Consider the following 72089-nt stretch of genomic DNA (forward strand, 5'->3'; position numbering starts at 1 on the left):
TGCTTCTTCCAATATTAACTTCACACTCAAACTATGCTCGTATTCATCACGCTGCTACAGCGGCACAAAGACAGGATGAGAACAATATTGGGCATATTTTTCTTCCTGTTTCTCTCCCTATGCTCTCATAAAAGAGATATTGAATCCTGTTCAGATATTGGTCACATGGAGTCACACAATAACCCTTCAGCTTGTTTCCACGCAACGTCCACACACAGTCCCCAGCTATTTAAAATTTTCTTTTTGAAGGAAAAAATGCTGTAAAAGTTAGTGAGAGAAAGACGGGGGAGAAAGGAAAAGTAAACGAGTGAAAGCAGGACGGCTCTGAGCTAGGCAGACACTGCAGAGAGACAGAAAGAACCCAAAACAGCCTTTTCCAAGTGTTTGTGACCTATTTTAATGATACATCCTTGACCATCAATAACATTTCATGGGCTCTGTTGCCCAGAACGTTATTTCATAGGTACATCATATGAATATTTACAAAGACGTTCAAATTCAGTAGCTCTAAACAAAAAGACAACTTAAAACATTTTAAACTACAATGTTTAAAAAAATGTAAACAGTTTATTTTACATTGTTGTAAAATATAAGAATTGTTTCTAATGCAGCTTCATCTTTTTCCCCCCCTCGGTGAACGTAGCCTGGTGCCCACAGATCAGGAATGAGACAGAATTCTTTACATAGAAATTGTGCTCAAGTGTGCAAAAAACCCAAAACCAAAACAAAACAACACGTATAAAGGCAGGAATCGGGAGTCCACAACAATTAAAAGACAACAAAAATTCATGTCCTGAAGTTGAGAAATTTATAAAAATGTTTACACATGGTCGCTGATCTATCAGAAACTTGCATAACTTAAATAGTCTGAGCAATAACTACCACAACTCCAAAATATATCACTTTCCTTAGAAATGGAATTTTGTGCAAAGAGACTGCATTTTCGTTTGAAGCTAGATCATGTCTTTATTATCCCCTTCTCCCCACCGTCCAGGCGCCACAAGCACCACTAATCTGCCTCTTGATAATCGACGTTCAAGGTAGTGCATGTAACCGAAAAGGCACACACACGTGTGAATGTTAATATATTTTCGTGCAGAAACCTGTGCATGTTCACGATCATTTAGCAAAACGACAGTATTTAGAAAATGTAGAGCCTATTGTTGGGCAAGGTTATTCTTACACATTCCCTTCTATTCTACAAGCCCAGGTGTTAATAGGTCAACACTGGTTTCCAAGAGGTCCAATAAGTGAGTAGCTTTAAAATAAAGATTTAAAAATAAATCAGCAAGTGACATTGTTATAGATACTTTGCTTCCATCCACATCACCTATGGAATTTTACTCAGGGTACCATACTTGAATGCTGTCAGTAATAAATAATTAAGATACATTTTTCTTCCTGTTAATGAAGACTTTGATTGCTCCGGTGAAGTCAGCTGATAGAAGCACTTCTGTGTGATCCGTCTTCAAAGCACCTGAAGGAGGGGAAAAGGAAGGAAAGGCTGGTTCAGCTGCACAGAAAACTGCTTATTAAAAAGAGAACGAGTGGTTTGAATAGAAGGCGCGGTCTGCATCGCCATCTAGATGATGCGCCTTACCCTCTTGCACATTATCCAGTGGTTGCCACTGGTCACATGCCAAAATCATATGTGTTCTTTGGGCCAGGGACATTTCATTAATGATACATTTATACAGCACGTATCCCAGTGGGGAAGGGGAGATGGAAGAGACGTGCTTCAACGGCAGGCCCCTCAGAGTCCAAAGAATTGCTTTCATTTGCACATTTAAGAATGACCAGGGGGCCTACGAGCTGGAAGTTTTCAGCCATTTGCTCTCTTCCGCCGTTAAAAAGCTCTGCAGCCCTGGGATGAACAAGCTTTGCCCTCAAGCGGCACTTCCACAGCCCCATGCAGCGCCTTACCAGACGGGATGGTGTCAGACGTTTCAGGATCATCTCCCGTACTTTCAGCTTCTTGTTTTTCCGAAGTTTCCAGCAATACCATCAAACTGGGGTTAGGAGCAAAAATTGCTGATGTGACGACTGCGTTGTGAGCTAAAGAAAAAGAGGAAGTCCACTTTGTATTGAATTCATTTCATTTTGAGAAATACCGGTTCTCTAAAATACAGCGCACCCCCGAGAGTTTCACAGTGTCCGGGCAGCTCAAGGCAACACGAGCCAACACATTCCCTGTGCTTTCAGGGCATCAGCATGGAGGGCAGTACTCGAGTCATCTTATCAGTGACAGCAGATGTCAATACAAGACCCCCGCAGGCACCCACTCCCACAGCTAGGAAATAAAAAGCGACCGCCCGGGCAGGGAAACGCATACAAATGCCCTTTACTGCAGAGCTCCTGCTGCCCAAAAGCCTGGAGGAGTAGGTAGGGCTTTCTGATGGTCTTATTTCTTTAAAAAAGAGAAATAAAGTGACCAATCTACAAGTTTAAGCAGCTCATTTCATTCTCAGAGTCAACTTAATTCCATACAATTAACAGAAAGTTAATTTGGAGATAGTGGCTGTTCTTTTTTAAAGCATTTGGAGGATTTTACATTGCTGCAATGGAGCTAATGCTCCTGCCAACTCAACTGAACGATGGCAGTGCCCCCAGAAGCCTAGCCCAAAGCCGAGCTTCAGCTGGTCAGGCCCCACTTTCTCTGAAAACTTTAACCGTTTCTTGCCATCCTACTTATTCAGCGGCACCAAGTCAAATATTCTAAAGACTTTTCAAGGGAGAAAGTGTCATGACATAAGCAAGGCTCAAAAGATACTAGTGATGTCGTATAGCTTGCTTCTGTATCTGTTAATCAATATGTGCAATTCCCCACAGTTTAATTACTGCTGCCAAAATAAAAGGCCAAAAGGGATTAAAAACATTCAACCCTAAAAGTGTACGAGCTTAGGCAAAACCAAAAAAATACACTGAGATCAAGAAAGCGGATTTTACCTTTGATGCCTTCCCAGAAGTCATTACGGTCTCTTCTGACTGAAGTAAACTTGCTTAAGTCATGATACGTGCTCCAAATATAAACATATTTATCTTCTGAGCCACTTACAATGTAGGTGAAATCATGGCTAGAAATACAAGGGGAGAATTAATTCTACCTTAGTTTTTAGCCAACTTCCCAGCACGGCATCGCTTGTCTTAAAGGGACATGGAAGCGCAGAAAAAAGCACACCCTGCTGGTTAGCATATTAAGTACAGAAATCAGAGATGATTCCGATACCCTGAGAAGAACTGTTAATGAAAAAAACAACCCCCAACACCACATACATGTTAGTTACTGGAGAGATGTAACGATTGCATCCGAATCTAAAAAAGAACTCGGGCAACAGAGCAGCAAGGAACGAACATCAGCGATCGTGGAAAAAAGTGACAGAGTAACCCCAGGGCTTCACGTGGCAGCACAACTGTCCGATACAGCGGGAAGCCCAGGTCTAACACAACCATCAGCCCATTCACGTAGTATGCACGCACAGGTCTTGCCACCCTTTTCGAAAAGGTGCGCCCCCAACAACTGACAACGGCAGCTGCAGAAACCCAGCTTGGTGATGTTGCACAGAAGTCGTGCTCCTGCCGCTGCCGATAGTATAGAGCCCATTCTTCGAGTTTATTAGGAACCCCCTCCAAACTGCAAGTAAGCGACTCGTACAAAAAACAAGTACTTTTCTGTGCTGCCGACAACCGGAAACGAGGATCTAGGGAGGCGTGCAGTGATAAAGGTGCGCATTTTACAGTCGGTTTTGACATGGGACCTAGAAGCACACGATGCGGGTATGACAAACTGCAAGGACTACAGGCTTTGAAGAAACAGTAAGTGGCAGATGACAGGTAATGCATACGCAAAACAGGCCGTGTCAAGGTAGCCTATGCAGTCCTCAGTCGGAGTGCTTCTGGGGCAATCCTGCTGGTCCTGGGACTTGAAATAGGTTTGCTATTTAAACGTCCGGAGTGTAGTCTACACGCTTGTACGCAGGAACGTCCCAGCTCTGGTCATCTCCATCACCATCAGCTCTCCAGCAGCTGACTGCAGAATGGCAGCTGGCAACCAAGATGTGGAGTTTTGCTACACTCCTTCTCAAGCAGCTGAGCACGAGACAAGAATGAATGCCAGAGTAGCTTTCGAGTTGAGCACAGACCCGAGACTGCCCCTTTTCTCAAGAACGGGCTCTGTCACCGGCTTGGCCTAAAGTATAGCACTAAAAGGAAGAGAGAGTACCTGAAACTGGCTTTGATTTGGCTGCTGCTGTTGACGTAACCTTTGTATTTCATGGATAAGGACAAATCTCTTAAATCGTAGAGTCTGATCCTGGAATCGTTTGAGGTCACTAGTATCTGGAAGGGAAATGAGGTGTAAACACATTAGAGGAGGTGTAAAAACCTGATTTCTAATTATAAACGACAAATTAGTTATGCTAAACCCAACCCTTAGGGTTAACAACTCGGCTGAGACACGGTCAGAGCTCAGTCAAGCTATGAAGCAGAAGTCTTTCTAGGCTCTTGGAGAGCTTGCCACTTGCACTTGGCCTATCACAAAACTCAGCCCAGAGCAACTGGAACAAGAGGCATCACTTCTAACAGTTCTGCATTTTCAGTCCAGGTGAGGAGACAGACACACGACAGAGATTACAAAGTTGTTACAACCAACTCTTGTTTACAACAAACCCCAGCTTCTACCAGTCCTCACAGCTGGAACCGAATGTTTCGTTATGATGACGGGCAAAGTGACTCACACAACCGTAGCAAACACCCTGTTCTTAATGGACTCTCCTGGCTCTACAGCCGTAAGTGCCAAGTCCTGTCCTGTAATGATGATCCATCAGGAGAGAGCTGGTATGCCATTCACGGGGCACAGCTGGGGAACAGGAGCGACCTCGTAAAGACTGGCAAAATATCAATCACATAAGCAAATGAAATTTTACTTGGTCAGAGAGGGTTTTGGTAGCTCCCTGTTCATGCTCTTCAGGATCAGGAATTAAGTACACAATTTAAACGGGGAAGCCTGGAAAAGGTATGGGGGAAAGCAACAACTCAAGACAGGGCAAGGAAGAATCGAGTCGACTTGCGCCTTCATAGCACGCTGGAAATGGAACCAGGTGTGCAGGGTAGCTAGCGTGCCAGGTGCATTACGAAGTGCAAGCAAACCAGGTAGCCAAATACGTGACAACAACTGGAACCAGGCTGGCGTGGCTTCTTGCCAACAGGCTCTGGTTCCAGGGCACCCGCGGTTCAGCTGCCATTTAAAAACATTCCCCTTGTGACAGGTGCTACACAGCGCATCTTTCGGCTGCTAAGAAAGAGAATTCTTGCCAGAGCTAAGAAGTAAAGTTTAGAAAGCTGCCAATGAGCATGCCACCTCTAACTGGCTGAGGGGTTTTTCTGCATCTGGGCGATGCCCCACCATTTTGTTTTTTATTAGGAGCTGCTGCCCAGCGTGAGTTACACTGGCAGGAGCACAGCATTTCATGACCTAAACCCAAGCCAACAATACCTAATGCATTGGGTTAAATGAGTGAATCGCAATCAGGGTGCCACTGCACCCTGGGGTGCTTTGAGAGCCTTTCGAGGGTGCCACACAACCTCATCACTGTTAGGTGTGCAAACGTGATTCACAAAATAGGCCCAGAGATTTCAAACAGGAATCCATAGTGTCAAAAGCCCTCAGACCTGCTGGGGTCTTCCTGAGTTCTTTGCAACAGAAGAATTACCTGAGTCTTTTTCTGACTAGTCAAAAAAGGACAGGCGTTTTCTGAGGGTGCCTCAAGCTTACAAAGTCTGAGAGCCACCGGACCGGATTACAGGACGTGCAAGTAACGGCAGCTGGTGCAACATTAGTTATGACAGAGTTAGATGGTGATTCAGCAAAAGCACCACAGTGCCGATACAGCAGAAACGTTACAAGACAAGTTCTCCTTGTCCTTAGCCCATTATTCTGTAGCACAGTATTTAAGAGCAGATTCTTTGAGCCAAAATAATTTGACCCCTTTAAATCAGTTCTGATTTTAGGCACTTGTCCCTTACACTGCACCAGGAGACTCATTATGGAAATGGCCACATTTCTGACTACAAAACTGCAGCTTATGAGTCATGATTAACCTACTGCTCGAGTCACATGTGCCATCAGAAGACTTTCCAAATAACTAGTTCTTCCAAAGACAAAATAAGCGTTTCCTAAGGAACTCATCAGCATCCAATCATTTTCGATTCCTACAATATTTATTATGTGGTACGTGCTATTAAAAATGGCATTTTCCTCTCTGCTGCAATCTGAATCCTGTTGCCACAGGGGATTATACTGCAGCAATACTCAATGTCAGGGGTCAGTGAGAGCACAGGTGGCCTTTGAAGTGTACTGTATTGGTACCTTATTTTCTCCAGGCAAGGGTTCAATCCCGGTAATTTTTCTTCCAACTCTGTTCCGCCCTCTGGTAGAACGCACATGTATCTGCGTGTGGTACTTCAAGTGCTAAAAGAGAAATTAAAATGATCCTTAATGGTTTTAAGTGCCAGCTATCACCACACTCAAGGAACATGATTTAAAAACTGGTATTTCTGTGAGAGAAAGGTAAATGACTTAATGTAAAGCCTCCTTTAATTCCTACAAAAACCATCATGTAGGAGCGAAAGTGGCTGTCCTGTCAATAAATGTAATGCGCAGTCCAAGTCTAACTCAATTCCAAAACAGAACGTGTTACCTCCGTGTCGTAGAAGATGCATCTACCGTCGTATGTGCCAATCACTGCGTATTTGCCGTTCTGACAGAAGTTTGCAGCCGTGATTAATTTTGTCTGCCCATCCACTTCGTTCCATAACGCTACTTTTTTGTCAGGAATGTTCCAAAGTCGGAGTTTCCCATCCAGCGAGCCACTTAGGAAGTACCGATCATCCTAACAGAGTACACAGGAATAGGAGGTGCACGGCCTAAAATACAGTCTAACAGTTCACTTAAAACTGGAAGTTTTAACATGGTGAAAAATCATGTTTAATCAAGTTGGCTATTGCAACACAGACCAAAACTCTGCAGTCAGTATAAAGGCGGTAATACGTTACGCAGCATGTCAGCCAGTCACAGCCACACTCTGTGGGGACCAGGGCTTAACAATGGTTGCAATGCAGGACTCTGGTCCAGGAGGGATATTTTCTATGGGCACAGAAGACATTCAGGTATCCAATTTCTAGTGTCAGGTTTTAAATCTGACAGCAAACAGGAGGTGCCCGAGCACCCTTTCAAAATCTTCCCTCTATTCAAACAACAACAAAAGATGGCTACTTACCCTTGGATGGAAAGCTATTGCAGTGACAAAGTCTATGTGCTGGAAACAGCAGAGACACTCTCTTCTGGAGATGTGCCATAATCTGACTGTTTTGTCCATGGAAGAGGAGAGCAAGAAGTAATTCTGTGGAAGCCATTGTAAGGAGATCACTCAAAGACTGGTTATAGGTACCACGCACAAACACAGTTTGGTATCTAGCACTTCATGGTCAGTTCTCATACATTTCCAGGTCCTAGCATCCCAGCAAAAAGTTAATAATGATGAAGAAGTGAACCCTGACTAAATACTAGAGGCTGACCAGTGTTAAATGCAATTCCTTTTTTTTTTTTGCTGGAAGCACAGTTATTAGCTGTCACAACCAGTTTACTAAATGGTGGACCTAGCTGAGAGAACTATGAATAGTAATGTTACTGTTCTGGATCCTAACAGCATTTCCTCCATTTTTTAAATCAGTTGCACTTTTTAATTTAATTTTTTTTCCCACTGACTAGAGAAATTTGGATGGCAATTTTGGAAAGTTAGCCTAATTCCTGCATAGTTCCCACTTGAAGTTGAGGAACATTCCTGATTTATGACACCAAAATTATCTCCCCCACAGCTAGCTGCAAAGTTGACGTTGCAGAAAAGGAACAGCTTAATCCTGCCTAAACATACTGCTCCTTCCAGGAAGACATCCTGAGAAAGAAAGAATTAAAGACAGAAAAATCCTCTTTACACTGTCAGTACTTCAGATATTCCCAGAGCCTTCTAAAGAAGTGTTGCCTGTGGTTTTTAAAAACAAAAGCCCTGCCACATTTTTTTCCTGAAACTGGGTTTCCAAGATTTTTTTCTCTTCTTATACTTCATACTTTGGACTAACATGATACCAAGTGAGGCTGCGAAGGAATTCAGTTCATTCAATTATTTCTCCCTACAATATCTAGGTCCTAGGACTTTAAAATAAAAATGCTATTTTCATCCAACCCAGTTATTGTGGCCCTGGTAGTTCAGCACAGAAAATGCAATTAAAAGCTTTCCTTTAAAAAAAACCCCATGATATAGAACTTAGTGTAGTGAGATTCTCTTATTTTATTTAACAGCAGAGGGGCAGCTTTAAAAGCACATGTGGAATGTCCTGAAGACAAAAATAGCAGTGCTGTTATGAACTGGAAACCACAGGACAGATTAACAGAAATTCCTTTTCCTCCCACCCCAAATTCAGAGTCTTTTCCAGTTATTTCACAAAGCACTATTTAAGGCATTTCTTTCACCTGAGAATTTTGTTCAATCCTGGTTCTGTGTTACATGTTCTGTACTAAGAACTGAAAACATACATTTCTATGATTTTAATAAAGACTCCATTTTTCAACCAATGGCTCTCAGAAATAACGATGGTTGAATGGATGCAAATTAAAATCTAAAAAGCAAATTAAAATCTTTCATTTCTGTATTTTTTGTCTCCTCAGTTGCTTCTGTAGAATCCAACAGGAGTTTTCCATTTTCAATGTTAAGTGAACTGTGCTTAAATGGCTGAGCACCAACACTAACTAGTGGGGCCACTGCAACAAAGCGTTCATGGACACAAGGTCAGCGTGGTTTGCACTATCTAGCTTAACCATTTAAACATGCGCGCCTAAAACATGGCTTAGAGTATGCCTAAAGCTACGAGAATAATGGTTTTGTTTTAATGGCTGAACTCCCCCAAAATAAAAAAGCTCACAAAAAAATATTGTGTTTTAAAAAGTTTAGCTTTCTTTCAGTTAACTCTAGGAAATATCAACACTAAGTATTTCAAAAGGAGTAATTAAAACGTTGCTTCAAAACGCTCAAAACATTTCAACTGTTGGGGGGAGGTTAAACATGTTTAGCTGAAGCTAGGATTTGGCATAAAGGAGTGGTTTTGGTTGAGTCAAACTTGTATTATAGTGACAAAAATGTTTTGCCCAGCTCACATGGAGATAAGCCTTAAATAACCAGTACCAACCATCCCAGCCTCCTCTCTGAGCAGCCTGAACTCTACTGGGAAGGGCATGACACGAACTGAGAAGGCCAAGTTTTCAGTTGTGTTGATTTTTGTTAACAAAGTTTATGGGAAAACAAAACATTTTTAGAGGATCTAAAACTGCACTTAGCAGCAGGTTGTCACATTCCCATGGGAAATATGTGAAACAAATGGACTCTGCTTTATGCCACCGCAGACTGAGCTGTAACATGACATTTAACGGGGTTCTGCTTTATTTCCACTAAAATTATTCTCCGCAGACGACTAGTCTGGCCGTCGGTCTACGGTTACATTTAGCCATAGAAACAATTCCCAGAGACGGGCTATCTTTGAATGCATAAGCATCCTGACCAGAACTTCAGTAAGAGTAAGCAAGCCAGCACAGTCCAGCTGTCCCCAGTGACACAGTGGAAATTTGTGCCTCTCGCACTCAAGTTTAAAGAAGGCTACTGCAGGAGCGAAAAGCTGCAGGGAGATGAGAATGACATGCATGTTCTTACGCTCTATGTTCCACTTATGATAAGTGGAAACCACCCCACTTAGGTTTTTGCCAGTTTTTGGACAGTCTATGCCTGTGTCTACTGAACAGAAATCCACTGCTTTGCTTAGATATATAAGGGCCAGTGTAAGATGCGTGGAAGCAAGGCAATAGAGCAAAATATGGGGAGTGGAAAACCTGTGCAGTCTGCATGAAAGGTGTCTTACCTTAGACCATGAGAGATCCAGGAGATCTGCTGTATGTCCTTTGTATTTGCAAAACGGCCGCTGCCTAAAGGGTGCATTTTTATCGTCAGGATCTTCATCAGTTCCGCTGCAAACCTATCAGATCAACATATCACACGGATTAACAGCACAGAAAAACTACAAGAAACATAACAGGCTGGCAGCTGGTTACAGCATATTGCAGTAGTGCCTCCACCTCTGAAAGCAGGAACAAGATCCTAGTATCAACTACTACATAAGAAAGATTCATCTCGGATGGCTGAACACCACTTCAAAATAAGTCATATGGTGCTACACGCAGAGACACGGTTACAGCGACACCATTCTCAAAGCACAGAGGGCTGCCACGCACCAATTTCATACTAAAGTATTGCAGTGTTGAACAGTGCAGTGCCTTTCATTACAGCAGTACAAGCTGCCATTAATCAAGCACGCTTCTAAAGGTGACTGGGGTCTGCATTTGCAAGTTATGGTTTTAATAAATGTTACTGGCCTTGAAAGTCCCCTCATTTAGGGGGGAAAACACATACAAACTTTAACTGCATTATGGGAATAGAACTTCAGAGCTAGATGACCCTTTAAGGATAAGTTAATGCAAGAAGAAAAATAAACACTGTTTGGGTAGCCTCTTATTAAAGGCTGGCTTTCAGGGAAGGGGGAAAAACAAAAAGATATCAACTTTACCATTTAGGTGGTTTACAACACTGGTACGGACTAAATAAAACACACTACACTATAGGTTTCTGGCAACTACAGCACAGTTAACCACTGGTAAAAGATTACACTTTTCAACTGTAAGGACTGTAATGACAATTCATGTTCTTGGCTGATTCCCATAGGCTAAAAACACTGTTATATGCGAAACATAAATCTATCTATATATCTATAAAATGAAGTGTATGTCTGCATGTCTGTTTGCTTAGGACCAGCCATTCTTGAGTTAAATCTACTCTAAACTTTGCAAAGTCACTGAATACCGCCCAAAGAAAATTACAGCCAGGTTATTTTTCACTTGACCCTTTTTGGGGCTTCCAGTGACGATTTAAGGGAACAATGCTTTTCACACAGACAGCTATATGTGGCTTGCTCCAGAGTTGGTTGTCGAAGGGGTTGTATATACTGGCGCCAACAGGAAACGCCATGAACACTGTTTACAAGGAAGTTCTACAATAAAGATCATTCATTTGGATGTCATTTGAAATATCGCTCCACATTAAATATTAAATATGTTGTACTAAGTTCTTTGAAAATAAACAGACACTTCAATTAGAAAAATAACGACCTGGGCGAAGAATGGGTCCCTCCACTAGTATTTTTATTTTTACACACACACACACACACACACACACACACACACACACACGTCATTCAGTTCTCCGATTAGGTAGGCAGTAGTCAATTTATATCAATCTATAAATAAAGGGAACAATACACACACACACAAAACACAGGCACACCATTTCTAAAATTTGTCTTATGCTCCTTTTGTTTATCTGCTTAATTTAGAAAATCCAACCACTGCAAAACCACCAGGCCAGGATTTCAAACAGTTATTCAATTATCTTAACCATTCAGCTCCAACTCCCACTGGGAAATTATCTTTAATTAGTAGAATATCAAAATGAAGATGTAGCAGCAACTTATCAAATTAACTCAAATTTATTTCTTGCCTTTATTAACGGTGTATGCGGCCTAAACATTTTCATTCAGATCCTAGTTTCTGAGGACATCAATAAATGTTCTATCTGTATCTCTCAGAAGACCTTAGAAAAACCTGTGTTCTTACTAAGTGGAAACTTTCACTGAGGACAATGCAAGGACCAAACTGCAGAACTGTGCCTTCAGACTTTAAATTCCCCCAGAACTGGGGCACGTTAAAGAAACATGGAGCAATACAAAAGAAGTCTTATCCTATCAGATGCACATACCCCTGCATCAGTATCAGACTTTGAAGAATTCAGGCTCTCTTGGGATGGAGAGGGGGACACACGACCTAAATCACAAGAAAATGTAACAAGTTTAAAAATTCGTTAAGCAGGACTTTTCTTTTTAAACTAAGAAAAAGTTATGCCTAGAATCGCAAGTGTTCTTGAAATGCAAATGAAAAAAAAGGAATACCTTCTGTATTGTATTTCATTCGCATGTTGTTGAAATAATCAAAAGCGTTTTTTAAAACCCATATTCTCACTACATTATCCTGCCCTCCCGATGCAAGTAATCGGCCACAGTGAGAAAATTTCATTGTCCAAACAGCACCCTGTCAAAATAGAAAACACACAAACAAAGCTCATCAACTGCCAAGTGCCTTTTGCCATGCCACGTGCATTACTAGAAAACCAACTGGTGCACATACCCAAGAGCACGTTCTATTAAGCATATAAAATCCATCACCCAGGAGTTAAGAAATGCCAGGATGAAGGTTCCTGGACAAGCTTAATTTAGTCCCTTTATGAGTACGCATTATGATATGGTTACTAATTATGTGATTATACACAGTACAGGGATGGACTGGCTCTGAAGATGAATTCGAACTGTTTAGCAAAGGAAGTCGTTTGTAGGCTCCAGGCTTCATTTGCTTTTGAAAAAACAAAGGTGTACAGTGAGGGAGACATGGGATTGCATGAAGAGAAAGGAGGGCCCCCTAGTAAAGGCAGCTAAATGCTGCCATTAATTTCTTATGTTATATTAATTCACAGCACTCATTAACTGTACTCCTCCTTTTCTTGCATGCCTGACTAGACATCCAGAGATTCGATTCACAAAAGGGGTGAGCATTCACAGCTGTTGCTGAAGTCAACTGGAGCTGTGCCTTAATATAGGAACTGCTAAAGACCCTGAAAAATCAAGTCCTGGGTGTCCCAGACCGGGCAGCCAAAATTAAGATTCTAGTAGCAGGATTTCCTCTCTGCAGCTCAGCTCCCCACCTGTAAAACACACACATCACTGCCCATTACGTGGATGTTGCAAACTCAGCTGCTATTTATGAAGCACTCCCAGTGATGAGCCTCATGGGAAAATTAATTCGACTTTCAGAGCAAGGCTTACGTACTGAACAGACATGAGACGACTCAAAATACAGACTAGCTAGCTGCTCATCGTACTGATACCGAGATGGATAAGCAGCAGGATTAAAACCAAAGATCTTTGCCACTTCAACTAAGAGAGCAGATGAAACAGCGGTAGGCCATCAACTCCTGCATGGACCATCACTAAAAGGAAGGCAACATCTTGGCAGTATCTTTCATGTATTTACTGACAATGGAAGAATCACGAGACTCAGGAATCTTGGGTCACATTCTGGGCACTGAAGTCTGAGCTGCAGAGCACAGCTTACTGTTTTCCCAACCAGAGGGAAACATATATCCTACCAGCGGTTCCTCATGGGTGCAGGAACAAGGCCTGGCTGTTCCATTTGCAGGCTCTTGCCCACAGAGGAGAGGATCTGAAGTGCACTGGAATGACCCAGTAGGAAGAAACTCTGAAGACCCTCTTGGATTTCAAGCTGGCCAGGCTCAGCAAATGAAGTGAAAGCGATATGCTTACCATATGTTCCCCACTGAGATCCTGAACTACTTTTATTTGTTCAAAATCGTAAGGACCCTTGAAGCCATGTGCTGCTTTGAATTTAACAGGTCTTGTGTATGGCATTCCTTCATCATCACTTGAAGAGGGATCATCTTGATCAGTATGGAAAACTAAGTAGAGAGAAATTTAAAGTAGGCATTAGACAACAGTCACTTCATCCCCACAGTGCATTTGTCACTAATTTTCTTGAAAGGGCCTATCATTTTGCTCTTGAATTGGTAGTGATTCTCTTTTCACTAAAGAAATTTTCCAAACCGAGTAAGATTCTTACTGCATCAACAGGCTTAAGCCCAATTTGAAAGGAAGAACACAGACAAAAACAAGGGAACAAAACAAGGAAAGATTAAACAGCCCCATCGAAGGATACAGGAGCCTTCCAATGACAGTTCAATGCCATTAAAAATATAATGCTGACAAGCACTATGGAAAAAATATCTCTAATTCAAGAAGAAAAGAACATGCTTTTGTGGGCACCAGGACTGCGTGCTGTTTGCACAACATCCTCATTACTGTTCTGGCTGGAATTGGTTTCCAAAGTTTCAGTGGCAACAGGAAAGTGAAAAGTTAGGGCACTCAGGTGGATCAGATAAAAGCCACCAACTAATTTTCTCCCTCACGAGAGATTACATGGGAGAAGTCTGAAACCCGTGAGTGCTTGATGCCGTCTCCAGGGCGGACAAGGCTCCTGGTTGAATGACAGGCATAAAGACTAAGAACTAGTGATTATTTATTAAGGATGTATAATCCTGTGTGTCCAAACATCATTATGTTTTTAGAGTATAAACCCCAACGTTGCCTATAGATCTACATAGGCCATGGTGCCTATGTTAGAGGCAAGATTTTTTTATTTTTTTTTTTTTTTACTTTAGCCCTCTCCATCTACCTGGCAGCCTTTTTTGCTGTTTTAGGAGGCAAGGAACAGCAATAAGACAAGGAGGGAAACAACCAGTGAGGCCATCCTTGAAATAGTTTTCCATAAAGCTGCATACAAGACAGTAATGGAAGCCTCAACTCCAAGAACCCACATTATGTTAAGGTTATATGGTGATGGCATAATTCATTTTTAATCTCAAAAGGAAGACCCCTGTTCCATTGTACAGCTTTGGTTCCCCATGGACCCAACAAGGCCATGAGAAGGGGAACAAGACAGCATGCAAGCGAGCACAAACACATTTCACTGACCTTCATCTCGGACACTTTTAACTTTATTTACAGCACGTTCACCATATTCTTCAGCAAGATGTTTTGCCCTTTTCACTGATTTGCCCAAGAACTTTTTCAGCTGAGTCCTTAAAAAGCAAGAACAGCTTTTCAGTGCCTGAACTGACCAATGGATGACGTTACAGTTGCAATCCGTGACTCAAGAACATTACAGATTTAAAATGTAAAGGAAAAACAAAGAATATTGTTTCTGAGTTGCTTAGCTCATTAGCATGGGTCACTTAATTAAGTGCTATTTTAAATATGCAATAGTGAACTTAATTATGTCAGAACCAGGTTTAGAAGCTATTTTTAAACAGGAAAGACAGAGTCATTTGAGACTGGAGAAACAGTGAAGATCATTAAATAAAAGCAAAACGTTTTTACTTAAAGGTATTATAGTAGTTAATATAAAATCTACTGAAAGGCTGAATATCTTACGTTTTTTGCTTCAACCTTCCTCCATCAGTGTCAGCTTGCTGTGCCTGCATTTTGTCCTCGTCATCAGATTGTGCAGCATCATTACTGTGAAATACAAATAGTTATCGTTATATGAAAACACCAAAACCAAAGCTTTGAACTGAATGCAACATAAAATTAATGTGCCTGTAATATTTGATTGTTACACCCTTTTCACATCATATATCCTGATGCTCTCAGTTTAGGAACCCATTAGTAAGTTCAATATTCCCTGATGAAGCTCAGCCAGAAATATTTGCTAGAACAGTGGTATATCTTGATAAAGACTAAAATGCACACATCTCCCCTAGTATAACCAAGCAAAACTATGTATTACCTACCAACTTTGGTAAATTCAAGCATACTATAACATAAGCAGCATTAACACAGGTCAGGAGGGACGTTAGGTGGATACAGATGGTGGTTTTATAGCATTACACTATATAAGCAGCATTTAACTCAGGTCAAGAGTGACAGTAGGCGTGCGTGCATGCAATAACCCGAGTTAAATGCTGCTTATATTATAGTATCATATGCCTAAAAAGTTGTTAAAACAAATTTGTGAAAGGATAAATAGTAAGTGTGCTCTAAAAATGTGCAAAGGATGTGTTAGCCAGTGGATGATGGGTTTTTTCTGGGCATGTGCGCACACAGAGCACTTGGCTGATTTTTAGACACCTGACCACCTGCAACTTCACTTGGCCCAAGGGGGGGAGAAAAGCCACAACTGGCCATCAGTACAACCCCTTCGACTGAGGTAACTCTACACTAACCCAGGTAATTTTACTTTGTTTCCAATCCAGGGCAGTACTTTCCTGGGGCATCTTTGTTTGCATGTAGGTGCGCCAACACAGTAACCAGCCAGACTTTTGCTGGACAGTTCCCTGTCCAAGTGCAGCTCGTTCCTATTGCCATGGCCTGAGTATGGCAATGTTAGGAAGAACCAGGCAGTGGCACTCAGGTTAAACACACGTCAAACAAATGGACTGAAACATACTTCCTCACTTCTGTTAAAAAGGCTTGAAACAAAACGACTGCAAAAACAAAAGAGCAATGATAGAACAGGCCCACAGTAAAGCATCCCAGGTTACCAAGGAGAAATTAAATGTTATTTTCACTCGTACCTGACATATTCCTTAGTTCTCCTCATGATATGTAAAGTCAGGGGATTAATGCCTGTGGGCAACTTCTCTTCTGCCAAGCTCAAAGGTATTTCTTCACCTGTATCAAGGTTCTTTATCATTACACTGGCGAGAATTTCCTGCAGTGATAACAACACAGAATGCCTGACATTAGCAAGGCTTCCATGAAGTTCAAGACTTAGATTTAAAAAAAAGTTCTTAAGCATAACCAACTGATCTGTAATACAAAACATGACCGCGTGAACTTGTTGTAGTCAGTTCTACACGATGCAATGTTTTGAACTACTACATCACCGGAGCAATGTTTTTAAACACAGTCTTAAGAAGGTAAATTTCTTTTCAACTCAAGACACTTATGAAAATATTCCAGCTAATGCAAGGTGAATTACATTTTTATATATGCAAAACAGAAGTTTTAAACAACTGCAGAGCAGAGAGTTTGTCTGCTGCTCTACAACATTCTAACAAATTCGACTACTTTCAAATTCTCTAATCGATATTTGGAAACTGATACTGTCCTAATTAGCATTGCTATACACTTGAAACCTCGATGGAGAGGAGTAGATGTAGATGCCATAAATCTAAAGGCGCCCCCTTTCATACTTCATATCCAAAAAGAATAAAAGTATAATTTAGTAAACTGCCCACTAACACCTCTGTTCACTTATGGGACACTGGGATAGAATGATTTTGCCTTGAGCAGGACTCATGTAGTGTTTCTGCCTACCACCTGACTAGGGCAAAAATAAGATTATATGGCTAAGTCATACCCCTACTTTCATTTGTTAATATACCTGTTTCTTCATAACACCAGAGAAGTGTTCCATTCTCTCTTTGCCCTTCTTTCTACATGTCTGGCAAAAAAAGGCTTGCTAAAATTTCCACTCATTTTTCTACATTCATGAGAGAATGCAGAAGGCGTATTTGAAAGAGAGGAATCAAGAAGCATTTATGCACATGCTTACTGATTCCTCAAGAGCTGCTCTAATTGACGTGTCTGGAGCATCTTGTGTATCAGTGTACCATCAAAATGGCGGCGGGGGACCCTTATCTAAAGTTTGTCGAACAACCTTTAGATAAAGTAGTGCAGGGATGCTGATACATGAGACATGGGAGGCTGCTGGAGCGTAGTAATTGCCATGCTCCAGCAGACTTGATTAATCGCGTGTGTTAGAAGTCTTGCTGCTTGTGTATAGGCGCCCAGTAGTACCAAGTTAAGGTACTATGGCAAAAGAAACAGAGAAGAGGAGGAAATACACTGAAAATTAAGAATGCCATCCTGACAGCAAGACAGCTTTTGACTTATGGGTGAAGAGGAATTTGATAATGACTGGATGCCAACAATACACACAAAAAACCCTGAAGTTATAAGTAACTATAGTAACTCCTAGGGTAAACACAACCAAACACTCCTGAATTCCACTTCACTACCCCCAGCGGCATTCAAACCTGGCCATGAGTGACAAGATAAGCACACAGGTAAATGTGACTGCTCATGTTTCACCACAGTATATCATAGCTCAACAATGTACAGAGACTGATGAATCTTCGCTCTCGCAATCCATCTTGTGCTTGATTTTTTTTCTGGTTTGAGGAGGTGTTATGCCCCAAAGTCCCATTCATACCTCGTCCGTGAGTTCTCTTCCCGAATTAGATCTGGGTCGCTGTGGTCCAAGCACTTCATTTGTAATTGTTTCTCCATCGCCTGCTTTCCCATTTTCCTGTAGTTTTACATATATAAAACACATTAATTTCATTGTAATTCCAGTATTGGAAAGTAACAATGACCTTACCAATGAGATTTCTAGAAAATGATTATACCCATTTTCCAATACAAGTAGATACATTTATAAATAAAAAGTTTTGAGTATTCTGAAATCAAAAAACTCTGAATGACAAAACAGATGGACAACTGAACACAATATTTAAAACCTACTCTGCTGCTTTTCGTAAATGCTGAGCACCTGTGGGTGTGCAACACTTCTGGATCTCATGATCCCTCTTGTCATTTCCCACATATTCTAATTAGCTTTCCTCTCTGTGTGCACAGTAACCTCTGAGCTGGAATAAGTGAGTTTCTTTCCAGTTCCCATTTTCTATGAAAATTACGTACCCAACTAATTCACAAGACTACAGTGGATTTAATACCAGGGAGGAACCTGGCCACAATTTGGATGCCAAGGGACTTCTTAAAAGCCACCATAGAATCAAATGAAAAAAGGTGGACTGAGAGACTGAAAGTAATAATATTCAGATGAGAGAAGCGCTCAGAGACTGATCAATTCTTTCTTTTGTATTGGGCCATCCTGAGAGAACTGGATCAGATGCAGGTGAGTGGATTCAAGAGGCTGGAGAGGAAAGAATTGAAAGCACTTAAGCTTGCTATTGTCTGTAATCAACTCTAGGAGACCAGATCCTCGTGAAATGCTCTCTCTCCTGTCGGTGATATCACCTTATTTATGAACATTCCTGCATTAGGTTTTGAACGCACCACATATGCACACAAACACACATAGTTTCCCAGAATTTACAGTATGGAAGTGACCGTTTAAATGACCTAGTGCCATAGAAAAGTTAAAATTCTTTAATAAACAGTCTTAAAAAAGACTTAGTTCACAAGTGCTTTGAGGCAGAGGCCATTTTTTTATTGCGAGTGCACAGTGCTTGGCACAATGGAGTCCTGATACATTAACAGGTTTTTCAGCGGATACAAAAATACAGATTAATAATAGTTTATTTACCTGTGCAGTAACTATTTTATCTCCACTAGTTGCACTTGCCAGATCCAAAGAAGGCTGGGAATCTTTGGTCATGCACTCTGCCCCTGTACTTGGAGCTAACAGACCACCAGTTGTAAAATTCTCTCTAGAAACTGCAAAGAGACTTCTTGTTAAGAAGTAGTATGTGTTGCTAGGAAGATAATCACAAAAAGGTGCAGTGCACTTGATTCTAATCCCCCCAAACTGACCATTTAATCGAAGTTATATTAGTTGATAAAATATGTTCTGCTGATACTCCAAACTGCAAATGTTATATTTCATGAACATTTCCCCCATGCACAAAACTGGGAGAGGTTGGGGGAAGGCATATGCCCAAAGTGAAGTTTCTCGGTCCCAGGAACACTCATTTTTGTCAACTCGTGTAGGCTGGAGATATAGACTGTGCATCGTTCCGTTGGGATCTGCAGGCCAGGTTGCTTCATCCACCCGGTAATGCATGGACACAGTTCATTGCTCTATACTTTGCACAAGACTTTGCTAGCACTTATTTGAACTATGCTTTGGTGGAACAATAAAACAAGGCTTTTTAATACAATGGGCAAAAAAATATTTACTACGTGGGGGATAATTTCAGCATGACTACAGTCTGAAGGGAAAATGTTCAGACATGACTTGACCAAAATGTTACTCTCAACAACAGGGTGACCCTTGTTTTCTTTGTGGCTTTTAAACATTTTTTAAGACATGCTCACCTGCAACAGTGCTGTATTTAGGCCACAATTTAGTCCTGTGTTTTCTTACTGCATTTCAAGCTACTTCTCTGGAATGCTCTCTCACATATGTTCTTACATGATGTCACATCAAGACTGCACCAATTCCCATTCACAAAACATTTCCCAAAATGTAAGAATAACCAACATTTCCCAGCAGGCAGAAGTAAATTGATTACAAAGCTGTTCTTTTTAGCTCCCCGATTCTAACTTTCTTAGGTAAACTCCCCGGTGGGTTCACTTAAAAGAAAAATCATATCACTTCCCCAACACAATAAAAAAATGCTAATACAATAAAATTCTGCTGCCCAGTGGTTCCACATTACATAAAGGCCCCATCTGTGCATGCAGAAGAATTTGAGAACTGGCCAGTGTGCGACAGCCACCTCTGGGGAAATACCTGTGGTCATAATTATGTTGTGCACTGCTCCTGGCAGTCCTAAGCGATATGGGCAGAAAGGATCTTCTGTATTCCACCACCAGCTTGCTGCCTTTCTGGTTCCCTTTACATCTCCAGCACCAACAGATGGGATAACCCATTTTGGTTCTCTACTAACTGCCACCACATTCATTCATTGCCACCCCAAAGTCTCTTTTACAAACCCTGCCAGATGCAGGGCACTCCTCTGCCCCATTTTGAAGGATATGTTATGGCTACCCACACACGATCCAGGTGCCTTTCAGTTCCGGCTGTGACCAGCACCCCTTTATCCCAGTAAGCCAAATAAACTTGGACAAGTTGGAAGCTAAGATCTTACAAAAAGACAGGTCTCCGCAGTCAACTGATCAAGCAAAACATCTGTGTCACTGAAGGATTGAGTTTCTAGCCTTTGCTATGTTTAATTCTCTTATTCTAGAAGGAAAAAATAAAGCCTTGTATGTTACAGAAATTTCTGCAAGCTCTCTTACAAACCTACGTTTGTAAACACGGTGCTTGTTAAAAGTATTTTTACTTGGCAAGATTGGACACACCAATTTGAACCTAAGAAAGATTTATTACAAGGCTACTTCTCTGAAAATAAAGATTTATGGTACAACCTTTCAAAGGTCTTCTAAAATGTTGAATAGCAGTAGAAAAAAGAAATAATCTGTAGCTATAATTATACAGTTACCGCATTAAAGCCTCAGCATCTCCTCTTCATTTAAAAATAAATATTATACGTATATATATATATATATATATATATATATATATATATACACACACACACACACACACACACACACACACACACACACACACAGAGAAATTGGACTATACATTTTGATTCGTGACATGCTGATTCTTACGCAATTTCCCCGTTTACTGGAGTGAAGGTTAGCTTTCCTCCGAAAAAAACGCTTCACCACCTAGGTACCCTGCTTAAACATCAAACTTACAGAAAAGAGTTACTGGAACTAATGGCAGATGAAAGCACATGACTAATACCACCACCTTTAAAACATACACGTCCCACAGCGTATGCTTTATGAATAGGGTAGCATAAGCCAGAACTATAAATATGAGGGACCCTAAAAACAGATTTGGGGAAAAGAAAGGATACATAAGATCAAGGAAGAAGCTTCTTGTTCTACTTAATGCTTATTTTTGAAAGATACTGCATCAGAAATCTAACTCCAAAGGCTCGTTTATGCAGTTTTTGTGAACTGGATACCATTTTAGATTGACCGTTCTTACTCCTGTTGAGCAATTCCAATTGCAGCAGAACTCTATTGTTACTTAGCATAAACTGGTATAACTGATGCACAGCTGCAGTCAAGGTTAGTAAGCATATCCTGTAGGTACAAAACTCAGGTAAATACTGAAGTCATAAGTATGTTAGATATTTAAAAAAAATCTAATATAAATACATACCCAAGTTCTGAAGATTTAGTCAATTAAAAATACTTTTGAGTCAATGTCATTTTGTAGCTTTATAATTGCTTTAAAAAAGGGCAAAACAAAAACCTTTTAGCCTCCTTTTGCTGCACAAGAGATCATCACGGGAACAGCCAAACACAGAAAATAGTGACACTGATCACAATATGCTACAAATGTGCACAGTGAAATTACAAGACTGAAAATATCCTTTCCTTCACTTTCTACCAAACACAAAGGTGAAATTCCGTAAGAAGCATGGAACGGGATTTTTATTTTAACACCTATATGAGTTAACAAGGACCAGCTCTTCTGATGATTTAAACGGGACTTCTGTTCCTAAATTGTCAGTACTTTTAAAATTCGACTGTGATTGTTCAGTTGAGTGCATTTAATACAAGCACAGAACAGTCATTAAGTTGAACAACCAATGGCTTTCGTAAAAAGCAGAAAAAGGATAACTGCACCGATAAGAGGCTGCTGGATTAAACTAGAGAGCACCTTAATGTGAATACTTACCATCTAAACCAGATGATTTTTGCACCTCAAAGTCCAGTTCACTCTTTTTCTTCCGTGGGGGTGGAGCAGGCCGTGCTGGTGGTGGTGGTCTTGGAGGAGGAACATTTGCTGGTGGTGGGGGCCGTGCTGGAACTGGCTTCTTCGTGCTAGCAACTATGTCAGGTTCTACAGTAAGCTGCCTGCGGGGTTTGGCTGGAGGCAATTCTTCTGTTGTAGCAAGATCTTTGGTAGGTAAGCAATCTGAAGCCACCTGTTCTAAAGTATCTGTCTGTTTTACTTCAGTTATTTCCTCATTTTGAGATAGTTCTTCTGCTGTTTCTGTTTCAGCATTTTTAAGTTCTTCAGCTGAGTTTATTATTTCTGCTAGTTTATTAGTGGTTTCACCTTCTTGTTGCTCGAAGGGATGATCAGAAGAAAGCAAAAGTTTCCCGGATTCAAGTTCAGTTTCCTTACACTCGCTCTGATCCACAGGCTCTTGAGTACCTTCTTGTAACGCATTTTTTGCAGCTAATAGTTCTGGTATATTACTAAGGATATCTGCTCCAGAAATCCAAGTGCTCGTATCTGAAGTTTGATTTAGTTCTTTTCCTTTGGAAACCAAATGATCATCATCTAGCTGTTGTACCTTTTGGCTTTCTTTTATAATACTGTCAATAATCTAAAACCAAAGAAATAAAAATATTTATACTTGTGTGTCACATAAGCATGCAGAAAGCACTACTTGCCATCTAATACATGAATAAATGGAGTGGCATAGGAAAAAAATCTTAGGTTTGCTGGAAAAAACTGCTTTCCTTTATGATGAGAACAAGCACATACAAAAAGAATTATTTCCAGTGCTGTTGAAACAAGGCTATTGAGCTAAGAGATAAGCCCCAAAATAAATCCAATTGAATGGTAATAGAAGCAAGCAATTTTTTCAGCTCAGTTGTATTTCCTTGCTTTTTAGCATGGCTTGAAAGTAAATATTTTAGTTCTAGTTGACATTTTTTTTTTTTTGTATTTTAAAGATACAAGACTGGTTTAAAGAGGGAAAAAATGGTTATCTTTTTGAGTATTTTACAACGTTGTAAATTAACAAGGTGTTTTAGCAGCCATGAATCTTGAATCTTTGCTTAAATGTGGGTGCATCTACAAGTGCACTTTAATGCACATTAGCCTATTTTAATGCAAATTAAAGTGTCACAAAAAAAACAGCCCAGCCTCTGGCTTCATTACTTTTCATACCATCCAGCAAGAGCACACGCCAACTACAGAAACTTCCGCAGCCTGACTAAGGGTTTTTAAACCCAAAAACTTGCTTAACATTTTTTTTCCAACTATTTAAGTTGGTCTAACAGTAGATATCAGATTCACCCAAAGAACCTTGTCTGCCTATGTGCTTAGACCAACACGGCTACAACCTACACCCCGTAACAAAAACAACCTGCAAACTTTTGTTAATGCACATTAATATAGGCTAATGAGATTCTTTCTAGTGCCTCACAACGGAGGTACTAAACTTAATGTGTGCTAGCAAAAGTGCATTAATGAATGTGTAAACATGCCCCGTGTCTCTTCTGTTAACAAGAAATAAGTTTCTAAAAATCTTTGTTTTTATTTTCTAACCAGCATTGCTTAATTTTTCAATATATTGGCTAGAAACATTAACTTTTGATTTTAAAATGTCAGTAAGCTAGAAAATTAAAGTTTAGGTATTACACATATCTCTATAAAGGTATTTAACTAACCTCTTTAGAGTCATCTTGTTTCACTTCTTGTATTAAGACATCATTTTCGACTTTGTGTATACTGCTGTCTGTATCCTGTAAAATATGGGAGTGTAATAAGAAATTTGTCACCAGGAATTTAAGGAATTTCAGGAAAGATAATTTAGGAACAGTACAATGTAGCACAGAATCAAATACGTTAGAGGGCAAACAATTTTGTGACCCTGAAGGCTTTCTTATAGCTGCATGCTGAGAGCCTGTAGTACTTTATAAATGGCATTAGAAAGAATATTTTATACTGGCATCAGTCATGGAAACAAATATACACTACTCTGAACAATAAAAAGCAGTTCAATTTCAGTGGATTTCTGTTCTGCTCCTGTTCTTATAGGGGAGAACTGAAGCAGATCTCTCCCCATTGCACGGGAACTTTCTACCATCTACTTGATTCTACACAGAAATCAGAACATTGGGCACCTGAAATGGGACTTAGGAGATAAAATTCTGCTTGCTGAGGCCAAAAAAAAAAGGATTCCAGAAAGACCCTGCGAAACCTATTACGCACAAATTCCTTCAGTCTATACACTTTGACCCAGAAAGTTTATGCATCTAAACCTAGGCTTCCATGTATAAGTGGAAGCACCCCAGACTATACAGCTAACAGCCTGGTTCTAGCCTAAGCTTCATCACTATCCAGAAACAAGACGGAGTAGTGCCTAACTTCCACCCAAGACCCTGTAAGGGCCTGATCTGGTGGGTATGGTCACATCATACCTAACATGCCTTACCAGTAGCCAAAATACCTTCTTTCCCCAAAAGCATGGCTGAAACAGGCAGTGCCCACCTTATTACATAATGAATTAGTGGGTAGAGCCATCACCAGAAAGCAGGAGACCTGAGTTCTAGGCTCCCCACTTCCTGAAAGGGCTCAAGCCAGCCTTCCTACTTCCCAAGAGAGACCTAAACCATCAAGCTCCAATTGTCTCTATAATAGCAACTTGTCTACCCTGCTCTGCGTGTGGCATAAATCTTAGCAATGAACTGCCCGTGATCCCCGCAAGAGCAGTGCAAACTGACAGAGTGGAGTTTCAAATTAAGTGTATTAAATGCACTTCCAAACTTAGTGCTTTTTGTTTGATCAACACTAGAAAGTTTCAACTGGCAACTTCACTTTACCCCAGTATAAGCTATTAGATGTCTTAAAGCTCGAGAATATTCCCTCCATGCAAAAACTAATTTCAAAAGCAATCCATCCAATTGCGAAGACTGAATCATCATCCATATGCCAACATAATGCAGCAAATCTCTGGAATGTAATTCTAAAATATCAACCATTTTAGTTAGGTCAAGCAACTACAGTTAATTCTATTTCTAGGTGTTATCCCAACTTAACTGTCAGCCGTGCACTTTTACTATAACAAAAACAAAATCACATCAAAAAGGAACTGTTTTTTCTTAATGGAGATTGAAATATTTAACATGACACTGAAGTGCTCAGCAGTGATAAAAGCAAAGAGTTACACTGGAAATCAGAAATAATTTCAACCTGGAGAAGCATTTAATACACACGAGTTATTGCAATTCACTTAAGGGCTTAACTTCATCAGCACTTTGCAGTTCTGACTTGACTCAACAGGAAACGGCAGTTCTTGTTTAAGCTGGGGAGATTTTGATTTGATCGGAAGTGAAAAGTTCTCTCCACCTCCCCCCCTTCCCCTGCTCATACGTCTTACTGCATTTCTGAAGACGTTCCGGGTGATACACATACACTTCGTATTTTAGAGCACCTGAAGAGTTACTGTTTACCAAGCGAGGCCCAGGCCCTCTACTCTGCCAACCTGCACTTGTCTTGCTAAGATTTCAAAGGGTGACTTTTCTAGTATGACTGTATAAGCAGTTTTATTTTTTCTACACTAATTAGCATATTAAGCCATACCAACACTGGGAAGCAATTAGTATGAGACCAAAATCTTTTTATGCCAATACAGAAAGAAGTTTAGTCTGTAATAAAATCATGGATCAGGCACAATTAAAACTAGACATCAACATTTTTGTGGCCTAATGATGAATGTAGGGACTGCAACACAATGCACAACTGTAAATGGGGAGGAGAGGGAGGGGTTAACAAGGCAAGTTTCCAAAAAGTGGGAGCCTAAATTGCAGGAACCTGAATACACAATAAGATATCCAAATTAGCTTTGCTAATTTTCAGGAAAGCCCAGCTTCCAGCAGAGCCCAGTGGAAGCCAGAGGGATCCAATTTACTTTGGACAGCTTATCTTGAGGCACTCATTTTTGCAGATCTCAGCCCAGGAATCTGTACTAACGCACACTGCAGTGTTGTTTAGGCACCTTCGTGAACTAAACCTCCATTAACAAACTAATTACTCATTTTAAGCCAAGGTGTTCTTCAAAGGTGTACTGACAGTGACAAAATAGTACACACTGATAAAAATTCACAGCAATAACCACTATAGCAACAAGCCCCCCTCCCTTTTTATAAATTTTCACTTGTTGACCTTAACACACCTGTTAGACTTTGAACTTGTGAAAAAGCTCAGACTCCTCCAAGGCACACTCTACTGTTAGTCACAAGTTTAATGAACTGATATGGTACCAAGCAGAGAAGAGAACAGCACTGTGTTTTCCAAAGCTGATTTTTGAAGGTGAAGAGATTTAGAAAAGTACCCCATAATGAAAATTTGTAAAACTGAGAACCTTATTAGCAATTAAGCAACAGCATCTAGAGAATATATACAATAAAAAGACTAGATTACAACTAAAATTTCTCAGTTGAGTCAAGGCTACATAAATTCAACTGAATTATTTCAACATGTGCTAATTTTAGTTAGGATAAACATGGAACTACATTTATCCAAATACAAGACAACTTTGAATTTAATGTGACCCTCCAATAACTAGATTTTATATACAGAAAAATTCATAAACTTGTTTTAATTTCCCATGTACAGAACTTAATTATTGGAGGGACATCTTAAATTTGTTACCCCCACCTACCACCCTGCAGAGGGGCAGGTGGTAGGGGGAGTTAAATGGCCGGACCTTTGGCCCTTGCTGCCTGTGCGTCATCCCATCCCCGTGTCATCCCCACGATGACTGTATGCCCTGATGTCCACCCCCCGCCCTCCCATGCCTACCCCAGTGGTGGGGGCGGTAGAGGGGGAGGAGGCAAAGAGAGAGGATGCAACTCCAACACAAAGCCTGGGTTGAGGCTGGAGTCGGAGCTCCAGCAGTCCCATCACCCCAACCTCCTCCCATCTTGTACTCAAATCCATAACAGAGGGCTTTCTCTTGCCCATCCCTCCCCATGATAAATGGGGTGCAGGGAGGAGAAGGAACCTCACCTTGGATTTGAGGAAAAAACCCTATTAACAAGTTCAAACATTTAACACTTCATCATCAAGGAATATCCTCTTTAATCTCAATACCTCAGTGAGAAATCTACAAGTGCAATGCTAGTATTGAAGACACTGAACTTCCTCTTTCTAAAGCCTGGCACTACAGATCCAACACAGTAGCTGTGGCAACTTATTTGCTGCCTCTTCCATCGCCAATTGCATAACGCTCTGGGACATAATGCCAGGATTCCTTTACTCCCTTTAAAAGATGATGGCATAATCTTTGGCCCTTCTCCCAAGCCATATCATGAATTCATCTGCAAATATACTGGTACCAACACCTGACCTACTTAGTACATGTCAGAGATTCAGCTGTGTTATCACTGTGCATAGATGTAGCATACTAATTATCTGCGTGGGAAGCAGTGATGCTGCTTCGATAAGCTAAATTTAGTGCTTTGGTTTCATGTAACCTAAAGCAGTAGCTTTTAAAGCATGAACACTTTCCTAAAATTTCTATTGTTATTTTAGTGACAGAAGGGAAGAACAAAATCGATGATCCGAAATAAATCAATCGTCAAGATAAACAAAACTGCAAACATTTCCCTGTACTTGTTCACATACACTTCTATAACACGACAAAAGGATGGGGCCAGTAACTCCACACAACTTAACCAGGGGAACACATGGCAGATGCAATTAAGAACACAAATGTATGAATCCTCAAATCAAAGTATATTAGTTCACCTATATTTTCAGAAAAGAACAAAAGTTTCATCTTCATAAAAGGTGTAAAAAAGAAAAAAAATCCATGGCTAGGAAAGTTTGATGCGGAGGAGGTTCTTAATTTGCTGTTTTCTACCTAATTAGACTGCTATGGTAAAATAGGATGACTCAACATTAAGGACTTAATTTCATTATATTTATGGCTTGACAGATGTTTAAAGGGTATATTAAAAGACGCACCTTTAATATATGGGACCCAACTTTTGTCGGTGACCTGTTAGAAAGAGAAAACAATAATTTAGATAAAAAACATGCAAAAAGGTACTTAATGCTCCAAAAATAAATCCTTCCTCATTTACTTAAGGGAAGTTGCATGTTAAATGATTGCTGTGAGCATTTTCCTCTTCAGTGGTGGTTTACTTTACATTTTCAGACTGAAAATACTGTTTGCCTCTTGTACATTAAAAACAAAAACAACAACAACCCCCCCCCCCCCAAGCCCATAGAGATTATGCTGCAAGGTTATTAACTCTTAGCTTTCCCTATCTAACAAAATACTGCTGACATTGTTATGTTGGTTAGGGGTGTGAAAAAACTCACCCCCCATGCCCAAACTCTCTGCCAGAAAACACTCAGCAACTTCCACCGAAATATTCAGGGGAACTAGAATAGCTCTGGCAGCAAAAAGATATGAGGGGGCCTAGCTGCTAAAGACTTGCCGAGAGTTCAATTAGTAGTAGTTGTCATAATGTTGAAATAACCTTACCCAGGATTTCCCAGGGAGCTAGAAGGAATGAAATGCTCAATTTCCACTGAAATTAAATAGGAGCTGGGAATCTAACTGCTGTAATCTCGGAATATTCCAGCCAAAAGCCGTTTCTCAGAATCTGAGCATCCGATGAGCCCCCTGCCCTCATTCCTCTCACACAAGTTATGCTATTCTGTGTCTACATTCACTGAACATTTCTAATCAGAAGGTATTAAAAAAAAATTGTTCATGACAGATGCCAGATAGACACCACTGAAAACTGAAGCCCTCACTAAGAACGACAGTGGAAACTCAAAAACGGTGCAGGTAAGTACTTCAATCCAGACCTCTTGCATTCTCTCTGTCGTGCCCTTTCACTCTTCAGGCTCCCTGTGAACATTGCAACCAAGATCCCAAATGAACCTGGACTGAAATGAGGACACTTCCACACTGGCAACACAAGAGGAAACCAGCTTTCTACACTGGGCCTTCAGAAGTTCATACTCTGCACCAAAATACATGTATTATCTATTCAAGTGTAACATCACGTAAATGTAATTAGAGAATGGGATTAGGTATCACTGAACTGCCTCTAGGTCACTAGGGATGCCTATCTGAGCAGACTCAATTAATCTAACTGGAAACTCCAGTGTGCTTCACCATCACGTGTATTCAGCACCCTGTATTTCAAAGTGGTGGCAACTGAAACCGGCCAAACAAGATTTAGTTAAAGCACCCCTGCAGCCATTTTGCAACGTGGGATACTGAATACACATGATGCTGAGGTGTTTTAATCAAAGCGGCTGTCTGGGAGCCAGTAACGGGAAGCACACTGGTTGGACTTTTGCAACAGAGCCAAACACCAAGCTTGTTCTTCATGTCTGATGTTGTAGGTAGAAGACCGTCTCATATCGAAAAGTGCTACTTGTGTTGACTAAGGAACCTCTAAAGTTACTTAGATGTGGGGGAAAAAAACTCTACCTGTATTAGACCGGTAAAAACTATGGTTTCAGGCTTAAGGGGAATAAAATCTAAAATTGTTGGCAAGAATGTATGAGCTGCTTTGACCAGCAGCAGAGATCACTGAACATTACTCTGTCATACATCTATTCATGTTTTTAACTCTTCCATGAATAAAAGAGTTTTTTATTCCAACATCCTCCTCCTCCACTTTCTTCAAAAATGATAATTGTAAGGGATAACAATTCAGAAAGACATGACTTCTATTTCAACTTTCTTTTTGTCAGAACTATGCTAAATAAATTAAACTGAGATTTTCTAAGTCATTTAGACCTCTAAAAGCACTCTGTATAAAGCACATTCTGTTTGTGTAGAACCTTCATGAAAGAGAGTTAAACACAAATCCCATTCCTTCAAAATGTATGCAGATAGAAATAAAGTACCCAAAAATGTTTTTAGCTCTTTTAAAAATATCATTAGGTTTCAAGTTGACAAGATCCCTTTTAAAAATGTGAATTTTAAGTTCGCTATCAAATTAGAGCTATTTCTGTTTATTTATGCCCAGAGCATATAGAATATTTGTAAGATAGATTTTTTTTCATTTCACAGATCAATATGTACTACCCCTAGAAGTAAATATTCAGGGATTTCAGGACAATAAATTAGGATTCATCTGAAGAAGTTAACAGATGCCTGTTACCCTATATTGATGAATAAAATCAGCTATCCAGAAACATGTCACGCTTGAAGTACAGAGACAGGATATTAAAGTCCCAGTTAGGTGGTGCATCATCTAAATAACCATAACAACCAAAAATATTTAGCTTACCCTACATGGCACAAAGTAATATTAAAATGTGAGGTATATGTACAAAACTATCAAGCAGGGAAACACCCTTTCAACAGATTACTTATTTGCTAATGATATGGGATATGACAAATATAGTTGTTCTTCTCACCTCCTATCGGCCAAATATCTTGAGATTCAAAATGATGTGTTTAGTAAATTAACTGCAGAGTCTCCTGGAAACTATATTAAATATTATTTTCCATTTGATTTATTACTGAAACATACAGAATCCCTCTGGAAAAGAGCACTGAGAACAATATCATAACACTGTTGAGGGTACCACAAAACAAAACACAAAATTTGGTCACAATGTGGAATAAAACCTGTATTTTCTACGACAAGCTTTTATGTTGCTTTTGTATACATTCAGAATAAAACATTATTCTCTATAATTACTACTGGATGTAGTAAGACTAGTCTTGTAGATCAGCTGGTAGTGTGCTTGAACTAACAATAAAAACCCTATTCATGAGACTTGTATGCTAATTATAAATAAATTAAAAGAAAAAAAAAATATCCCAACCACCACCACCCCACCCCCCAACACAAGGTGTTTGGTGTTTTTATGCAGTTATAACATCAAATATACCACAAAAGAAAAAAAAGGTGGAAAATATACTTCTTGCCCAACATTTTTTAATTAACATTGATCTCTTGAGGTTCCTCCCAGCCTTATTTCTCTGTTTCTAGGTCTGGTCTCCTTTATTTTCCCAGCCTCCTACAATTAGCAGATTTCTTCTTTTCTCATTTCTATTCATCCTACACTGATGTTTTTACAAGTATTGTATCTCAATAACAATTTCCTTCAGGAAAAAAAAGAACTTAATATAACTCTTAATAATAATGCTAGAATACATGTTGATTTTGTTACAAAGATCAGTCTGATGATCTTGAGCTTGCATGAAAAATTTAATCCAGTAGTTTTTTAATGTGATGCCAGCAATGGAAAGTACTTGACTCAAAAAAGAAGAAGAAAGATAAATAAGCTAAATTCTATTATTAGTTATGAATGTACGGGTGAGTATAATCTTATATTCAACCAGGAAGTTTATCTATGATGCCATTATCTAACTGGTACAGGAGCATCTCTGTATAATGGATTTCATAAAAATGGTTTTAGATAAAAATCAATTTTCAGCTACAGGCAAATAAAGAAATGCACAGAGTAGCTGATTCAGGTTACTGTATCATTGCTACTGCCCTCTTATCTGAACAAAAGGGGCTCAAGGCTGTTATAAAGTGGGAGTCCAAGAGAGTGCCAACAGGACAGTACAGTTAATTAGAAATTTCAGTCAGTCCATTTCAAATTATCAGCAGCTTCCTCAAGAATTTTCTTTCACATTCATTCAGACTCCCAATCCATCTTACAGCTGCCCAGGCTGCAAAAGACCTTCTTCCCTCTTTCCATTATTGGGCAGTTCCACGCTAGCAGGATCTCTCAAGCAAGAACAGAAACTTTATGAAGATTAATATCTTCACCCCTGAATAGCCTCTTATCAAACTGATTTAGGTTCAGTCTGTGCTAAAGGGAGATGCTGACTGGCAAAGGACTGGTCTGAAGCCAGAACGGTATCTTGCACAGCCAGCCTACCCCAGCGAGGGTATCCATTGCTGGTCTGTCATTTTTAGTTGACAGCAGTAGCATGTAATGCTTTCCTCCTTCCTCTGACCTACAGCTGGCCTGGAGGCTGTGCCTATTCCCGATGCCGTTCTCACTGCAGGATTCTGCACCCTTGTAAACACCAGGATACATGACTGCAATGCACGCTACTTGGGCTACCCCTGGACAGTGTTCAGGAACTTCAGCTGATGCAGGATGGCTCAAGTTGGGTGAAGCATTATAGGGATGTAATTAATGCTGCATGCTTTGAAAACAAAAGCCTTGCCACTGGTTGCTATTCATTTTCAAATGCCGTTCTGGAAATAGGTTAACAAAGGAATTGTCAAAAAAATCCGGTAGGTCACCTAGTCTCCAATAAAGACCAGTACTCTCTGCTTCAAAAGAAGGTTTACAATTACCACCACAACCCTAGGGGCAGTCCGCAAATAACTCCAGAAAAAAAAAAAATCCATGTTTGGCCTATTCACTAAAGCAATGGGGTGTGCAAAGCAGGCAGTATTCGATTTGGATTTAGCCCGATTCGGGAGACAATGATTCGATTTGCTGATTCAGATCACTGTCCTGATTCGATTTGGCCGAATCTGAAGATTTGATTCCAATTTGGAGAATCAACAATTCGGCCATAGACACAGCTTTATATGCTTTTTCTACGTACCTCGAGGTACCAGGTGCGCTCATGAACGCTGAGATGGTGGGGCGGATGGAGCATGCCACAGGAGCGCAAGGGTGGGGGTGGTGTTGTCCACCGCCAAGCATATGGGGGGACCCTGCCCCCAGTTATCAGCCGCGAGGGGAACCCGGGTGCAAAAGAGCAGCTGAGCTGGGGGGGGGGGGGGGGTCCCCCGCGTGCTCAGCAGCGGACCCAGAAGTGGACCGGAAGTATTCCCGTGGGACACTCCATCTGCCCCACCACCTCAGCATTCATGAGCTGCACCTGTTACCTCAAGGTACATATTAAATATATATAAAGCTGTATCTATGGCCGAATCATCGAATCTCTCCGATTCGAATCACAGGCTTCCGATTCGATTTGGATCCATTAATGGGTCACCTGACTCAATTTGGATTCAGAGATTTGGCCACTGAATTGGGCCGAATCTCCTCCGAACTGAATCAGCGACTGAAGCTTTCCACAGCCCTATAAAGCATGGTGTTTGAAGTTTTTGTAAAAGTTTACGCTAGTTAATGAAACTGAGAATGTTTTTATTTTGTCTCAAGTCTAATTCCTTTTCGAAACTTATTACACTATTTCACTTTCTTGTAACAAGTTCTAACATAAAACACGGGCTGCACAAGAAGTTTCTCATCATGGCTTTGGTTTGTGGCTGACTCTTATATTTGACAAGTGGAGGAACAGAGAAAAGGCCACATGCCAGAACCAGTCTATATGTGCAATTAATCTTCCCTTTGTTTTATGCCCTTCCTTTAGCATACCATCGGGTTCTTTAGTACAGCGTGCTCTTTTTCCCCCACTATCAGCGTTGGAGTTACAAAGGACACTCAGCCTACCAACTGTTACAAGATTTCCCAAACATCTGGCTGTCACTAATACCGATTCAGCACTATGAGAGCTAGCCATTTCAAGAACCCTCATCTAGACAGGACTCATGGCACCACTTCCTAAAGCTCTGTATCGAAGAGATCTGCTCAGGATGCTGTTAAACGAGGTGCTTAAAACAGGAGGGGGGAGGGAGAGGAACTGAAGGAACTCCATTTTCCCTTACGCTTTCAATATTGCTACCCCAGAAAAACTGAGTCAGCATCAGCAAAAAACACAATATTTTTAAAAGCTATTCAGTGTGGAATATATCACTGTGATTAAACAGAAGGCAGGGCAGAGTGGCACCTTAAAAACAACTTGTTCAGAAAGGTATCGAGCTTTTGTAGGCAACACCCTGCCCTGCCTCCTATTTGACTTCAGATTAACACAGCTAACTATCTCTCTCTACTTGTGATACTAGAGCAAGACTTATTCCTTCAAAGGTATGATTTAATATTTGGCTGCAATCCATGGGTATTTGCTTGATGTGGAGTTAAATGTAATGACAGACCTAAAATCTTGTAGACAGGAATCATAACTTTGTTTTCTTTTTATGAGCGACCAGAAAGGTTTCAAATGACTTTACCGCTTGTGTTGCATGCGGGCCGTAGGAGTGGTTTAACTGATTTTATGCCTGATATTGTAACAATGCAAAAATATCATTGCTACATAGAATTACAGTTCCTGTTCATTACTTAGGATGCTGTAACTATTGAGTAAAATAATACATCAAGAAAAAATTTCAAAGCTAATCAACATCCTGAAGGGCTGCTACTGTAAAGATGCCCGTTCATTACCTACTAAGACTCCCCCTGTATTCTGTTTCTGCCAAAATGCCAGCTTTGGACTCCAAAATTAGGCACGCAAATTACTGGCTTTTATGGAATGTCAGCAACTCCTCCCAAAGAATAAGTGAAGACATCTGTAATCAAGCTGGCTTGTCAATAAAAGAAGCAGCCTGTGATGTATAAACACAGCCTTCCTAAGAGTGCTGCTGGAGAGGGTGTGGAAGAGAATCCGTTCCTTCTCCAAGGTGTCTAATTCCCACATAGCATTGTAGCTGTAAAATAAACGGTCAGATCTTTAATGAGAAGACTTTGTGCATTCTCTCAAATTGTTTGTAGATTTAGATAGTTTAAAAAAAAAAAAAAAGTCTTAAACATTCTGGGCACACCACACATCAGCCCTTAAGATAAGTTTTATGGACTGGCACTAGACCAGCGATTCTCCTCCAAGGCCAGGAATAAAACTAAATGTACGTGTACAAGGGCTGCAGCTCCTGCAGGCATACCAGAGCTGGCTTTCAACAAGGCAGCCACCACTAAGCACTACAAAAGCTACTCAGAAACCAGCAAGTATGCTGAGCTGAGCTGCTACAACTACACTGTTCTGGTACCTGAGCAGCTAATTTAAAGCTAGCTTGGGCACATCTATATGAAGTGCAGCCATGTATATGTGTGGACGTAACTTAAGCGTCAGCATCATGAGATGAGAAACTGGTTTAAAAAAAAAAGACTTCCAGAACAGCCTCTCTGACTATGTAGTGGAAACCACATTATTTCAGCTATCTCCAAGTAGTCTGGAAAAAAGCCACGAAGAATATACATTAGAGTAATCTGATTTACCCCTGCAGGGAAAAACTAGATGACCTGGAAATTGTTTTTCCTCATCCATAACATTTATCTTATGTAACCTAACCATTTTCCCCCCATATGTTCTGTAAGGAAATAAACAGTGATATTCATATCACCATTAGACTTCAGAATCAACACCCACTTCAGGTAAACCAGTGAGGCCCAACCATTTTGGCTGCTTTGCCACAGGGTAAGCCCTGTACCCTCTCCCAAGGGCCAATGCAATCCCCTGCCCCTGCCTGATCTGTGGCTCCATTTTCTGACCCATCTGCCATATTCAACATACAGATGCCTGTGCCACTTCTGGCATGCATGCCACGGGTTGACCACCCCTAAAGCTTACATCTCCTACACAAATATTTTATGCTTTCTGTTCAACAAGGTAAAGCAATGCTGACAATATTCTGAGCTGAGCCCTGGAACCACAAACATTAGAAACTTAAAAAAGTAGAAGCAGAAAACCTGCAGAAACCAATGGGGTTATCATCCTTACTTGAAACCTGAGGTGCTCACTCGTACTAAGGTACAAACATGCAGGTAAGCAGATCAAGCAGCATTTCTCAAGAAAAATCCCACTGTCTCTATTCCTTCCCTTAGTAGAAACAGAAGACATGGGAGCTGGGAGCAGGGCTAGTCTCAGCCAGGATATGGATGCACATTAATACTTTGTAGTGTCTAACTGGTTTATGGTAGGAGTTTAGATCATTTCCCTTAAATTCCTGAGCTCGCTGGTAGCCTATATAAAGTCAGAATGTGAAATTACACAGCTAATCTCTCTCTTACGTATTATTTACATAGTCCTATCAAACAGTTTTTAAAATTCTGATCGCTTACACAGGGTAGAAATAAGAATGCTCATACTGAAAAAGCCTTTTCGGTCCTATAACTCTCAAGTTGACACATCAACGTGATATAATTTATTACAGATGACATTTTAAATAAATTTATCACACATGACATCAGCATAGTAAAAAGGCAGAAAGCCAAGAAACACTCATTTGGCAAAGGCACTGAAACCACAAAGTTCTGCAGGGTTAAAACGTTGCCAGTTTTGCAAACACAGTTGACTAGCCTGTTCCCATTACAACAGTTTTAAGCTGGCAGCATTCGTGTATGTGTGTTGTCAAACTCAACATTAAAAACTGCATTAACTTACTTGTATGCATGATATTTAGGTGAATCTCAACTTTGTTATATTTAAGCTAAAGCATGGAAAGTTAAATTAGCAACTGCCAAAAGAGTCTGGAAAAACTCAAGCACGTGAAGTTTATATACACGCACCCAGTAACTCAAGGACATTCACATTTAGATCATGTACACTGTTGTATCATATAAAAAATGGCTGGTACAAACCTGATAAAGTTTTTTTTTTCCATGGAACAAATTAATTGACTCATTCTTGAATGCCAGCAAAAATTAGCAAGGGAAGTACTGTTGCAATGTTTGTTAAGCTATACAGACAGCTTTGGCAAAGCTTGCGGGACTAACATAGTGCCTTGTGTTTTGAAGGATTTTCCAACCCTCTCTTCCATATAGTAAATCTTCAGACATTTCTTACTCTCACGGCTCCCCAATATGAACTGAAAGCTCCAAGTGCAACCAGCGCTCCGGGGTCAGGACTAGAAACAAAAAAGTATGTTCTTCTTCTAAACTACAAGTAACAAAAAACTGCTGTCTGATCTAGATGGAACAGCCTGGATTTCGAAAAACATGTTTTAAAATGTGAATTATTAATACCAAGAAAGGTCAAACACAATGAAAGACAAACATTTTGACTACCGAATATGGTACAAAGAATGCTACCATGTTTACCCAAATACAAGATGACCCTGAAGTTAAGACAACCCCCCCAAAAATTAGATTCTAGATAAAGAAAATTTACAAATGTATTGTAATTTTCCATGTATGGAATCTAATTATTGGAGGATCATCTTAAATTCACCTCCTCACTACTGCAGTCAGAGGGGGGGAAAGGTGATGGGGGGCAGGCAGTGGGGGGTGGCGGGGCAGGTGGTAGGAGAGACAATAGGGGGCATGTGGTAGCATAGGCAGTAGGGGGAGTAGTGAGGGCAGGCAGTGAGAGGCAGGGAGCTTGCCCCCTGGCCACCTACTTCCACCACTTACCCTTCCATTGTGCCTGCCCCCCTCAGCCCCAGATCCCCCTTTCCCCCACCTTCATGCTGCTTCTGCTCCCCCCTGCCCTAGCCTTGGGCCTCCACCCCCTTCCTCCCATCTTTGACCCCCTTCCCCCCTCCCCCCAGAGTCTTTACCACCAAGCTGCCCCTCCACCTCCCTTCCCTTTCCTCTGCCACTCTTTCCTTGCAAGTTCCATCCCTGCTGGAGCCATGTCATGAGCATGGCTCCCATCCGGTCCCATAGCAGCAGTACAGAGCTGACACTGGAACACATGCTCTGTGCTCCAGGCTGCAGCAAGGATGGAGCCTGCTGGCATGGAGCAAAGGTAAGGAGTGAGGCAGAAGGGGAGACAGAGCATGGGGTGGAAGACAGCAGTGGTGTCTTGAGGCTGCAAGGGAGGAGTGTTGGGGGAAGAGGGGGAGAGGCAGGGGTGCAAAGGCAGCAGCTGCCTCCAGCCTCAACCCTGGGGTTGGAGCCAGAGCTGCAGCTGCTGCCCATCCCCTGCCACCTCATACTCATTGTAAGGTGAGGGGCTCCCCTTTCCACATTAAATAGGGGAAAATAACCCTCATCTTGTAATCGAGTAAATGAGATACTTGAAACCACAGCCAGCTAACACATGCTACTTTGATTCTGCGAGTGATACTTAGCACTTAAATTTTTAATTATTTACAAACATTAAATAGCCTTCACACAACTTCTGCAATGTGGGCAGGAAGCATAATCCCTATTTTGTAGGCAGCAAAACAAAGAAAGGTTGTGCGCCACTCCAAGGTCACAGAGGTTTCCATATAAATGAAAGGATTAGACCCATCCCTGTATTCAGAGCCCTAGATTATGTCTCTTTCTCTGCATTCCCAGATAATAAAGCAAAACCATGAATTTGGACCATCGCTTTGCTAAATTATAGTTCCTTTTTCTGGATTCACTCCCATCCAAGCTGCTACATACATATTCATGATTGAACCCTATGTTATTAATGGCAAAGTCAGGATTTAATGTTTTTGGAGAAAACCGCATTTAGTCAAATATCTAAGAACTGCCAGTTCCCACATTTTTGTTATCTTTCCCCCCTGCCCCCCCATGAACACACTAAGGACACTCAGAAATCAACCATCACATTTTTAAAGACTGCCAGTGTGGGATGCCATCTCTTACGAAAAGAGAAACATTTTCTGTGTCAGTGACCACTAGCCAAAAAAGGTGAATCAAAGAAAAAAATTATAATTTTGCACCTTAAACATTTCTAGAATGTGAACATGAATTAAAGGACTTCCACAGCCACATGTTAAATGCAAAAGACACCCTTTAAGACAGAAGTAATTTCTATGTCACTGTACATCAGAATAAGAAATAAGAACAGTTAACATCACGATGCACACAATCGGTCAGCTATCCTGTGTCTCGCTTATTTCCTACTCGACTCAATTTCCTCAGCAGACTTGTACACTACTGATTTGCCAGCATGATCATCCATTATTGGTTCTAGACACTAAGCCCAGCCAGTATTTTTATTATAGTTGAAGGGTTAGCAATGGAATAACATTTCCAACGACCTTCCTTTTGAGCTGCAAAAGGAAGTGTTCATATGTATCTATGGAAACAAAACATCCAATATTTGTTGCTTTGTGATCGACGGTGAGCTGTGGGCCAAACATTTTGGAAGCCGCCGCTCAAGGGGCTTCGAGTTGGCCGCTAAACGATGCGGCCTAACTGCGATCAGGATTGACACTAGGCGGTTTACACGCTGGGACTAGCATCCCCGAAATAAGGGCTGGTTTAGGTTTGCCTGAGAATACCGCTAGGAACACACAGCTCACGCGCTTTCTTCTCCACCACGCAACACACGTGACAGCAGGCTTCCCCGACACGGAGCACCCGCCCACGCACTGCAGACACGAGCCCAGTCAAGAACCCGTGGAGCGCGCCATTTTCGTTCTTTAAACAAAAAGTGTGGCGTTTACAACGGATAAACGGAAGAGAAAAAATTCATGGTTAATACCTCAGCTTCATAACATACTTCATGATTTAGATATTATTTTAGGATTTTACTTTTAAACCGTCACCGATACACATCAACTATACGATGCCGTACAACAAGCGAAAAAGGCCTATTCGACGGAGCCCCGCAGACACCGTTACGCGGCGCCAGCCACAAGCACGTCACCAGAAGTCTCGTTCTCTGCACCGGCTATTTTCCTTTGTGGCCGTGGTTTACCGCTGTGGGGCTCCCCAGTTATACACAGCGGCGAGGCCGATCGCTGCACGTGCGTCTTCCCTTTCACAGGACGCTGCCGCGCTTTACGGCTGCACGCCTGCCTGACGTTGGTCTCGAGACGAGACCCTCAGGACGTTGCACGCCTGCCTGATGTTTATATGAAGACAGGACTCTCAGGATGTTGCACATCCCTGACAGCGCTGTGGGTGTTGAGGGCAGCCCGCGGACGAGCGTGTCTCACCATGATCGGGTCCTGGCGGGGCGGGCCCCCCGGCCCAGCCTCGAGCATCCTATGATGCGTCGCGGCTGGCTCCCCGCTGTCCCCTCACCCCCGCCCCGCTCCCCCCAGCCCGGCGGCCCGGCACTCACGGCGCGGGCGAGGCGCCGCCCGGGGCCACGTCCACGTCCTCGGGCGCGTCGTAGAACTCCTCGGTGTCGCTGTCGGACGCCATGAGGGGCGGGGACGCGAGCGCGGAAGGGCCCGGCCCGGCCCGAGGCGCGGGGTGAGCACGGAGCGGAGGCCGCGCGCACGTCTCGCGAGAGCGCAGTGACTTGCCGGCGAGGGGCGGGGCCGCGCGGGTGGGAGGGGCGGCAAGGGGAGGAGGGGGGAGCGGCTTGACGCAGAACGTCCAGGGGGCGGGGCTGCAGAGGGTTCAGTGGTCGCGCGCGGCGCTCGGGCGCCCCCTGGCGGGGAGGCGCCGCAGCGCCCCGCCCCGGGAGACGGGGAGCGCTCTGTCACACTCGGTGCACCCTTGTTCAACCCGCGGCACCCCTCCTAGACTCGGGGCACCCCGTTAGACTCAAGACACCCCGTTGGCCGGATGCATTCCTGTTAGGCTTCAGACAGCCCTGTTAGACTCTTGGCACCCCTACTAGACTCAATGCACTCCTCCTAAACTCGATTCACCCCTGTTAGACTCGATGCGCCCCTGTTAGATTCACTCGGGACACTCCTTGTTAAACTCGTGGCATCCCTGTTAGACTCGAGACACCCCATTAGACTGGATGCATCCCTGTTAGACTCGATTCACCCCTGTTAGACTCAATACACCCCTGTTAGATTCACTCGGGACACTCCTTGTTAAACTCGTGGCATCCCTGTTAGACTCGAGACACCCCATTAGACTGGATGCATCCCTGTTAGACTTGAGGCACCCCTGTTAGACTCAATACACCCCTGTTAGATTCACTCAGGACACACCTTATCAAACTTGCAGCACCCCTGTTAGACTCAGGACACCCCATTAGACTTGAGACACCCCTCATTAAATTTGCAGCACCCCTGTTAGACTTGTGGCACCCCTACTAGACTTGAGGCACCCCTGTTAGTTTCGATTCACCCCTCTTAGACTCAGAACACCCCTTGTTAAACTTGCGACACCCTTGTTAGACTCAGGACACCTCTTGTTAGACTCAAGACACTCTTTGTTAGTCTCAATTCACGCCTGTTAGACTCGAGGGCCCCTTGTTAGACTCCAGGCCCCCCTTGGACAATGCCCGCTCTGAGCTTTCACTGGCTGTTTGACTACAGAAAACTGCTAGAGCCATTTTCCTGCTGCAAAGCGCTCAGCCAGACCACAGCAGGGCAGGGTGTTTCTGACCTCTGGGATTCCCATCTGAACTCTCTGGGTTTATCCCGTGAATCGTGTGTCCTTTGGCATCTCTGGCCCAATAAGTGGTGGGTGCCAGGGAGGGCATCGAATGCGGGATGGGTCACTCTAGGAATCCCTGGTTTGATGTCCTCCCAGGACAGCATCCACATCTGCCACTGTCAGAGTAGTGGGCTGCAGGGTCTGGTCCTGCACAGCACTGCTTCTGTGCTTCCCTAGCTGTGCTACTGACTCATGGCACCTCGCGGCACCCTTGAAAGGACCTCAAGGCAACCCCAGGGTGCTGCGGCACCTGGCTGAGAACCACTGCTTTTGGTGCTTTTTAAACATGTTCTTGACCGTAGGGTTCACTTTATACGGCCGTTTCCCCTCCAGCGCCAAGCAGCAGATGGACAAGGCTGCGGTTGCACGGTCAGAACAGGAACTTCTTTCTCACACGTTAAACGCCTCTTTCAGTTATGTCTGTGCAGTCCTTTGCTCAGTTCCTGTTGCTGAGCGATGCTTCTTGAGCAACCACTCTTCCCTCCCATGGTCGCTTCTCTGCTTCCCCGCGACCGCTCTTAGGAAGCTCCTTTCTCCTGCTTGCAGCTGGCCGAAATCCCTCTCTGCTAGTACCCCAGCCCCTAATCCATACAGCCTAGTCTGGAGGTAACAGGCCTTAGGCCTCACCAGCTTCACTTCCCAAGGGAGATCTCTGTCCCCCTTCTATGAGAGCTGTCTGCGAGAGAAGCTGACTTCTCAGCTCGTCCCCCGTGATGCTTAATGTCATGGTGTCTCCACGGAGGCCGCTGACGAGCCCAGAACACGTCTGCGGCTATACAAGCACCCACATCTTTCAGACATCCTCCAGAACTGCTTATGAGGCTTTCCAAGTATTTGATAGTTGCCATTTGCTCGGTATCATGGCCGCACAGATTAACAATGAGCTGGTTATAGTCTAGAGTGAGAGGGTATTAAACAGTCATTGTCTGGGGACTTCATTCTGTCCTGGTTGATACGCAGGCCAACAAACTGACCGTCAGCTGCAGCAATTTGCTCCACCAAGCGAACAAGACAGAGACATCAACCTTTCAGAGCAACGTGATGCTCAGTTCAATGCCCCTGACAGCTGCTTCTTCCAGCTGATCCATCAGCTGCTCAATACTGATACTGAACAAGGCCTTGCCAAACTCCAGTGGAAACAGGAAACCAAGCTGTGCCTGACTACCATTAGCTCAGACCCAGCTTTCTGCAGCACTGTACCGCTCTGCTATCAATAGCACTTCCTTCCGGGGGTGGGAGGTGCTGAATTTCATTATCAGATCCCACAAGCTTCATGATGAGCTGAAACAAAGGCCCGACCGAAGTCTATGAAAGGTTCAGCCCACGATGTATTAAATCCAGGTGTATTCCCCAAGAGCTGTCTGGCAGTACAGAGGGGAATGAGGATTCAGGTCTCTGTTACGTCGCTAACTCGAGACATTTACACAGAGACAGACTGCCACTGAGACTGAAAACAGCACAATGCAATTATAGGAGCCAGAGGAGTCCTCTTAGTTTGTCAGGGAAGGGACTGTTGTGCCAGAGAGAGCCGGGAAGAGCTGATGCGACATAAACCCAATGATGCTTTTATCTGCCTTCAGCAACTCAGTGGGATATTCCAGGCCTGTGGTGCCTTCCCAGGGTGCTGTAGATGAGAGAGTCGGGATCTCTTCTTGGTTCCTGGTCCATCCCAGAAACCCCGGGCAGCGCCTCTTGCTTTGCAATTGCTGCCCGATAGGTAAACTTTGAAGTGAACAGCCAGAAAAAGAATCAGATGCCAGAAATTAGACCACAGGGGACGTACAGCACTGAGAGTGCTAGACACCTGCATAATGCTCTTCCCTGGCACAGCACTGCTAACACATCCACGTTGTCTTGGTAGCCTCATTAGCAACACAGGAGAAAAGAAAAGCTCCTATTAAGGTTTAAGGCCCAAAGACAGTAATTAGAACTGACCTGTATTGCACCACTCCCTCTTTTTTCAGGGACTGTTTTCACTTATATAACAGAGCTAAGCAAAAATTGTTCCACCTAATCTTTAGCTTAGGATACATCGGCTTTTCCCGGACCTGAGGAAGGGTGTGTTGTGCCCGAAAACTTGTCTAATATTTCTCCCAACTGCATTGTTGGTCCAATAAAAGATTTCACTGAACAAATCTTGATTCTCGTACGTTCTGTGGAGCATCAGGGCTACGACGGCACTTCAGCACTATTCCCACCAGTCTGTAGGGAAGATTGTGTGTGAACAGCACAGGCCACAGTGCTATTCAGCCAAGAGGAAGGGATGCAAAGTAGGGACAGTGGAGAGCCCAGGTCTAAGTTGGTCTAGATTAGAGGTGGCCAACTTGGCGGCAGCATGTGGGCAGAGGAAGGGGACTGTAGTGGCACTCAGAGTGGGTGCAAGGCTAATTTATGATGCACCTGCTGAAAAGGTTGGCCCTGACTGCTCGTGACTACAGGAAACAACACACAACACATGAGCAGGGGATGCTCTAATCTTCCTGGTGCTGGGTATTAGAGGGTGACATCACTCACAGAGAAGAAGCAACCAGGAAAGCGCCAAACTGGTAATGAGCAGGGGCCAGGATAACCATCACGTCCCCGGGCAATCCTTGCCTTTCTTTGGTGAATGGAGAGGACAGGACCTGGCTCACACCTTGCACTGCTGTGTGGGGAGCAAAACACCACGTACAGCAAATGACTGAGTTGTGATTCACAGTGCGGTTGCTCCTGTTCTGGCACCAGTCTGACACACAGATTGCATTAGAGCTGATAGGAGAGCTGCTAAATTATCAAAGGCCGCAACAATGTAATGTCAGCTGGAAAGACAAGCATCCTGAGAAGCTGAAAGATGCATTTGAAATGTTCCTTGAATTGTTTTGTGCTTTGCCAGTAGCTGACATCAGTTGTACGGCCGGGTATATCGTTACACAGCGGAGACGACATAGCCGGCATCTTAAAGCACACCCAGAACCAGGTCGGGATTTGAGGTAAAACTCCATTTACTCTGGTTGCATACACACATAACTACAAATCAGAATCAGGCCCAGGCTCCTCTACATAAAATCTTTGCCCTCGTATTCAGAAAGCTGTCAGCCCACTTATGTCCAAGCGGAATCACAGCGATTGTTATGAGCAATATGCATGACACATGATCTACAGGCTCCCTTTCCTTTATCCTGCACATTGATTCTCAGTCAGGATGCCACAGCACCCTGGGGTGCCTTGAGATCCTTTCAAGGGTGCCACACGATGTCAACACTGTTAGGTTTACCACCTTAATTCACAAGATAAACCCAGAGATTTCCAATAGAAATCCATAGCCATGGTCTTTCTCAGGTCTTTGCAACAGAAAAACTCCTAATTTTTTTTTTTTTTGGTGGGCAAAAAAGGGGAGAAAACTAAGAGCTAGCATTTTCCAGGAGAAGCCTCAAATCTGTCCAGGGGTGCCTTGAGTCTAAAAAGCTTGAGGACCCCTGATCTGGTACGACAAGGGTCCTACATATAGGAGAGAATATCTGAGATGTCCTTAGGCACCAGTAAATCCCAGTGCTGATAGAAAGGGCCAGGACATTGCACAACGCTGGCCGCCACGGGGCTATGCAGCTGCTCGGTTCATGGAAGCAGAACAGAAGAGTGCTTCCTTCTTTCTTCTCTGCCTTATTTCTTCAGGGTATGTTTGGGGGTTTGCAGTTTGTTATAAGGGCTGTATATCGTTATCTCCATTGTAGTTTGCAGGAACATGAGGATTGGTGTGTACCCGGGTTCCAGGGAGAGAGAATAAGGTTTATAACTAGCATTCACAAATGTCTCAGTCACTCTCTCCCAGCCAAACAGATCTTCCCAGGTAGGAGTTCAGATTCTGGACTGTGTTGAACGTCTTGACAACAGATAAGGAGAATTATGATATCTAAAATTAGGTCATCTGGGAGAGGCTGGATTAATCACCAGGTGTGTTAGGTTAACCAGGCTGGCATAAAATTGTGCCCTTTTCCTCCCCACGTCAGCCTGCCCCAAACAGGCAGAGGTTCCTGCTCTCAGTGATGAGTGACTGGGACTAGCGTGATTTTAACATGCAACATAACTCATTCCTCGCTGAAGTTAGTGGCGTGGCACTCGCCTCTGCCATAGGTGAATTTTCTCCCAAATGGGGACTTTCAGAGTGTTTACTGGAGCTGTGTGATTAGTCACGGATGATCCATACTGAGTTCTCTGCTCCTGGTTAAATGGTTATAATGTTTTACACTTTCTGGAGTAAACATGACCGTTTCCATCCTTGGTATCGGGTGAATTTTACCTTACTTGTCTGCATGCTCCAAAGCAGTGAGCGAAAGGCACATCCCAGCGCCGTCGTTCCAGAATCACAAGCTACATTTGCACTAGTATATGCTTTTTTTTGGTCTTTTGGAACATTTGCCAATCAGACTGATAGTATGAATGTTTGATCTTGCTCAGGTAGACCTAGGAAGCCGTGCATGTTGCTACAGAAGAAGGATTTATGCTTTGATAAAGTAGTTGCATAATGTTTGTGGCTGTAAAAATGTGAGAAGCACCGACTTGGGGTTTCCCCTACACTCTGGCTTCAGTAAGAGAGCATCAGGGTCCTGGCTCAGCTGTGGCCTTCTCCTGTTCAACCCCTGGCAGAAGGAGAGTGGGCAAGCAAAGTGGGAAGTGACATTGTGTTCTGGTGACCCCGGGTGTTTGACGTGTGACTTAGAGCAGCCCAGAGGCTACTCTGCATTGTGCAAAAAGAAAAATCAGTCCTCAGTTAGTTCTAGGCTGAAGTTAGTGCTTCCCAGGCCTGAGATGAACATGGAGAGCAGCGGGAACCTGGCAAACCCTGAGCCAGCTTGCCATTGCCTGAGGGGACTGGGCTGAGTTAGTCTGGAGAAGAGAAGAGTGAGGGGGATATAATAGCAGCCTTCAGCTTCTTGCAGGGGGTTGCAAAGAGAACGGAGCTGGACTGCTCTCAGTAGGGGCAGATACAGGACAAGGAGCAATGGGCTCCAGTTCCAGCAAGGGAAGTTGAGGTTGGATATTAGGAGAAGGGTGGTGAAGCACTGGAACAGGTGACCCAGAGAAGTAGTAGTCTCCATCCTTGGAGGTTTTTAACACCCAGGTAGACAAAGCCTTGGCTGGGATGATGCAGTTGGGGCTGGTCCTGCTTGGAGCAGGGAGATGGACTAGATGTGATCTCCTGAGCTCCCTTCCACCCTCATTTTCTATGATGCTATGATGAGGTCCCAGGTGGTGGCTGCCCCCAGATCCCCCCTCTGTATGTGTGAATATGCCTTGGAGGTTGTTCCATAGCACAGGGTGGGGATATCAGATGAGCATCTCTTTGCAAGGAATCTCTTTGGAGGGGTGAAGGGTAGTGCAGAATGAGCCCAGTGCCCCTGGCTTCACCCTGCTCGCCCTGTCCTTCTGCTATTATGGAGCCCATGTGTCTGGAGGATCCTCGTTCACAAGTGCATGGGGAGGAGAGGATCCCGGTGCCAAGGCGGCCACCACCTACCTGCCTGTCCAGAGCTCAGCACTGCAGCTCCAAGTTACCCACTGAGCTCCCCAGGCTGAGCAGATGGGAGAAGAGCTCAGGTGACCACTAGGACCCAAGTGACTTGACCTGGTGGGGCTGATTCTGCTTGTGGGACCGCTGGTATCTGAGGCAACACGATGGAGTACGGCCAGACCAGAACTCCCCGCTCCTGCCTGTGCTGCAGAGCAGCCTTGGGGCTGCTCTACCTGGCACCAGATGCAATGGGGATTTCACATCAGCTGAGAATTGGTGGAGTGCAAGTGCACTTGGTCTGTGCAGACACATCCCGTTTCTGAACGAGCCCAGGAGTCACTCGTGGTTCATTACAACCCAGCCTGCCAGGCAGAGCCCGGTACCATCCCTCTGGGCGATGCGAGTGCTGCAGTGTGGCTGGGCAGAGGGAGCAAATCTGTCCCAGCATGTGCTAATATTGGAGTGCACATCAGCTCCTGGCTGCTTTTACTAATAAGCAAAACTCCAACCAAAGAACCAATTCTCGCTCCTTCCTGCATCGATCGCTGCAGCTGTGAAATAAATACTCTTAAAAAAAGAGAGCTCAGTGCAGAACAGGAGTGCAGCTCTCAGACAGCTCGGCCTTTGCACAGGGACTGGGAAACAAAATGCCTCAAGGGATAATGGAACCGATGCCTCCAGAACAGGCAGATCCTGTGGAGCAGCTCATCTGTTCATCTATACCTTTATATGCAAAGGGTGTAGACGAACATACAGATGCTATACAGAACATGTTCACCATATTCATCTACATGTAGACGAATATACAGATGAACAAAAGATGCTGTCCAAGTCTCCCTGCAGATGCTGTTCCAGTCCTGAACATACAGATGAACAGAAGTGATAGGCAGCAGTCATTGCCTTCACTTCATTATCACCGCTATTCACTTCCTGGACAGAGGGCCAAATGCTGTGTGAGGCTATTAAGCAGAGGTCCCTCCAAGGCACAGGAGGGGAAAGAGGTTTCTCACTGCGTGTGTAAAAGGCAGACAGAAATACCAGAAAGTCTGTAACAGAAGGTAGCACGAAAATGGCCAACACAACCAAAGACGCCTGCTAGCATGGTCTAGAAAAACACCAGAGAGAGAGCTTAGTGGTTAAGTGCTGGCTGAAAGAGGTCTGGACATGTGAGCAAAGCATTTCTCTTGCTGATACCTCCTCCATTCAGAGAAAAATGACTGTAATGAGCTGGATGCATCCAGGACATCAGACACTTTTGCTTCTAACAGAAGCAGCCTACAGGACCCTGACATTTTGGTCAACTGCTCTGGTCAAAAATGTGTAATAACAGGAACTATTGTCCTCGAGCTTCCTTTTTTTTCTTTCTGACATCAAAGCATTTTAATAGGCTGCAGTCTTGCTGCTTTACATGAATCTATTTCTTCAGTGCATTCAAGAGACTCTAATAATCGTTTGGCCGGGACGAGGGGAGGAGGCGTTCTGTACAATGCTGCTGTTATCGTGAGACAAGATTGCGTTAGGAAAGAGATTGAAAATAGTATGCAAAGGATTGAGACAATGCAATCCCACTCCTCAGGTGAGACAGAAGCAGGCTGTGTTTACTGGCTGTGCTAAATGATTAGCTATCCTGGAAGACTTTTCCGGCTGAAAGAAGGCGGCAGTGACGCATGTCTGAGCTCATACCCGCTGTGAGGTCTGACAACAGGTCGCACAGTACTGCCGTGCACTCCTCCGGTCCTGGCAGTGTGGAGTGCACTCCACAGCAGGTGCATGACAAGGAGGAAAATAACTCGTGTTAGCCCTGTATTTGAGTAATGCAGGACAGGTCCTGAAAGCAGAACGGTTCCCTGGCACAGACTAAGGACTCTAGGAATTGTTCTCTTGCCACAATTATGAGAAAAAAGGTGTTTTGTGCTAAACAGAGGTTGCAAGACCAGCTGTGGTATGGAGATTTCTTCTATTCTGGCCTGTGTCCAGACTGCATGAACAAGGTCATCCCTGGCCAGACAGTGTCCCACACTCCGTAAGTCATTTATTTCAAGCACACATTTGTGGTCTGTTTGGAGGACCCGGATCCTCTTAGGATCCTATCAGGTCTCCTTCCTCTCCTGTGCCAGAAGAGCCGTATCCCAGGAGGCCATAATGCTGCCCTTGAAGCAGCAGTGGCTCAGGTTGCTGTCTCTCTTTCTGTGCAGTCCTTCAAAGGTCCAGCCCAAGAAGTCCAGCAGAAAGGAGAGGAGAAAACATCCAAGGCATGGCAGGGATACCAGACCCCTTGATGGTGAGCTGTGAGTTACTTTGCATTTTTTCAACCGGTCAAAAGATGCTGCCCAAGTCTCTCTGCAAATGCTATTCCAGGCCTGGACAAACGAGTTAGAATGGATGCCCACATTAGCACCAGGAAGGGGGAAGGAACAGAGGAATATTGTGTGTTCATGTGTAGGGGTGTGCATGTGCCTATGCATGCACACTCATTGGTCTGTACGTGCATGTGCATGTGTGTGAATAGGCTGGGGATGCCATTTTCATAACTTCGTGTTGAGCATGTTGAGATCTCTCGCCCCAAATTCCCTCCTACACATAAAGAAGCCCAAATCTACCTCTGAACTTCCCCAGCCCTGTCCCTCTCAAGAGGAAACGAAAGGGGGTGCACTGGACCGACAAGGTTAATGACCCTGGGAATCCAACTGGGTGGGAAGTGTCCCGGTTACTTGTAGGAGCTGTTGTAAGCATGAGAGAGCGCGTGATGCTGGACGTGATGGGTAATTCCAAACCCTACTGTCGCTTGCCATCGGCAAGAAAGCCCTCAGTGGAGTTTCCCATCGGCCTGTCCTCCCCAAACTCCGAGTGCCCGAGCATTTGTGTTTAAAGAGTTCTGCTTCTGCGACTTGTACTACTCATCTTAGCCTTAGAAGTGAAACATCTGAATGACACCGATTTGCTGATGTAAAGATTAGTTCTTTTTTCACTGTCCCTGGCCTGCTGACAATTTCTGCATGTGCAGATGAGCTACTTCCCACACACTGCCAGGGCAAAGGCTCGATTGTCAAAAGTGCTATTATTCATTCTGCGCATGAGTGTGTGTGTAGCTAAATAATTGTCGTCTTTCTGCTGCGCCCTGCGTTTTGGAGTGCCTGAAGTGCCAAGTCAAGGTGACGCATCATTTTAGAGCAGAACTGCACAATGCACTCTCTTGTAGAGGCTTTACTTTTGTTCTGCTTTGCTTGTGGTTTTCCCAGAATAAAAGCCAATTGATTTAAACAAAGGTGAGGTTACTGTCTTTGTGACACACCCAGCAGGCTTACAAAGATAATTAAACTTCCGTGAAAGATATGCACGCCACGAAACACATGTAGAATGCAAAGGATTTTCAAAGTAAATAACTAATTCTTGCAAATATGTTTTTGTGAAACAATTGCTTATTCAACGAAGAATATAAACATCCAATACATACTATTAAAAATTAAGTCATTTATTTTGCCTAAATTTTCCCCACCAGATCCATTTTTAAACTGAAGTGGCACCTTCCAAAAATTAATGTGAAAATAAGTTGAATGCTTCAGAAAGGTCTGACTTCGATGCCATGAAGTATCGAGGGTATTTGTAAATCACTGTAACTTTTATGCAAAGCAATTATAATCAGTATTAAAATGTCTTCACTCTCTGGGCTTCCTGTTCTTCCTTGAGGCAACTGGACATAAAAGCCCTCCTGGCTCAACACAGCTGCACCTACACGGAGAGCTTGGCTGGCACAACCCTTTTACCTAAGCGTGCGATCTCTGTCATACTCCTAACCCACGCAGGTCTGCTGACAAAACTTTGTAGCATGAGCTGAACTTCAGTTTCTATTAGTGTGGATGGGAAATAGGTGCCCATGTCTCCTGGGCAGCTTTCCATATCCCACTCCTAAGTATCACACAGCAGAGTGAAGCTGCAGTTAGGATGCAGCAACTGGTTTGGAAGATGTACACCGGCTATGAGCGACGAGCCAAGGACAGGTGCAAGAAGCACAGTGTACCCCACTACTGTCCACATCCCCTGATGCCAGCGCTCATGACGGCAGTGCTTTCTACCTCAGTTTTAGGGTTACAATAGTTGATGGGACATGTTCCTGCCAGTCCCTGGAGAGCCCCTCGCAGTGCATGAGGAAGCTGTGGGGTAGTAGAGTGTGTGCATCGGTGCACACCAGCTATATTAGCACCAGGGACCTGCTGCTGCTCTCTTCCAGCTCAGGCAGCCTCGTCCCTGAGACTCACTCACATGCTTCTTGTGGCTCAGGAAAAAAAGCAAACCCGATCCTTCCCCATCACACAACGGGGTGGCTTCCGGCTGCCCTCTCTTGCATGAAATCCCACAGCTTCTCCAGGAGTCACACCAGTGAACCTGCTCCTGTACCCCTATGGTGGAAATCCTCCGCTGCCCTTTGCTGCATGCTTTGCTTGCCTGAAATCTGTCCTGAGGGCTGTCATCAAAGTCTCAGTCCTCATCTCCCAGTTGGACCCCCAATCACCCTGTTGTCTCCATAGCTCTCAAGAAAGCTGAAATCTCTTGTCTTCCAGACCCTCTCTAGGTCTGCTCCAAGAAAAGACAGCTTGCATCTGCCATCCCCCTTGCAACACCTTCCCACCCACCTCGCCTCATCACCTAACAACCTCTTCTGTGCTTCTCTCCAACAAAGTGTTGCTGGGTGCCATGTGACAAGCTCGTTAGTCTATTTGATCTCTCCTCAAAACAGCCTTTCATTCTTATATCCCTTCCCTCCAGCACCTCTGTTATTCCTCCATCAAAGACAGGCGAGCCACTGTGTCCTCCAGAGCCACGTTGTCTGAGTGATTCTCTCGTGCAGGTGGTCCTGAACTGCCACCTCCTTAGGGCAGAAAACCTCGTCTTCAGAAAGACCAAAGCTTCCTTTCCCCACCCTCCGGGAACAGTATCTCAAGCTCCTGGCAGGCCTTCGCCTTGCCCCTTTGTACTCAGATCTGAGCCAATGTGATCCTTTGCCAGGAGGTTTCAGGGAACTGCTTCTGTACCTAATCACAGAGGAGTTCGTCAGGGTTGCCATGGCAGCCCTCGTTTAGAATGCCCCTGATTTTGTGATTTTCTGTCTCAACCTCGGTATTAGTTCTGCACTGGCTCCTTGTGTATGTACGTGCTTGACAGTAATTACTGTTTACTTCTAGCATCTAAGGGCTTTTGTCAGGACAGGACGCTGGATCACTAAAAAAGCCCAGTGGTCTAGCACTGCTTTTTCAGTGCCTAGAAATAGCCCAGGGTGACTATTTGCAAACACAGCCGCTAGGGAGTGGGAGGATGACCTGTATGAAGACAGAATCTTATGGCCTTTGGGAAAAAAAATGGTGATGAAATGTTACTGGAATGATTTAGCCTGCCCGTGGGTGCCCGCTGACCCCTCGATGGAAGGAGCCTTCCAAAACAACTAGGGAACCGAAAATAGCTCAGAAAGCACATGGTGGGCGATACGCTGTGAGTTCAGCAACAACACTCTGGACACTGCTGTGTTGAACTACAGTTATTTATTATTATAACTCTCTGCAATCATATCCAGGGTGGATCTGAACAATGGCTGTATGCAGAACGTATACTTGCTCTGCCTCTGACTCGGCCCCGTCCAGTCCTGTGGCGGGAGAGGCACCAAGAAAGCCTCTGGCTCCTCATGGCAGCCAAAAGGGAGTCCCCGGTGCTGCAAAACTGCCACAAGCAAACTGAATCCTGCAGTGCTGAACATGAGGGATAGTACAAGGAAACCACAATAAGACACAACAGTGGCAGAGAGGTGAGACAAAAAAAAAAGGCAGTAGGGCAAGGAATAGGCATAGGCAATGCTGGGGTAACAGGAGCCAAAAGATGAGACACTTACGACACAAAAGCAATGCTCCCCTTTTAACAAAGCACTTGGGACTGGATTTCCAGAGCCCCTGAGACTTGGGAGCAAAACCCCAGTGAAAGTCACCAGAGACAGCTTGCTTAAGCCACTTAAGAGCTTTTGAAAACCCCATTCCTAAGTATGTAGTAACCACCTGTAGGCAGGTGAGCACCCAATGCACTTACACTGACCTGCTTCCAGCCAGACACACGTGTTTAGCTGTTGCTGAAACAAAGCTGAGAATTAGAAGAACTGACTGGGTGCAGGAAAGGCTCAGCCCCTATTGATGGGGTCCAGCCCAATTCCTTCTGAATACACTCAATTCAGAATGAACAGAAGACTCTGATCATGGCGAAGGAGGGGCAAGGCAGCACCAGACAGATACCCGAACTGGAAACAGCTTAGCTACCTCTGCCCAGTGCTCCACCCCAGCTAATTAGCTTTCAGAAGCATCACTGAGCACGTCTACACGAGACCCTAAATGCGCAGTAGACTAATTCTACTGAGTGTTAGCACATCACACCAAAAGCCATGCTAATGCATAGTAGAATTAGTCTACTGTGCGTTAGCATCACTAAAAAGGCATGTGCCAGCGCCACTGTACAGTAGCACCAATTACTGCACATTGAGTGGTACCTGTTATTACAGGTACTAAACCTAATGCACAGTAACTGCAGTGCATTAATGCACGTGTAGATGCACCCACTAATTAGCCCAGGTGCAGCTCTATGGGAACTCAGTGAGGCTGAGAGCCAGCATGGTCAGAGCTAGCTGAGATATCTGTGCCTGCTGGTGACTTCTCCCATAAAGGCATAAAGAGAGGGAGGATCTGACATACAGTGGAAAGGCAGAGGTGAGAGCTGCTTAAAACATCCCATTACATTTCCATGCCAACCTTGTTCTATGGAAACAATCAGGTTTTGGATTAAATCTACCTTTGTGAAAAATAAAAACAGTAATCAACGTTGAACTATCTGGGGGAACCATTGGGACTTTTACAAAGCCATGGAAATGGAGAAGTCAGTTTTGATTAAAGCTTTGGCCTGGCTCTAGCAGAAGCACACTCTATAGAGCAAAACATGGGCTAGCACCAACAGGGCAGCCCACAGCTTCAGCAATGTTAACTCACTTCCCAAAGCTGCCTTTAAAAATAAATAAATAAATAAATAAATAAATATATTTGTCATGCCTCATGTGTTGCTTGGCTTCTGCATCAGAATCTGCCCAAAATAAGCAGGAGATCCCCTGCTTCCAGTTGAGCATGGGGCCATGAAGACATATCTTCTGTGTCTTGGCTGAAAAGCCAGAACCACGCACCATCTCAAGCCTCTCCACCTTCCACTCCAAGTATGTAGGGCTGCCAACCCTCCACTCTCCAGGAATTAGACATAAATCTTAGGAGACTGCTGAGAGTCACCCAGGAGATAAATGATAGGGCATTCATTAAACTAAATGTTTAATGTTGGATCTGATTTATACAGTAGCTCAGTGGGTTTTTAAAATGTCATATTAATGTGCATCTGCCTTCCTAGCGTAAAGTCTATGCACCATAATCCATAACTGGGATATGCAGGCACGCGGGCCTGTTTGCATTGTGTCGCGGGTCTGCTGGCGTTCCAGAAACCTCCCAGAACAGATTCAAATGGAGTTGGCAACCCTAAGTACAAGGCATTTCCTTTGGCCTGGCTTCCTCTACCAGAACTGCAGGACAGCATGTATATTCAAAAGAAAAACAAACCATAACCTGAAAAAGGCACTCCACTGCACACGCTGGGAGAGGATGAGAGAACAAACGGCACATGACATGCCATTCATCTTGCTTAATGCAGTCTGGAAGGCACTCAGATACTAGACCACTCTAAGACTTGTATACAATAGCTTAGCTTCATTCTCAAGGTAACGTTTTTAAGGAGAAAAATAACACGAGCGACAATTAACTACCTGTAGGAAACAACCTGCCTGCTGTTTGTCATTACAGAGACGAGGATGAATCCATCGTTTTTAATGTTGCTTTTTTAAAGATGGATATATTTTATTTTACAGAGGCACTTTTATTTTAATGATAATACATAGGGCAATGAATTTCTGGGAGCAGTTCTATTTATCTCCTCTTACTGCTCTCTATATTTCTTCAGTGATAGCCTGTAGGGATGACTTGCTGATTGTAACAGTGCTGTGAAGAAATACCTGACAAGGATCTCTGAGCACCACTCTAGCATTGCTAGGAATTAATAGGAAGTGACAGAGCCTTGATGAAGGTTATTTCCACATTTGTATCGATAGAAGGAAATTAATAGAATAAGTATTAGATAAACAGGCTTCACGTTCCTCTAGGGCAGAACAACACACGAGAGCTGGCATCTGGCTGTTTCTCTAGTGGGATACAAGTATTAACGGGCAGGACCGGATCCTGCCTCTGTAACTAAGCCTGGCTCCCTTCGAAGGCCGTGAGACTAGCCTGCATCCCTCAGCAGCGGTGAACTTGGCACTGCCATCTCTTCCGCTGCACGTTCAAGGTGGTTACTTGCCCTATGCGCTGTTCTGTTCCCAGTCAGATCCCAGGGATTTGACTGACCCTTCATTACTGGCAGCAGATGTGACTTCAAGGGAAAGAAGTCCAGATGTTTCCCGCTACAGATGTTGATGTTTCCAATCAGACTCCCCCAGGGCTCTCCAGTCCCCTGGAATGAGTAGCATGAAGGGAGCTAGCAGAGCTATAAACAATTGAGTTGCTAAACCATCCCCAAGGACTCGGACTATGACAGTCTCTACCAGCTCCAAATTCCCACTGTGCCTTGCGTAGGACATAAATGAAGATGTGGCAGTTCTGCCACTACTCCTCCTTTACTCCTCCTTTAGCTCTTCATTAATTTCCAATCCTTCTTTTCTGCTTTTTCATAAGAAAATGAAAATATTTAGAAAATGCAGAAAGTGGGACATGTGACTGTAGCTGGCAAGTATCATCATTTCCATGTACTGACACACATGTGACACTAAGGCTGCTAATGGCAGGAGCTCACGAGATAGATTTGGATGGCATGATGAATGCTATAATTGTGGCTCTGTCTCTGCGTGCACACTTGCATTACTGGAGTAGGACAGCTAGCACAGGGTGATGGGATCCTATTGTTCTGCAAACCTAGGATGACGAGCAGTGGTGCCACAGCTTTCACAGGAGGAAACACCTCAGTGTGGGATGCTTGTCCTAATCTTCCAGTGCACAAGGTTAAGGGACCCCATAGTGGTACAGAAGCAGGCTGTTATCCTTGGAAATGACTACTCTGAACTGCTACAGGTCCCTGGCTCACCAGGCTGGTATCAGCAAACCAGGCTGGTGAGGTGGTTTGCAGTGCTATTATGAAAGCATTTTGCCCAGTGGGTTGTCAGCAATAATAGCAGCTTTCAGAAGAAGGGGTTTTTTTTCTGCATCTGAGGCCAAAGCGAGTCAGTCGTGTCCACTGCCTGCCTCCACCTGGTAGCTTCCAAAACCTTTACAGATCTTGCCCATGGAGGAGCCATGTAGTATACATGCAAAATCACAGCTTAATTCTTATGCTGTAACCCATCGGCACATGCTCTGCAGGTGCAGCGACATGCTAGAAACGAAAGGACCACACAGAATGACTCTTGAGGCAGTGTGACCATGTAACGGTCCAAGAATGAGCGCAGTAAAGCACTGAATGCTGGCTTGGGTCGCTGGGGGGGTCTTATTCCCCCCCTCAGCAGCCCTGTTGAGAAACATGGGGTACAGAAAGAGGGTAGAGCCAATATCTGCATAAACCCCTCATTTAACTCCCATTCCAAAGCAAAGCTGATCACGTCCCAAGGAAGCCCAAATCCATCCCAAGTTCTCTCACATTTTCCATCTACCAGGAAAACCCTTCTCCTTCACACCAAGGCTTCCCTCAAAACAGGACTGGAGATGATGGGCAGCACTTACTGGGTGGAGACTTCAGTGCCACCAGTTCCAGTCTCCTGGGGACGTTGCCACATGGGCCCTTGGAGAACAGACAAGTTTCCAGAGCAGCCTGCTCTGTGTCCACTCCCATCACAGTCACATCCTGACCCATTTGCAGCCCCTCCTCTGCTCCCTTTAGAGGAGGACTTCAGAGAGTAGGACAGAGCCTGGCTGGCAGGTTCACCCATGGGTGTTGATTCACCTTACATAAACACAGCCGAACAAATGGTCCCACAGAACTTACCATCTATTACAAGACAAGAGACAACGAGTGGATGCAGACCGACAGGCCTGTACAAGGAAACCCTGAGACTGTATTAGCCAGCTCAGCAGGCAGCACTGCTATTTTTGGGTGGCTGGATTTAACAACCGTGTGCCTTATTCAGCTGGGATTCTTAGAGCTCCCTCCAAACCACAACAGTTAGATTTACTTTGCTGCACAACTGAACCACTGGAAAGAAGTAGCAGATGGTCTGGATTTCAGACTGTGACTATGGATGGATGGGGAACGGTTTTCATAAGTTTGGTAGCATTGAGGTGAAGTCATTGCTGTCATGGTCCAGGAGATACGCAAGAGGGAAGAATTCTTTTGGGTGATATCCTTTATCATGCATTTGGTCCAATAAAAGATATCACCCATGAGCTGATAAAGTTGGTCTGATAAAGATCTCGCCCACAAGAATTCCTGCCTCTTTCACAAGCTTGGAAATTTTTTTCCTGGCCTTAATTGGGACAAAATGCAAGAAACTCAGTCATGTCTGTGGGACTGAAATCCCAGTCTTTGCTTTTGGACATGGCTCTGTATTTCATGCAACGTAATGCACAAGCAAAATGAACTTTGCTAAATTCAGTGTTTCACATTTAATCCTGACTCTACAGGTTGTGCAGGTTTTGAATAGGATCCTTATTGTTACTTGCTTATAACATTCTTCCCTCTTTGTGTTTAATTTTAGTCATGTACTGCTGAATGTTAATGCTGTATTGCTAACTAATCCAAGTGTCATTGCCCTAGACTAAGCACCTAGAGTGGGATTAAATTAAAGGTTTCTGCTCCCAACACGGTCTAGGAAGGCACAACGTACATGTGTTTTCACAGCAGCAGCAGAGCCAGAATTAAGGCCTGGATAATCTAACTGGAGGCATGACTAACTCCACACTAATAAGACATTATTATCTTGCATGCACACCAGCCTCTGGCTTCTTTACTATTCATTCCATCCAGGAAGAGCACACACCAACTGTGGATGCTTCCTCAGCCTGAAAGCTTGCAAAGAAGAATTTTTCCAACTATTAGAGTTGGTCTAAGAAAAGATATCAGATTTACCAAAGAGCCTCATCTGCCTATGTCCTTAGACCACCACGGCTACAACCTACACCCCTCCAAAATAATAACGACTTTTAAATCCAAGAAACAATGAAGGAGCTTCTAGATGTAGGCTTGTGGAGTTTGAGAAGGAGCGTTTGCTGTGTGGATGTGCTGTTACAATTTCGCCAGAGTCAATGTGGCTCTGCCCAGATGCAGTGGTCCATGCCAGTGTTGTTCATCCCCCTTGGTACTTGATCCACCATGGAGCTGCCCTGTTACACCTCCCACCTACAAGCTGTGGAGTCAGCAGGAGGGAGGTGCCTAAGTCCCTTTGGACCATCTGGCCCCCAGTGCCTTAGCAGTGCATGTCATGCATCCAGGAGGTCCTGGTTTCATTGCTGACCACTGGCAGGCCCTGGTTTCATTTCAGTGACTGGCAGGTCCTTTCCTGATCAGGCTTCAGGGCAGGGTCAGTTTTAGTCAACGTTCATTGGAGAGAGGAAAGGGATCCATCCTGACCAAACACATGGATTTGGCAATTCAGTGTTCTTTACATGGGGAGAGACCAGTGGGTGTTTGAGATGGAAAACTAGATCCACTTCCTCAACACCCTGGTTTGTGCCCCGGGTCCCACATGCACGAGTGCTCCAGCCCTTGCTGCCACTGTTGGAAAAACCACCACAGGCAAAGAATAGTGTAGACAAGGCTTCCTGGCCTGGCTCACCAACAGCAGGTATCACAGACCCATTTGCACTCACCTGCATCTTTCTGACTTAGCCACAAGCCTTCTCAAAAAGGCGTTCCCTTTCTCAGGTGTTTGTGTTATGGGCTATCATCACAAAAAGACTATTTCACCTCCATGTGTCCACACAGCATAGAGGACCACGGGGCCCTGTCTCATCTGGCATATTAGTGATGCGGAGTATAACCATCAACTGCATCTGACAGGAGGGCCAGATGGTAAAATCACTCGTGGTAGGTAGCTCCTATAAAATACCAGAATACTGCAACCTCTAGAGTAAGGCAAGTATAGGGTGGCTCAAAACGCACTGCTTTGTGGGTGCTCCTTGGTTGGAGGAAGGCTAAGGGATGTCACAAACGTGCCCTTGCTGTGGCATTAGGCAGTCAGCAGCAGTTCTTATCAGCTGCTCTCTGGCAGAAGCTACAACCATCGAGACACTGAATGTCTAGACTTGGTTTGGCCTTTGCACTCTGTCTCCATGGTCTAAAGAAGGGATAGTAGGTCTTGGGCAGCCTCCATGCCTCCATACTCTTGCCTAGGTGCACACGTTGAAGGTCTCAGTGTGATGGTTGTAGACCTCTTACATGTACACCACGATCCAGAGGATTGACAGCTGCTTACCTGTTTCATGGTGACAATCAAGCAATTAACATGTTTAATCTTAATCAAAGGTAGTCATGTGTCTGCAGCCACCATTTCTAGCCTGTCCATTGTACCTTGTCACCAGTTCATAGAGTAGCTGCTTCTAAGGATAACGTGAGCATGCACCCCTTAGCAGGGCACCGTCTTGAACTTGCTTCAGACGCACTGAGTTTTGCTTATGGTTTTTTATCTCTAAAGGCATCTCCTTTCCTGTTTTCCTGGAACCAAATATGCAGTCTCCCAGGTCCATGGAAAAGATTCGTTTTCCAGCATGAACTGATTCCTAGCTGAGAACCTTGGAATTATCCAAGCCAGCTGCCTTTGTTCAGCACCAGCAGAAAAGCAGCATCTGATTTCTTCTCCTTCTGCTTGCTGTGAGAATGGGAACATTTACTTGCATTAACAAAGGGGATCTGGTACAGGGATATACATCTCTGCTTACAAATAGCTCTCTTGTACACACTTTGATACACAGCAAGAAGGCCGACTAGGAGGTTTTGCTGGCGGTATCAGTTCTCAAATGATTTCTGCTTTTTTCTTCTTCCTTTCTTAGCCATCTTCATGGTGCATTGAAGATTAAAATTCCTTCTTCAGCCAACAGTGAAAACGGCAATAAACAACAACAGGAAGCTTTCTCAAGGAGATATCTAGTATACACCCACAAAAGCCTGCTACAATTATATGCTTTCTTCCCGGAGAATCAGTCGGTGACAGCATTGCTTTGATAGACTTAAACTCCTGAATAGCTCAGGAGTATTTCCCTGCTGGAATCCCTTTGACATACTTTGTAGCAGCTTCACTTCTTCCGCAGATATTCCTCTTAACTAGAATATAAAAAATATTAGAAAATATTTTTTGTAAAAAAAAAAAAAGAAAGAAAGAAAAAAAGAAAGAAAGAAAAAAGTCTCACTCCCTATTTCAACAACAAAAAAAGTTTGCATATTTAAAAAATTAAAACATTTTAGGTTTTTACTTTAGGAAGTAAAAGCAAAAGCACTTCTTCAGGAAGAAATGGCATCTTTTTATAAGATCTTTTGCTGTGAAAAAAGGTAATTTTTCCTGTCGGATCTCCTTGAAAAGCTGACCGGTTCGTCCCTGGCCCTCCTACGCCCTGGAAGCCCTGTGCTTGCAATGCTGGTGTTACCAGATCACCTAACCAGTAAGGAGAAGGCTCTTTTACTAGACATCATGCTAAGTATTTCCTTTGCCTATAATATGTGCAGTCCCTGTCTCCTTCTAAAAGAAGAAGCATTTCTTCTGCAGTGAAAACATTGTGGTTTCCATCTTTGCTCATAACCAGAGGCCACTCTCTTTCCTGAACATGGCACGAAGGCATCTAGTGGCTGAAGAGATTAATGGCAGGTAAATATTGTTGCTCTGAAGAGCAGCAAAAAACAGGTCAGACCTCCCAGGTGTGCTTCTGCCTGGTGGAGAATCCATGGATGCAAACTTTAGGGCCAGGCTTAGGAAAGTTTGCATTATTTATACAAGAAAGAGTGGAGCAGATGACTGGCAGGCAGTGCCCTCCTCCAGAAATCTCAGCCCAGTTCAATTAATGGCACAAGCCACAAAGTTACTCCACCTATCTTGTGGAATAAGTACAAAATTTTTCCACATATTTTGTGGAATAACTTTGTGGCTTATTCCTCCTTTTTATCACACCACTCATTGATTAAACATGTGGCCGGGTGACAATTTATAGATTCATAGATGTTAGGGTCGGAAGGGACCTCAATAGATCATCAAGTCCGACCCCCTGCATAAGCAGGAAAGAGTGCTGGGTCTAGATGACCCCAGCTAGATACTCATCTAACCTCCTCTTGAAGACCCCCAGGGTAGGGGAGAGCACCACCTCCCTTGGGAGCCCGTTCCAGACCTTGGCCACTCAAACTGTGAAGAAGTTCTTCCTAATGTCCAGTCTAAATCTGCTCTCTGCTAGCTTGTGGCCATTATTTCTTGTAACCCCCGGGGGCGCCTTGGTGAATAAATACTCACCAATTCCCTTCTGTGCCCCCGTGATGAACTTATAGGCAGCCACAAGGTCGCCTCTCAACCTTCTCTTGCGGAGGCTGAAAAGGTCCAGTATCTCTAGTCTCTCTTCGTAGGGCTTGGTCTGCAGGCCCTTGACCATACGAGTTGCCCTTCTCTGGACCCTCTCCAGGTTATCCGCATCCTTCTTGAAGCGTGGCACCCAGAATTGCATGCAGTACTCCAACTGCGGTCTGACCAGTGCCCTATAGAGGGGAAGTATCACCTCCTTGGACCTATTCGTCATGCATCTGCTGATGCACGATAAAGTGCCATTGGCTTTTCTGATGGCTTCGTTACACTGCCGGCTCATGTTCATCTTGGAGTCCACTAGGACTCCAAGATCCCTTTCCACCTCTGTGCCACCCAGCAGGTCATTCCCTAGGCTGTAGGTGTGCTGGACATTTTTCCTCCCTAGGTGCAGCACTTTGCATTTCTCCTTGTTGAACTGCATCCTGTTGTTTTCTGCCCACTTGTCCAACCTGTCCAGGTCTGCCTGCAGCTGTTCCCTGCCCTCCGGCGTGTCCACTTCTCCCCATAGCTTTGTGTCATCTGCAAACTTGGACAGAGTACATTTGACTCCCTTGTCCAAGTCGCTGATGAAGACATTAAAGAGTATCGGTCCAAGGACCGAGCCCTGCGGGACCCCACTGCCCACACCCTTCCAGGTTGAGACCGACCCATCTACCACGACTCTTTGGGTGCGACCCTCTAGCCAATTCGCCACCCACCGGACTGTGTAGTCATCCACATCACAGCCTCTTAACTTGTTCACCAGTATGGGGTGGGATACCGTAATTGAAGACATGATTAACTGGTTAATCCCATCTGAAGTGTGACATGTAGATGGGGCCTCTGTAACACAACCATGTTACGTGTTATCATGACAGTTCTCCAGTAAATAAAACCGAATAAATATTACTACTTCAGTCTACAATGCGATGTTGGTTGGGCCGGTGGGGGTGTCTGGAGAGCTCTCTTGCACCTGTCTGGTGTCCTCGACAAGGCAATTCCCCCCCAGTAGAGATAACCTTCCACGCTGTTGAATGTGGGGCACATGGACACATCCATAGCCTTCACACCCTCTTCCCAGGAATGAGACTGCCTTCACTGGAAACTCAGGGAAAGGAGAAGCACAAGTTGCTCAGTCATTTGGACCCAATCCAGGGAAAGGCAATTTCCTTGTTGTCTCTAAGCCAGGCAAGATGCTGTGGAAGCTGAGTATTGAAGGTTAACCTAGGCTGGGCTATGGGCACACGCTGCCTGCTGACACTCACCTGGAAGCATATCGGGCCCCGTTTGAACAGAGGACCCCTTATAAAAAGAAAGTTGCATGAGACACTCCCGGGAAGATGCATGTCTGAGCAGCCGGACTGATTAGCAAGTAGCACTCCGACGCTATAAGGGAAATTTAGCAGCTCCAAAAACTAAGGCTGCTGTTGAGGAATGCAAAGTATATTGAATAGTTCAGTGCATGACAAGTTTCTGGAGTGGGGAAAGGGCCCAGTCGGCTCCAAGAAAGGCAAAGGGAGTCCTTTCACTGCCCTCACTGGTGGTGATGGGATGGTACGCATGCCAACAGCTGGTTCGGGTTCTTAGTAGCTGCAAAGGTTTTTATGAGCCTTGTGTCACAGTCATGGTGCTGATGGAGCAAGGGGGAAACAAAGACGCTCACTCGGTAGGGGAAAGCCAATGTGCAACGTAATCAGCCTTAAGAAAGAAACTGGGCAAAACCAAGGATGACTCCTGCTATTCCCACATAGGAGCAGGCAGTCTCTCAACTCCATTTCCTCACCTCTTCTGCGCCGCTCTGTTTCTTCCAGCGGGGTAAGGTCAAGTCTGAAGAGATTCAGGTGGGCCCCTTGCGGTGACGTCTGCACAGTGAACCAGGGACAGATGGTTAGGAGAGCTGGGCTCTGCTCCCTTACTTCCCAGGCAAGACTTTCTCCCTCTGTGCCTGTATTTCTCTCCCAGGCTTTGTCTTCTTTGTTGAATGCAGTCCTTGAGCCAGGACAGTCTCCTGCTACACATGGCTGAGTGTGATGTGGTGCCCATGACCTGGCTGCTGCTGAATTGGCCCTAGGAGGAAGCTGTGCGGACAGAGGAACCACTCCAGGCCATTAGGAGCTAAATCCCAAGCAGCTCATCTTGTGTCCTGCTCAGCTGACGTACAAATGATGGGCCTCAGGCAGTTCCATTTGCATCAGTGGGATTTGGATCAAGACTGCAGCCAACAACAGAAATACACCCTTTTCTGGGGTGGGACATCAGTTGTCTATCAGTGAACAGAAACACCAGCACTGGAAGGCAAGATATAGCTGGGTCTTCTACACCCTATGGAAATAGCAATGGGAATTGTAGGATAGCAAAAGGGAAAGGCCCAGGACTGTAATTTGATTAGGGATCCAGAAATATAATTCTTCTATTCAGAATGGAGATTTAGGAATATTACTGACCTCGGGTATCTACCTCAGCTGGATGCTGGGACTTGCTGCAGCAAGCAAGAGTTTAAACCTATCCCTGGCTCCAGACCTGGAGAACATACCTCCTTCCCAACACAGTGACCCTTTGTGATCCCAAAATAACCCTGCAAATAACCCTGGTTCCCAGGTGCCGTGGGCAAGTCTACTACTAGCTACTTTCCAAAGGGTTAGAAAGAGCAAAGACAAGAAACATACAGCTAATGGGAATGATGGGGTCAGTTTTCAGGAGTGCAATTCCTCCATCTTGCACATGGATGAAAAGGATATATTGGAAACAATTGATAAAGCTTTTGTAGTCCTTGGTTCAGAAATATACTGTAGTCTCCACCTGCTTTAAAGCTTTCAATAGCTCGCCAGAAGATGGTGCTCCATCCTCATAGTTAGGGTTACTCTCCCTCTGCCAACAGAAGGGTGTTTGTAGGGGAAAACTTGCAAAGAGTTTTTCCAACTATTTTAGTTGGTCTAATAAAAGATATCAGATTTACCAAGAGAACTTTATCCTCATAATTGTGCACAGATTTAAAAAGGACAGTATGTGATAGCTGGAAAATCTAAGAAAACACCTAAGGTTTCTTAGTTTATGTTAACTATATGGGACAAATGGCAAAACATAACTGATCAGCATAGTTTCTGCAATATCCTATTAGTGTAATGATCTCCTGTAGCATGAGAGAGACATTTACAGAGCAAGGGCATACTTACAAAGGAGCATTGAAGTTTTGGACCCTAGGAGATAGTGAGGAGAAAGTAAATAGGGATTTATTACCGACTCATCTCTCACAATACAAGAACCAGCAGTCACAACACGAAACTAGTAAGTGGTAAGTTTAAAATGAACACAAGGAAGGTCTTTTTCACCCTGTGTGTTGTTGAAGTGTGGAGCTCATGGCTACCAAATGTGATGGGAGCCACGGATGTGTCCACATGCCAGCTTAGCCAGATTCACATAGGGATGGGACACATCCTTGGAGGAAAGGGGCATCAGAAGCTATTGAGCGTGGGAGTGAGGGGCACGGCCTCTGCATCACACCTGCCTGGGCCTTCAATGCTGGAGGCTGCAAGTGGGAGACGAACAGGGGGAAAAAACAGTCATCCCATGTTCACTCCCCCTTTCAGCATCTGCTCTTTGCCCCTGCATGACACAGGAGACTGGGCAAGATGGACCTCTGGTCTGACCCAGTCAGTGGCAGTCCTTATGTCCTTATGAAAGAATAGGAAAATAAACTAAAAAAATCATGTCTATGAGGTTAAAGAAAGCACACACACCAGTCAGGGAAAACGTGTTAGATGAGATTAGATTTGTATCAGTGGGGTCTGATCAATAGGGAAAGTTGCTAACGAAGTTTCAGAAATGGCAGTGAAACGTCACTTGTGAACAATGCACAGTGCGGTGGCAGCATCAGTGCACATGGCAGGCTAATGACTACTAGCCGGGGATGGTGCTGAGGAGCAAAAAAATCACTACTAGCTTGTGCATGCATCCCCTTGCTAAATCATTAAGATCCACTGCAAGGGCTGCCTCTGTGGTGCTTACTCAAGTAAAAATCCCAGTGCTGCTGAGGGGGAGCTTTAACCAAGAAGCCTCAGGAAGGCCTGCTATCTTTCAGAGCAGGGTGCGTGATTTCAAGTCTGGCCCTGCAACCCCCACACAGCCAACAGTGTGAGCTGCACGTGAAAGAACTGCACTGATGATGAGTAAGGGTTGCATTCCCCTTCCCTTCCCTTCCCTTCCCAGGGTGGAGTGGGAGGCCATTGTCACGTCACTGCAGTCGGATCTAATGAATCACGCAGAAAGAAAAACTTATTACAGCTTCTTCCCTGAATTACAGGCAAGAAGAACTAATTCGAAGTCTGGGAAAGCTGTCTCTGCATTGCCTCAAGACATGCACACAACGTGTCTGTGCTCAATGCCTGAAGCCCTGTTCTCTTGTTCATTGTCTTGAGATATCTATCAGGAGTCCATGTATCCTGGTTCATTTAGATCTCCTCTTACTCTATTGTAATAAATAGGGCCCCAGCGGCCTTTCTCCAGCTCACTTTCTACAACTGAGCTCTTGGGGACCAATTGAAATAATAGATCCAACGTTTCTGCAGTAAAACAAAGTCAACTCTGCCCTTTACAAACAGTGCATTAGGGATGTGGAGGGTTTTTTTCAGTTCCAAGCTAAAAAAATAAATACAAACCATCCCACAAAAAGCTTTCAGAAAGGCTGAAAACCCTGCCCCGTGCAGAAACAGTTTTTAGTGGATTGATAACAAAGAGTTTAACCCTGTCATTCTGAATATCACCTTACAGGAGAAATGTTGTTCACTGCAATTTCCTGAAAGGCGACTGATTGACTGACTGAACAAAATACCATATTTTCTCACATACACCACATACCAATCAGACCCCCCAAACCGGGGTGCATGTATGAACTGGGGAAGTTGATTTTCTGCCCTGGATAGAAGCACCCTGCTTTGATTCCTGCTTTGATTCCTGCTCCAGAGTGCAGAAGCTATGGCATTATTATTCAGGCAACTAAGGGAGTCAATTGATTTAATGGATGGCTGTTCTCTACTCCACAGGTGTTAATGACTGTCTCCATTTTAAGGAGATGTACTTGATGTTCTCGGTCTTGATGTTCACTAATCAAGCTAACTTTTCTGAGGGCAATTTTGCTGTCTGCTACTTGCTTTGCGTCTCCCTCCTCCTATTACACAACAGGAAAAAGAGCGTAAGTCATCTGAAGATTATTATGGTCTGCCCCTGCTCTGTGCAACCAGAACTCTGGAAAATATGTTTTTTTCCTTTGTTCTGCCTTTCAAAAACAAGGTAGATATTATGTCCCAGGGTGTGCTGTATGTGAGAACTATGGTATAGGTCTCATTCTTGGGCAACGAGCTAGCTCAGCAGGACTTAATCTGTAGGCACTGGTATACATCTCCCCTTAGAGATTTCCTAAGACACCAAAACAGCATTTCAGTGCTTCTTTCCTGAGGCAGGAGTAAAATATAATTCTGGCATCAGTCCTGCGGCAGAAATGGGCAGTGCTGCAGACTTGAAAGAGATCTACTAGTTGCAAAGAAAATAGACCTAACCTTTCCCCAGAATCTGGGATACAGTAGATAATATTTTCTTCTGGGACCTTGGAGTGGGAGTAGTTTGCTTCTCTCCAAGAGTGCAGCGGAGTCACGCATTTCTCCTGATGCATTTCCCCCGGGATGTGGTGTTTCTGTGGCATTGTCACAGCAGGGCTTGCTGGGTAGGACTGTTCCAGGTACCTGGTGCTGGCGTGTAAAAAGCAAAAGTCCCGCACAGGGCCTGTCCGCATGGGGCAGCAACACAAGGTAGCGAGTTCTGCCTCGGTTGCACAGGCAGGGGGTAGTAAGTCCCAGAAATGCCTCGTGAGACCCGTGCAGACAACGTTCTTTGGGTAGATGTGATATCTTTTATTAGACCAGCTAAATAATTGGAAAAAAAATGTTCTTTGCAAGCTTTTAGGTACAAACAGCATGAGACCCATGTGTTTTGCTTTGCTTACTGTGATCTCTGAGCCTTACTGTAACGAACCCTAGGTAAACGAACGCGAGTGCTAATGGGAGCCATTCTAGCAAAACATCTATCACAGAGGAGTAGCAGGCCCCTCTGAATCCTAGGCTGTGCCAATACATGGGGCAGCAGCAGCAGCTGTTATTTTTGCCGCTCCACTGAAGTCAAGGCACTTGGAAGGGCTTTTGCATTGGAGCTCAGAGTCTCTGTTTCCGTGAGCATCCTACACAGAGCAAACAGCATGGTGGGGAGGGGGCCATGCCTGGGTGTAGCTGAAAGCAGTGTGGCAGAGTTGTCTCTTCAGTTGCAAAGTGGCTGCAATGCTCACAGCCCTAGGCACTGCCCTTTCACATACCCATTTCCAAGGGTAGTGCCTTGGGCCAGGCTGGGAATGTAAGACTCTGATTGCAGGGCACGGGGCAGAGACAGGGAAGGATGTAATCAGGCTAGAAGGGGCAGCAGAGAGCCGCAGGGATCCTTGGGAACACACCCAGTCAAGTCCCTGTTAGGCCTCTTTACAGGTGAGCTGCTCATTCCTCCCCGGCTTGTGCTGGCCCTGTTCCAGGGGCTGCTGCAGACACAGACATGACTTCACCAGCGTTGCTCCCTTTGGGGAGGCTGCAGCCCCGGTTTCAACAGACAACCCCAGCCCTACTGCGCAAGGCGTGCAAGACCTGGAATTGTGCTTAGCTTCTGCACGGAGCCCCAAGGCAGAGGGAGTCACAGCATCCTGCACTGAATACTCCAACTATTACATTACCTAAGTCAGCCATGCCCACAAATACAGTTGTGTCTACATTCAACTCAGTATCGGCGCACCTAGGCATTTATGCCTCACACACATGACTTAGATCCCAAAGAACACAGGCCAAGGTGCTCGATGGGAGTACTTTTGTTTAAAAAGTCCCAGGGGCGGCTGTTCGTATGAACCTACATCTTGGAGCAACAATGACGAGCTCTTCAAACAGCAAAGTACAGTCAATTCACAAAAGGCAGCTCTCGAACGTTTGCAGCCTCCTCAATGGAGACGTGTGATTGCGGAGGGTTGATTTAAGGAAGGTTCAGAAGTGCAGGCCTAAGGCTAAACACCTGCTATTTCCAGGGCTATTCAAGGTGCCCTAAAGTGCTCTGAAGAGCAGCTCACATTGACATTTGGAGGGGGGGGGTGGGGAGGGGGCAGCACAGACCTGCAAATAACATCTACGGTAAAACTTTATTTAACCAGACAGAACCTTTGTGCTCACAAGCAACCACTAAACCCACCGAAACCAAATGTCAGACGTTGCCCTTTCACGCACGAGACAAATGACCCCGGGAAAGGACACGTTACAATGAATAAAGGCGAAATCGTCAGGCGGGCCCGGAGTAATTGGAGGAAATAGATGCTGTTTATCCTCAGCGTCGGGAGGATCGACACGCTGTAGCAAGGTGTAATGTTTGCAGCTAAATTAAATTTCTAGCACAGGATGTTGTGAACAGTCTCCTGAAAAAACAAAAGAGACAATTTTCTCTCCTTCTCCAGGGCATCGTGATGTCAGCAATTCAGCTGCTTCAAGTCATAAACAGGCGGCACCAATTTAATTTCCACACAGCTTTCTCAGGGAAGAAGTGCAGTGCATGCCCTAATGAAGTTTTATTGGGCTCCTGCTGCCAGCCTCCCGACGCTAACGACCTCGGAGACAAGTGCCTGCTGCCGCCAATCTCCGGGAGAAGCAGGATGAGCTCCCACCAACAAAGGTAGGCACTCTGGGCTGAGATGAGATGGGCCTGAGCACGGGGCAGGAGATGTGCTAAGTGGCTAACCAGAGACTCCCCCCAGAGAAAAGGTGTAGATGGCCTGGCCAACCTGTCTCATCTTCTTGCCACCTGCTGCATTGCTACTGATCCTGGTGCATTCGTTATGAGTGTCTTGCAAGAACCACACAACCGGCCAAGCTGAGTCTGTGCCAGAAAGGGGTTTTGAGATGAGGAGCAATTTGAAAACTAACTCAAATGCCTGGAAGGGGCTTTTTGGCCAACAGAAACAGCAAACGGAGAAATGCGTTGGAGCTGGCCATTGACCATACGAAGGAAGAGCTCGTGAAGAATCCTATTGCCCTGGGTGGAAGAGCCTGAGCAAATATCCCTTGATTAGTGTACAGTGTATCATGTCCTGACACGGGACATGGGCACAGCCCCTTTCCCTTCCACCCCAGCCTTCCCTCTGGGGTGGGGTCACAAGACCCTTGCTGATGCAAAGGGGCCAAGGCCAAATTAGGCTGAGCACTGGTGATAGAGTCAGAGCCTGGATTCGCCGGTCCTCACTGTGGCGCTGCCAAGTGAACTGGGGGGAGATGGGTGGAAGCACCAGAGCCGGAGTTCATGGCAGGACCACTGTGCTACAAGGGAAGATGGAGAGGCAGCCATGCAGACTGAAGGGACTTTGGTGGTTCTGTGCATACTAGTCAATAGGTCCGGTTGCACCAACCCCAGACTCTACTCCCTCACCTAGCATGAGCTGATCCAGGATCCTTGGCGTTTTGTGAGCGCACAGAAGTTCCTTGGGAAGGTGTGTGTTGAAGTGGAACACACCCAGCCCAGTTTTTCAACCCCTGAGTCCGTGCCAGGAGCACAATCAGTCACAGAAACATTGCACACAACAGCTCCTCCCTATAAGAGATGCTGCACTGAGCTATGCTCAGCTAGCAGGGCACAAGCAGTAGGTATCGCTCTTGGCATAATTAATCCTGTTTTAGTTTTCCCCTTAAAACGTCACCAAGGTCAGGGAGAAACGACAGGAATCATCTTCGGTAGAATCACACCTGGTCGTCTTAGGTGCATTTGGGTCCGATGGCCCGGAGAGTAGCAACGGCTGCTCACAAACACAGGCACGGCTACGGGGAGAAGGCAGGGGCTGGGAGCCTGGCTCAGCCCTGCCTGGTGCCTAGCCTTACACTTGTGCAGAGAGGGTGCGATGGATCTTGTGCACCTAGTGACACGTGGTGCAGGTCCAGAGAGAGCCAGGCGGCACAACACCCCCACTGAGACGATAACAGGTGGGAATTAGTTTGCGGACGGCCTTGTGCTATTCCTCTGTGCATGACAGGTCACGTTTTCCCCAGCTGCAAACCTGGTGAGATTGATCCGGTTCCCGCGAGGTGGAGTGCTGCCGGTCCTGACCGACTGCATTAACAGAGCAGTGTGAAACAGTTTGCGTTTTGCCAGCCTGGGCTCTGCCTGCCGTTAGCAAGCACTATAAATAGTTCACTTTCACCGACCCCTAGTTCATCACCAGAAGAGGCCAAACAGATGTATTCAATTCAAATCTCTCCGGTCTCTCAGGGCAGAATTCAGCTCTGACTGATAATCATGTTTATTATTTATACAGCACGAAAGTCAGCTGAGCAACTGAGTGCTGCGGGGCTGTGCCGGTTGTGGGTGGGGTGGGAGGAAGCAATGCTGAAAGCCTGCCCTACTTACAGCTAACCACATTCAGGGCCAAGTTCAGCCCTGGAAGTGGCAGTTGTGCTGAAGCCAGTGGGGATACGCTGGAGCCGAAATGATGTTGCATTAATAAGAGGAGCACCAGGCAACCTGCGAGGGACTGCAGCCAGCACAAACCTTTTGCACAGCAAGCTGAAGCAGTGCAGACTCAGAATCACTCCTCCTTCTCCCCTGAAGGAAAAAAGCAATCTTCCTGTCCTCCCAGCAGCCCCTGGGGAAACTCCTAGATGGACAGAGAAACTTTCCAGTACAGCCGACAGGTTGACAGGTACAGAGTCTGTAGGCGCAGGGTGAGAGCGTTTGGATGGCGAGGGTCCTCCATGAGAACACCCTGACCCTTGCCCCCAGATGTGCTAGTGGAGGATGCTGCAGCTCATGCTAACCCTGGAGGTTGGCACAGAAAACAAGGATCTTGAGAACCGCAACTCTTAAAGATTTGGGACCAGTGACTGCCCAAGCCCAAGCCAAGAGCACTGAACTACATCAGGAGAGCACCTGGGAGCTGATGTCTCCGTGGAGGACAGGTGACATGTGTTCAGTGAGAGAAACACCAAGCATGTGGCAGGCTTCGGTGGGCTGGGCTGTCCGGCTCCCCTTGACTAGCATCCAGTGAAGCCCCATGCAGAGCACACAGCTGCTATCGGGTCCAGCAGTGACAGAGGCCATGACAGCGAGAGCTGGGATAAGGAGCGCATGGTAAAAGGAAAGTCAGGCAGGCTACTTGCCGAGTGCCCTTGGAATCTAGATCAGCTCTGATGTGAATTAAACCACTCTCTGTTGATAAATGGTCCATGCATAGCCTCACTGGCCTGTGTATAGGTGATGGTGCAGTGGCCTAATTATAAATGGGCCCTGGATTACAAACCAAGCAAGTGCTTGGATTTAGGGATCAAGCAGAGTATCGGTAGAACCCAGGGCTGCCTTTCTGCATGCAGTTTAATTCAGACAGGTGCCAGAAAGACAGGTTCCTTAGGAAATATTATGGTTATGAATTTGAAGGACACATCTGGCCCTCAACCTATTGAAATTTAAAACCCATGGTAATCTAAACCACTTGCATCTGATTTCCTATTCAGCCAAGAATGATTGTTTTATCTCCCTGCATTGTAATTCATTACATCTAAAAAGTAACCATACTGGTTCATCCCCAGGACTCATCA

General features: G+C 44.4%; 1 protein-coding gene across 1 annotated transcript; it reads right to left on the reverse strand.

Annotated features, from left to right (window-relative positions):
- Positions 1 to 372: 372 nt before the first annotated feature.
- On the reverse strand, positions 373 to 40259 carry WDR44 (WD repeat domain 44). The gene is made up of 20 exons (XM_006274362.4): positions 40101 to 40259; positions 28265 to 28298; positions 23962 to 24036; positions 22232 to 22889; positions 19106 to 19236; positions 17990 to 18085; positions 16347 to 16483; positions 15205 to 15288; positions 14746 to 14852; positions 13522 to 13673; positions 12097 to 12235; positions 11907 to 11971; positions 9961 to 10074; positions 7275 to 7397; positions 6696 to 6887; positions 6365 to 6466; positions 4220 to 4335; positions 2947 to 3074; positions 1924 to 2055; positions 373 to 1477 (listed from the first exon to the last, which is right to left on the reverse strand). Exons 1-20 carry the CDS (start codon positions 40181 to 40183, stop codon positions 1383 to 1385), a joined length of 2763 nt encoding a protein of 920 aa, XP_006274424.1. The 5' UTR covers positions 40184 to 40259; the 3' UTR covers positions 373 to 1382.
- Between the last annotated feature and the right edge of the window lie 31830 nt (positions 40260 to 72089).

The sequence above is a fragment of the Alligator mississippiensis genome, chromosome 8 (assembly GCF_030867095.1).
Source record: "Alligator mississippiensis isolate rAllMis1 chromosome 8, rAllMis1, whole genome shotgun sequence".
Taxonomy (NCBI): Eukaryota; Metazoa; Chordata; order Crocodylia; family Alligatoridae; genus Alligator; species Alligator mississippiensis.

Bases quoted from the DNA above. Each gene is read 5' to 3' on its own strand.
- WDR44 (XM_006274362.4), bottom strand. From the start codon at position 40,183: ATGGCGTCCGACAGCGACACCGAGGAGTTCTACGACGCGCCCGAGGAC. The intron at 15,289-16,346 runs GTACGAGTGAAA...TGTATTTCACAG, and splicing joins AGAACTAAGGAATATGTCAG to TAATGATGCTGCACAATCTG. The intron at 2,056-2,946 runs GTAAAATCCGCT...CTTTTTCTTTAG, and splicing joins CTTCTGGGAAGGCATCAAAG to CTCACAACGCAGTCGTCACA.